General features: G+C 42.8%; 1 protein-coding gene, 1 long non-coding RNA gene and 2 pseudogenes across 6 annotated transcripts; 3 read left to right on the forward strand and 1 right to left on the reverse strand.

The window, feature by feature from the left end:
* Positions 1 to 10,207, forward strand: part of LOC123056596 (rust resistance kinase Lr10-like) — a 10,528-nt pseudogene extending 321 nt beyond the window's left edge.
* Positions 10,208 to 20,526: 10,319 nt separating this feature from the next.
* Positions 20,527 to 22,865, forward strand: LOC123059817 (uncharacterized). Its single transcript, XR_006427602.1, has 3 exons — positions 20,527 to 20,977; positions 21,249 to 22,243; positions 22,596 to 22,865. It is a non-coding gene; the product is annotated as an uncharacterized lncRNA (long non-coding RNA).
* A 3,156-nt stretch (positions 22,866 to 26,021) lies between these two features.
* On the reverse strand, positions 26,022 to 33,261 carry LOC123059815 (rust resistance kinase Lr10-like). Of its 5 annotated transcripts, none has more exons than XM_044482329.1 (5): positions 33,025 to 33,261; positions 32,435 to 32,936; positions 27,717 to 28,732; positions 27,396 to 27,571; positions 26,022 to 27,300 (listed from the first exon to the last, which is right to left on the reverse strand). In XM_044482329.1, the coding sequence occupies exons 3-5, from the start codon at positions 28,451 to 28,453 to the stop codon at positions 26,174 to 26,176; spliced, it is 2,040 nt and encodes a 679-aa protein (XP_044338264.1). In that variant the 5' UTR covers positions 28,454 to 28,732; positions 32,435 to 32,936; positions 33,025 to 33,261; the 3' UTR covers positions 26,022 to 26,173. The 5 variants fall into 5 exon arrangements, with proteins under 5 accessions (XP_044338264.1, XP_044338266.1, XP_044338267.1 ...); XM_044482331.1 differs by lacking the exons at positions 32,435 to 32,936; positions 33,025 to 33,261 and adding an exon at positions 29,134 to 29,361 and having other exon boundaries at positions 27,717 to 28,401; positions 28,621 to 28,732; XM_044482332.1 differs by lacking the exons at positions 32,435 to 32,936; positions 33,025 to 33,261 and adding an exon at positions 29,134 to 29,365 and having other exon boundaries at positions 27,717 to 28,401.
* On the forward strand, positions 29,374 to 32,367 carry LOC123059816 (rust resistance kinase Lr10-like; annotated as a pseudogene).
* Positions 33,262 to 72,089: the final 38,828 nt, after the last annotated feature.

A 72,089-nucleotide genomic window follows, 5' to 3' on the forward strand; every position in this document is an offset into this window, starting at 1 on the left:
TCGAAACCCACAAGGTACACTTTCCCCGAAGTTAAGAAGATAGCAAGACGGTTCAAGGATAAACTCGGCCAGGGTGGATTTGGAAGTGTATACAAAGGCGAGCTACAAAATGGAGTTCCTGTGGCAGTCAAGATGCTAGAGAGCTCTACAGGAGAGGGGGAGGAATTCATCAATGAAGTTGCAACCATTGGACTGATCCACCATGCAAATATCGTCCATCTTTTGGGCTTTTGCTCCGAAGGAATGAGACGGGCTCTTATTTATGAATTCATGCCTAACGAGTCACTGGAGAAATACATATTCCCACATGTTTCCAATATTTCTCGACAACTCATATCACAAAAAAATGCTAGATATTGCTTTAGGAATTGCCCGAGGGATGGAATACCTGCACCAAGGCTGCAACCAGCGCATCCTCCACTTTGACATCAAGCCACATAACATCCTGCTGGACTACAACTTCAATCCGAAGATCTCAGACTTTGGCCTTGCCAAGCTGTGTGCAAGGGACCAGAGCATCATTACCTTGACTGCAGCAAGAGGCACTATGGGATACATCGCACCCGAGCTATACTCTCGGAACTTCGGTGGGGTGTCTTACAAGTCAGATGTGTACAGTTTTGGCATGCTGGTGTTGGAGATGGTGAGCGGACGGAGGAACTCAGATCCAAGTGTTGAGAACCAGGACGAAGTTTATCTCCCGGAGTGGATCTACGAGAAAGTAATCAATGGGCAAGAATGGGAGCTTACTTTGGAAATGACAGCAGAAGACAAGGAGAAGATGAGACATCTGACTATTGTGGCACTGTGGTGCATCCAATGGAACCTGAAGAATCGGCCATCAATGAAAAATGTGGTAAACATGTTAACAGGGAGGTTGCAGAACCTGCAGATTCCCCCCAAGCCCTTTGTGTTGTCTGAAAATCATACTGTGCCGCAAAACACGATGAACACATGAACACGCATTGTGTGTTTTGTGTATCATTACACGTTTGAGGGAACTTATTCCACATCTGTGTTGTAAACTGTAATGCCTTGCCACTAGCTTGCCCAATGTTTGATTACATACTGAACTGCATGAGATTTTGCAGTACTATGAATACTGTGTTATCTGTATCTTACCATATTGTAATACTATTAATTAGAAACATATAACACTGGATTTTGCAGCCATTTCCTCGCATTGCTGTGAGTGTTGTGATATAAATCTTACCCAGTTATTGCTGTAATTTTATCCCCTTTCCCCCAACAATGATACTACTGTAAAGTCTTTCTAATACAGAGATGTCCAGATCGCCTGCTTATTCTAGAAAGAAGAGAGGATCCTGTAACTAATCATGCAACTGCCATGAATACTAGCTACTAGAAACTCAGAATTCCTCTTCAGAAATCAAATGAGAGCAAAGGGGATTACCATGGCAGATAGCTTCCCTGGTGTATCCAGTGGAACCCGAAGAATCGGCCACCAATGACAAAGGTGGTAAACATGTTCACAGGGAGGTTGCAGATTCTACAGATTTCCCCCAAGCCCTTTGTGTCGTCTGACAATCGCCCTATGCCACAAAACACGACAGACACATGAATATGCACTGTGTTTTTGCATATTATTATTACACGTTTGAGGGAAGTTAATTCACATCTTTGTTGCGCAAACTGTAATGCCTTGCATTTTTATGTCGAGTGTTAATTCGACTACACACTGAACTGAACTACACGGGTCACCTGGTTTGTATACCTTATTACTAAATTGTAATGCTACATGGGTCACCTGATCTGTACCTTATCATGTTGTAATGCTACTAATTACTGTGAATAATGAGAACATACAGCGCTGGATTTGTCAACATTGAATAATGAGAACTTGTTAAGTTAGAGATTTAGAGTACTAGTATCCTGTCATTGCTGTGATTTTATCCCCTTTCACTCAGAAACTGTAGCCATTTCCCTGTGAGAATCACAAGATGACCCTATAAGATCTTTCTAATACCATGATGCGCGGATGGCCTGAGCTAATCATGCCACTGCCCCAGCTACTAGAAAGTAGAAACGCAGCATTTCTGTTCTGAAATCAAAAGGAGAGAGCAAAGGGATTACTCACCATGGCAGATAGCTTCCGCGGTAAGATGCGGCACGCGAGGGAAGCGGGGTACTCGGCAAGACGAGGAGCTCGGACAATCTGAGCTGCGCGGGCGGAACGGCCTCCGGCGGGCAGCCACGGCTTGACTGCATTGCCGGAATAAGCACTCGCCGGCGGCCGGCCGCCGACTAGGGTAGATACGGGCACCCGGCCGCTGGCCGTTGGGGATAAGACGCCTGAGTTGGGTCGGCCTCCGCTGTGGAAATGGGCAATGAGAAGAGTACGAATTGATTGTTGGCCCGGTCCGCGGTCTGGACTAGCCATCCACTGGTACTCTTTCACAAAAAAACATAGTGGCTAGCCGGTCTGCGTTCTAATAACTTGAGCTTTCTATATTTGTTTGTCTAAAAAAATCCTGGTGCTCGCATTATTCCTGAATTTATTTCAGAATTTCCGGCGATGCGCTTTCAGTGGTAGGAGACGTTTCCGTCGACGACGAGGCACCTACGGTGACTTTGTAAATCTCAAGATGATATGTCGGCTCAGTCTCTCGAAGATGCTCATAGGGGTAAGGTGTGCGTGTGTGCGTTTATAGGGGTGAGTGTATGCGCGTGTATATGAGCGCTTGTGTCTATACTGGTGCTCAAAAAAAACTCCAGCGTGGGCCCTCTGTCCATCCTGACAAGACCCTCGTGGTGGAAGCGACCGAGACGTTTTGCGGTATCCTGTAAACAGATTTTTGCGGGACAGATTATACTGGATCTGCTAGAGATGCTCTAATACTGGCATCATTAATCTAACTGCTAACGTGAGACTGATAACGAAAGTGTCAATCAGGATTTCATGAACAGTTCAGTGAGGAGGAAAGTGCCGCAGGAAATACTCAAGCTAGCGGATGGATATAAACCACTGGAACAGCTGAACAAGGTATCCAACAGATTACTGTATTTTTAACTACCATTCAAACCACAGTTCGGTCAGCTCTAGAGCAATTTTCAGACATTCACTTAGTTCAGACCAAATAGCATTATTGCATCCACTAGCTGTTTCCGATGGCGCACGGTAATTTCGTGCTATTAGTCGCAAACAAACATATAACTCTGCATGATACTGTATATACGTGGGCATGAAGTATGTAACTCTACATGATACTGAAGCGAACAAGTGTGTGTGTTGAACTAGTGGGGGCTCTGCTGCTTCAACCTGGTGTCCCAGATTTTTTTCCTTGTTCCACCATTCTATCCGGATGCATGGTATACATTGAGTAATATGAAATCGCACATGCTATGATGGTGCTAGTGCTAGGATCATTTTGCTGGAAACATGCTTTTTCAGCTATCAAATTTTGGGAACTCATTTTGTCCTTCAAAAATAAATCTCATTGGAACAAACTATAAATCTGATTATATTTGACTTATACTACATCCTAAAAGGCTATCCATAAGGTAACTTCCATGCTTAGAATTAACTCGGCATGAAGGACAGTTGCTCAAATTTCTGGCCATACATGCGCTGGTACAGCTATTTGGCACCTTCGACCCGGTTCGACACCGCGCCACGACGTTCGCAGCGCAGCATGATCTGGTTAATCATGATAGGCCAAATATGTGAGTGGGCACATATAAGTGATACTCTACTTAGTATGTAACATGAGTTTGGCGGCGCCACTGGTTCACAAGATTACACCTATCATGACTAGTCCAAAGAGAAGGAGCAGTGGTAATTGAGTTCTCGATCCTTCCCAAACCTAGTGGTATATATGTATGCCCCCAATTGGCGGCCAGCTCGCCCCTGCGGCATAGTGCCATGCACGGTGTTCTCTCTATCTAAACTATAGAGATGTGTTCTCATGAGAGCTTATTTATATACCATGCCAGCTTAGGATGGGCCACATTTACATGCACCTTTACTATGAAGATGGACATTTGTGTCTACCATCAAAGTTAGTGAGATGTTGAGTAAAGTGGTTTCGTCCTTCTCAACCGCGCTATGTATTATGCATTTGTCTCAAGTACATAAGGGTTTGACATAAATTGGAAGTAATGCATGAACCTGCGTTATGGGGGTGATGCGTCAGAGACTTAAGAAAACAGCAAGTAACAGACAGGTTCGCATATCCACATACACAATATGTGAGTTGTTACACGTTCAGGCATTTTTGCATAGTGGCCCAAGGAACCAATTTTGCAGAAACCAGAATTATTCGTCCGCTGCAAAGCCCATGCGCAAATAAATATAACATCTCTGTGTTTCCCTCTCCACTGGCTATAACATGAGGTAGGAGCAACTCTATTGCTGAGGAGACCACGACGTACTAGTGCAGCCTTTCGCTTCCTATCTTTCTTGTCACATAAGTAGCACATTGGCAAAATGATATTGAACTGATGGAACATGGAATTACGCCAACCGTAGTTCTCCAAATCCACCATGGGTCCGTCAAATTACATGGGTTAATAGTCAGAGTTTCTTGATGGAAGTCATATCTAAATTCGTAATACTTTCATGCAAATACTAATCATCTCTAGCTAAATAATACACCAAACCTTCTCCAGAAAGCTTATTTATGTACCTTCGAAGCTTCAGATCGGAGCATTTCATGTTGATAGACCTTGCGGATCGAGTAGGTCAGATCATCGGCGGTCCTACCTTCTGTTTGTCCAGACGAACTCGCGCCAGTGGCCATGGTGGAGGGGCAACGGCGTGAGCGCGAGTGTGCGTGGGTGGCGGTGGTGGTTGAGCTTCCCGTCGTATCGCGCTAACCTTAGATCGGTAGGGATGTAGGTAGGGTTCTGGACGCACGGTGAATCTCGTGTTGCGTGCGGCCGGCTCCCCCAATCCCTTTATATAGCACGGTGACAAGGGCCCACCAACCATGGTTTGGTTGGGCGCCCCCGATCAGGGCGCGGGTCAAGGGCCCGTCGAGCGTTGGTCTCGATCGGGAAGAGATCAACCTAACATTCTCCCCCTTGATCTCAACTTTACTTTTAACCTTATAATTTCTAGTTTATTTGTTTCATCACATATTGGTACATATAACATGTTTCATCGTCACAGCTCAATTGCCTATAGAATCAGACAGCCACAACGTACCTTTCTGTTTTGAAATAAATTCTTTAACCTTGGGCCCTTTATTGTCCGGAAATCTTAGAGTATACCATAAAACCCATGTCGACTGTGTGTTCTTCGAACACACTGGGCGGTAAGCCTTTAATAAGCAGATCTACAAACACTTGTCTGTTGCATTTATGCTTCAAGCATTTCTACATAATTCCGGACTTTCTCCTTTACAACGCATAACTCTGTGTCAGTGTGTTTGGCATCAACACTGCATTGAGTTCAGTCATAAACGTGTAAACGAATCCAAATTATCTCAGATCTTACAAATATAATTCCGTCCACATTACATTACAGAATCAAGACTTGATCCCAAATCTTACAAATATAATCATATGTCCATACTACATGCTTCATTGTATGCCCCCCTTCCCCTGAAATATTCACTTAGATATACATGCAGCATCAGCTGCATTAAGCTCAGCCATATACAAACGTGGAAATGAAAGCAGAAATCTGATGGGCAATACATTGACCTTACATCTTACAAATACACTTTTGTCCTCACAACAGTACATTCTGTACTTTTTTATTTATGTATATGCTCACCGTGCACCCCTATGGCTTTTTCTGGAAAATGCTGTATTCCGTGTCTGCGTATCTGTATCTTTATCCTCGTGCCCGCGCCCGTGTTCCTATATCGGCTCTTCTTAGATGGCCATGTCTAGAGGAATAACAAGTCAGACAATTAGCAACAGTTCTGATGAAGACACAAATGAAACGGAAAAGGCAACAATGAGACAGTAAGAAACATGTGCCAATAAATATAAATCACTTCTATAGTTTATTCTTATAGATGTGTCATAACTAGCACTTGATACTAGCAATAGATTAAAAAATCCATACTTGTTGTCAAGTGGAAGGAATATTCAGGATGGAGAATTTAGCTGGCAAAAAGGCCAAAAACAATATGTCCTATAACTTTTGTCCTCTAAACTCATCCCTCATCATGTCAAGCAAACAAGATTATGCCAAAATAATACTCTTGGCACGAAAATTGATGATGTGTCTGTTCTAAATAAAAAGATCCCGAGATAAGAAAATTCATATTGTTTCTTTGTGCTACAAATGTAATAAATGAACAAATGACAAAAACGCAGTTATTTTAGAAAGTATGGATTCAACGAAGTTGTTTTTATGGAGTTAAGATTAATACCAAGATGAAAACATATAATAATGGATAAAGAATAGAATTCGCTTTGCGGTTTCAAAGTGCCATCGAGTTGCTAATTTGGCATTTGATTTTGGTATTAAGATAAGTTGCGCTAAAACAATATGACTATAAATCCATCCATCTAACATAGGGGCACTTACTAAGTTTTATCACTGGAAATTGCTTACTAAGCCCAAGTGACATAGCAAAGGCTACATCAGCGGAAAATAACCACTGGAGCGGGGGCTTTGCAAGTGACGACGCAGGGTGCCCTCGATAAGAGGATCCTGTGGTCAGTGAATATTGAGAAGCCGATCTTGGCACACAATTCGAGAAAGGGGTAACACAAACCTCCGGATGAATGTGATCACAAGATCCTAATGTTAGAGTTAGCAAAATCATTTAACCCGAATAGAAGAGAGATTAGAGTCCTAGAGTATAGACGAGGAGTAAAAGATCCTAATACCACCCAATGGCGACGTGGGCCCGTAAGCCACATAGCCATGTTAGTAAAACAATTTTTCATTGACTAGACTCAACTTCGGCCAAGGAGTTGGAAAGGGGTTCATTTAAATTATTAATTGTTATTACTGTACGCTAAACTATATTGAAATATAAACTGAAGGATATGGGAGAGAATACCGAGAGAGATTATTGGGGAAATGGGGTATTGTCAATGTTGATGATTGTTGCAGCTGTGCAAGATTCCTGGTACGTCCTATCATCAACGATTCTAATAGTATAAGCATTTTTAACAATGCTCACAGCGCACCTTACTTAATTAAGGTCGAGAGCAGGAGCGTAGATGAACAGCGCCTATGTATAATGGGGAGATCAGCGGGCGGATACACTACTTTAGCTTCACTCGCATTCAGAGATACATTCAAGGCTGGAGCATCTTTGTATGGTGTAAGTGCTATCTTTTCAGAATATATTATTTATAGGCTTGCTATAAACAAACTTTCACCAGATAGTCAGTGGTTTCTGCAGTTTATGTATTTGTTTTCTTAGAAACAGTGCCTGCATTCTCAAAATGGTAGTCATGGAGGCTACATTTGTTCATTCATCCTCTTTTTCGGATACGCGAAAAAATCCCTTCTCCATTTCATTATAAAACGGAAACAGAGTGTTCTACATATAGCGGAACAGACCACAGTAGATGCTAAACCCTACACTGAGAAGAGAAACCTATTACTGTTCTCAAAGAAATTTACTCTCCTCGGGTAGGTAAAGAGCAGCAGAAGCTAAAACCGAAGTTTTCCTCTGTTGGCTTCCATTTCAGTTGCTATAATGAGAGTTCCAACTCAATGGTTTCTTGGGCCAGAAGAGATTTTGCAAGGCCTTTCCTCATGGAAGCTTCCATTAATGCCGTCTGGTGCATCTGGAAGCAAAGAAATTCTAAAATCTTCCATAATACCCGGCCTAGCTTAGGCTCTTGGTCATAAGCCAAGCCAGGATTGGAGCGGCGTCGCAAGCACCTTGCTCATTTGGAGGGAGAGCGCAAACAAATCTCTCTTAGACCTTAGTCCTTCTCCAACTGTAGGTTTCCTTAGTGGCTGCATCTCTTTGCCTGGCTCAAGGCAAGAATATTCAAGAACATCATGTGTCCCTGCGCGCACCCTTATAGCCCCTATTTGGAACTCAAGAAAATTTCCTGATTCTTGTCGGAGTTGAACTCTTTCTTGTGAAATTTCTGAGTTCCGAACAGGGCCAAGTGTGATATGCCTTTTTAGTTGACATATACAGCTAATAATATACCCTCACAACGTATTTCCTGGCTCTGGGAACAAGCTCAAGGAGTGCTCTAGGGACTAGGGCTTATGGACAAATCTTAGTCATCATGCCATCCATAATGACCCTGGGTGCGTTTGGTTAATATGATTTAATAGTTTGTTAAATATGTTATGAATTCCTTATGTGTTTTGATTGCAGTTAATACCAAACAACTCCGGTATGGTTTCGGTAAATACCATATTAACCAAAGTTGACAAGAACTTAAAGTATCTCGGTGACTTTACAGGTTCACATCACAAAGTACAAATTAACACATGAAAAATTGAGTAATTAACATCAGAAGCTTGCCAGTATCAACACCAACAGCAAGAAGGCAGCTAACACCTAAGCAAGGAGCAAGCACCAAGCAGCCAATCACAACCAGGCGGATCCATTCTGCATTAGTCATATAGCATTTTCTTATAGCAGGAAGCACTTTAGTATTAGCAAGCACCAAGTAGATAGTGTACACATGCCAGTTTAATGTCATAACGAACTAATGCAGTGCGGCCGGCCATTGTTTCATGCTTAATTGTGAGTCTGACCAAAGGAGAAGAGCCGCATTGTCCAGGATGAGCGCTGAGATGGGCTGGGCCTTGCAAGTTTTTGCTGTTTGGTAATAAAAAATTTAGTTCGGTTTTGTACCAAATAAACCAAACTTTAGCGGTTAGTAATTTGCTAACAATACTGATAACCAATCACCACATCAGCCGACTGGTAACCGTACGTCCAGCTTTGCATAACGGGCCTGGTCTTTGTTCGATACCATATTAACCAATGACCGTATGCATACAGTCATTTTCATTAGTAGACTCTGGTTGAAACTTGAAAATGCAGTTTAGTGCCATTTTGGTTGCTATAATTTAGTCATTCTATTTTTTTACTGTTTGTTTGTATAAACATAAAAACTAACTTTTTTTCTGAATTGATGATCAGATTGGTGATTTGTCTTTGATGAGAGCAGACTCACAGAAATATGACTCCCATTATATCGACAATCTTGTCGGTAAGAAAGTATCTCATCATTTTTGTTTCGGAAAGGGGTGTTCAACGCATCAGTTGGTATGATTTAATAGTTACTTCTTCCACTACATCTTTTCAGGAGATAAAAGAGCTTACTATGAGAGATCACCAATCAACTTTGTCAATAAATTTACATGCCCAGTAATTCTGTTTCAAGGGTTGGATGATAAGGTAGGTGTTGATCATCAACCACATTGGTTATCATGAATTCATGAGTACACAAGTCGGTAGAACCATACACATGTGTGTTTCTTTAACATTTCAAGTTATCTTTGGACTCTTGAGATTATGTTTCTTCTGTAGTGGATTAACCACTCTGTTCTTCAGATTGTCATATTATAGTTCCTCCTGTAAAAGTAATGGCCAGGCTTCCATATTTTCATAGGGTTTGTATGTACTTTGTTGAACATACTTAAGCTTGATGAATCATTGCTGCAACATTTCTTTGTGCAAAATGTCAGGTGCAATCTCACAAGCAAAAGTTTGCACTGGTTTTGTGCAAAATTACAATCTGCATTTAGCTGGTGGAAGTGTGAGGCTGAAATAGACCGTAGCAAAATATTTCACTTGCCTTAATGTTTCGCAGGTAGTACCACCAAATCAGGCACGCAAAATATACCAGGCTTTGAAAGAAAGAGATCTGCCTGTTGCTTTGGTTGAGTATGAAGGGGAGCAGCACGGGTTCCGCAAGGTTGAATACTGTACTAATAGTTGCCTTTCTACATCTTCTACCCTGTTAACTTTCAAGGTTGTCATGGATTTCATCTTCACATTTTTCACTCTGAACAGGCCGAAAACATCAAGTTTACCTTGGAGCAGCAGATGGTGTTTTTCGCTCGATTAGTCGGCAAATTTGAGGTGGCGGATGGTATAACTCCAACCAAGATCGAAAACTTCGATTGAAGTGCAGAAGAAACAATCGTAGCATCAGCTTACATTTTCTTTTAGAACTTGACTTTTTAGTGTAATGGTGTCTTGTCGCTATGTAACTGTTTACGTGTTTTACAATACTGTTTACGTGTTTTACAGTGCGTCTCTTCACATTTGTTTTGGATTATGTGAAATAGAACGAGATGGCCACCATGATGTTTTCTACTTTCCCAGCAACAAGAAAGAGCGTTCTCTAGTCATGTCATGTTTTCAAGTGGAGCATGCAAAAAGTTGTGGACCCTAATAGAGAGCTGACGTTCCCTACAGGAGGACGTTGCACTAATGAACGTTCCCTCATGGAGGCTCACGTGAGTGAACGGCGTTCGCTCAAAAAACCTCTCCAGGAAACGTTTCAGGAATTGCCATCCTATAATAGAGAGATTTGTTATCCTATAACACATAGATTTGCCAGGACGCGGATTTGGTGAACATGGGTGCGCGTGCACCCTTTATGAATAGTAAATTTTAAAAAATACTAGAAAAATTCAAAAAAAATCTGAATTTATTTTTGTAATATACATAGTCAGCCAGTATACTCGCATATGAAGTTTCATGAAGACATCACGTCCGTGATAATCTGGGCAAAAATGGCAAAATCGAAGCTAATCAAAACTATATTAAAAACATTGTTTAATGAATAGTATGGTTGTATTTGTATTTTTTTCACTAAGAATACCATGGGTGTCAATACATCATGAAACTTCACACGTGAGTAGAATGATCGACCAAGTTTCATGCCGCAAAAATTCAGATTTTTTTAAAAAAATTCTTGTATTTTTTTATGAATTTATTGTTCACATGGGTGCGCGTGCACCCATGTTCACCTTTGTATTTTTGTGCTAAAGAAGAAATAATTGTTATGCTATAGAAGAAAATTTGTCATACTATAGCAGAGAAAATTGCCTGGCATTTCAGAGATTTAACATACTGTAGTCAGCAGAGAGAATAGGCAGGCTAAAAGAGAAGAGGAAAGTCATGCTTACATGTTTACAAATTACCATCTTGCGGCTATACCTGGCCAAAACTCAGGCCGGGCCAAGCTTTGTGTCGGGCCTAAAAAGGCCTGCAGTAGAAAACCTAGGTCCGCGCCCAGCCCGGCCTTCGGGCCTTGATTTCAGGCCCAAGCCTAGCCCAACAATGAAAAAGCCCGTCGGGCCTCAGGTCGGACCACTTTGTTAAAAGACACATGTGTCAAGCTCAAGCCCAGCCCGCCCTGGCATTTGGGCTCAAATTAGGCCAAGGCCAGGCCAGACCGGGTTTCCCATGGCCAAGTATAGTTGCAGCAGAGGAGAATTACCACGTTAGCGTTGATTGCCATGTATTGCTATGGTACACATAGAGAGAGTGCCATGCATGTCCAAGAAGTTGCCATGCTACAGTAGGAGGAATTGCCGTGCTATGCAGAATGGCATACATGCTTTTAGTAATTGTCATGCCACATCACAGGTGCACTACCGGGAAAAGGCTTATAAGTGGCCTCATATTAGTGGCCGGCGTGGACAAGTACTCATCACTTCTATTTTTGGAGAAGTAGCAGTAACGGCTGACACCTCTTGCCTGTCACTTGTATTTATCGAGCAGTGGCGGGCGGAAATGATCACCCGCCACCGGTAAACTCTTCCAAGATTGCTCGCGTGATGAAAACTATGAGTAGTGGGAAGCGCACGCCATGCCCGTTACTGGTGTATCAGTCAACAGTGGCAGGCATGTATTGTGCCCGCCTCGGATACATTTTTAATCTGGAGGCAAATTAATGTAAATAGCCATAAGCTAGATGTGGCGGGTGTCCAAAGTCATCTGCCACACCTAAGTTATGTCCAAAAACTATCCACTATATACATTAGGTGCATCAAGTTTTTGCCTTAACGGTGTCAAAATTTTACCACATACTACAGGTGTCCAATGAGTACACCATGGCAAGTCTCATCACATTCAAAGCTCGTCTGCACAGCCAAATATTGTTTTCCATTATAATTGTCGGAATGTCAACTAATGCCGGAAAAATAGCAAACCAATTAAAAAACGAAGACATTTGAGCATGGGGCTTTCAATGGTGTCTATTACCCGTGGAAATTTGAACTTGAAATGATTTAAACCAAATCTAGTACAATAACATAGTAGTGGCGAGCTCTTGCTTGCGCCGGCCACTAGTAGTGATGTGGCAGGCGTTTTCTCTGGCACGACATGGGTCAACCCATCCACGACAGTTTCACCCCTCCTCCAAACCACCTCCCTCGCAAAAAGACAATTTCAAAACTTCCCTCGGTACACTTTCTCAATTCTCCGCCGCGCGCGTCCCGCCCCAACCCCCAACCCTCGTTCCTCGCTGCCGCCACCTCTTCCTTAGGAGCAGATGGCTGGAATTGCCAGTCCGACAGGGCAGAAAATATCACAGACTACCCGACTGATGTTCTTTTGGATTCGGGCATGTGAAAACTAAGCATACTTGCTTCTTTTTCGTTGTCACTGGGCATGCGATCTGGCGCAGGTGTGATCCGGCATGCTGTGTGGATCAAAGCAATTCTGAATTGGAATTTACTGGCGGACATATACATGATAGCATTGGATGATGGCCTCCCGCATTCGTATCCGCGGACTAATCTCCCTGTCCGCGGACAAATGCGGAAGAGAATTTACAGGCCGCGGTTGGAGATGCCCTTAAACAATGAAGGCTACACTAGCCATGCTAGGACGATAGCTGGTGTGGAGGAGAAGCATGCAGCTGGCAGGGACGATGAGAAAAATCCAACTCCCTCCCACGAAAGGAACACATTAAGATTGGTTGACACGATAACATTCAATCAACACCTATGTGCTTGAATAAAACACTGGTGCCCAGTCAATGCAGGTTTATTGGTCGAAGGCCTTAATTACATGTACCATGACCGACTAGCTTAATAGTCTCGGCCGGTGATGATTAAGTCCCTAATGTCCCTAATGTCAGAGACTGTGGTTGTGTTCATCTAATAACTTTCTTTTGTTTCATCAAACCGAAGACGTTTCACATGATTTGTCTAAAGAATCCATCTTTCGTGTCAATCAGATTTATCCGTCCTACTCCTGGTCCTGGTTTTGTTACGCAAAATGCACCGCTTTGTATACTTAACAGGATGAACTACATCAAAGGCAACATAGACATATTGGTTCTGAATCTACCCTAAACACAAGGCTTGTACATGACTGTTCTGACATGATAGTTTTGTATCTACAAGTGTACATGATTAATTGAGAGGCTAGAAAATAATACACACACGCGCACATGCGCGTGCGCGCACACACACACACACACATCACCCTATAACTCGGGTTTATGAATTATTTCAATTTAATTCAAACCCTTATGACTATGAGCCAACAATACTAGGAAAACCCCTATAGGCAACCACATAATAGTGGCGCGGGTTACTAGGGCCGTGCTACTGCTACCTAATAGTAGCGCAAGCAAACAAAATGGGCTACCGATATGCTTTAGTAGCACGGGCACAGAAAGCCCGCGCTACTACTAAGTGGTCCCCATCATGTCCCAACGAATGGGCACTAGATTGAGAGTGCATACTACCCGAATTCAAAAAAAAAAATGGGAGTATTTGGCCTGAACTCACTGTATTACAGCAAGTTGCTCGAGAATTTATTTTTCAATAAAAGCAAAGGACGATGGTATACTAGTCCGGGTAGAATATATTTACAGCGTTAATGTTTGAAGTCCGGCTTGGCGTAAAAAAAAAGTTGAGTCCGGCTAGGAGTTTGCTTGCCTGTGTCCGCGTGTTGTGTCCGTGTAGGTTTAGGTTTTGTGTTTTGTTCGGTCAGGTCGGCCGTTATATATACACCACAGTTTGTGTCAAGTTTGTATCCTGAGAAAAAGGAGAAACATATGCACGCTGACAACAGCTTGCATGGAAACGTCTCTTTTAATGCCTGGCCGCGGCCGCAGCGCCAGCGACGAGGGATCCGGACCGGCCCGCTCACGCACCACGTGCCTCGGTCCCCAAATCAACATTGACGAGGATGGCGCCGGAGTAGCCTCCAACCGCCGCAGCCGTAAGCGCCACCATCGGCGCGGTAAGCGCCTCCGCGCACGGACCCATGCCAGTGAGGAGGGCAACGGCCGCTCACCGGAGCCGCCTGCCTCCCTGCCGGACAGCGAAGATATGGTCCGGGAGATCCTCCTCCGCCTCCCCCTGGACCTATACTCTCTTCCCCGCGCCTCCGCCGTGTGCAAGCAGTGGCGAAGCATCCTCGCCGACCCCAAGTTCCTCCGCCGGTTCTACGCGCACCACCGCAAGCCACCCCTCCTTGGCTTCTTCCATTACGGCAGCACACCGATCACGTTCACGCCCGTCCTGGCCCCTGCTCCCGACCACATCACCCCTGGGCGCTTCTCCCTTGGACACTACAGCGACCGCATCCTGATTGATTCCCGCCATGGCCGCGTCCTGGTCTTAAACTTGCAGCATGAAGAGGTCGTCGTTTGTGATCCTATCACAAACAAACATCACCGCGTGCCCATTCCGCCCCAGTACAACGGACGCTTCTTTAACGCGACAGTGCTTTGTGCTGCTAGCGACCAGGGCCATGTGCACGGCAGCTGCCACTTATGCCCCTTCAAGGTGGTCTTGGTGTCCTACAGAGAGAATAAGCACCCCTATGCATGCGTTTACTCCTCGGAGACTGCCACATGGGGCAATGTCATCTCAACAGTAGCTTCAGATGATACAACATTTGGTCCTTGTTGTAGCACCCTTGTAGATAATGTCCTTTACTGGCCAGCTAAGAAAAAAGGAGATGACATAGTTGAGTTTGATTTGGGCACGCAGAACCTTAATGTTATCAAGGGGCCTCCAGGTATGAATATGCATGATTTCGACAACTTTCATATCATTGACGCAGAGGATGGCGCCGTTGGTCTTGTCGCTTTGTCTCGCCAGCTTAACCTTCAAATGTGGCGGAGGAAGGTCGATTGTCGGGGTGTTACCACATGGTTGTTGCAGAAGACTGTTTCATTGGGTGAACTTCTTAAGATCCCTTCTTGGACTATGAGAAGGATTGAACCGCTCAAAGTGGTGGGTTATGATGAGGATACTGATGTAATCTTTTTAGAGAGTCACGATGGTGTGTATATGGTTCAGCCAAAGTCAATGCAAGCCAGGAAACTTAATGGAATCAGCTCTACATATTACTGCTATACTTTAGCGAGTCTCTGTGTACTAGGTGATTGATCATCCTTGGTCTTTATATATATCTTAGAATGAACACAGCCTATTTTATGTTCTGTACATGATTTCTCGCGTACAGTTCTTGTAATTATTAAATGTTCGCTTATAGCTTGAACTTACCAAGCAATTTCCTTGTAAACATGTTTTTTCTCAATTTTTATACGCAAAAATAAATTCCCTTTCTTGCCTTGAAATCTATTTATTTAAAAAAGAATACCCAATATCATATTTGTTTCTCGTGTTTGTTGTTTTGGCATAGTATTGGCTGGTTGACATGATGAGGATTGAATTCGCATGAGGAAATGTATAGGTTCATTTGTCTTTCAAACTAAATTCTCCATTATGAGTTAGCTAAGTATATTCCTTCTATGAATATGCCTGGCATGCTACAACAAACGTGGTTTTGTTTTACCTATTGCTAGTATGGAGACTAACTTATCCATTCGTCTTCTCTTATCTATAGAAATAAGTCATATAAGTGAATTATCTTGCTCAACATGTATTTGTCAGCTCATTTTTTGAACTGTTTCATGTTGCCTTCTCATATCCATTTGTCTTTATTGTGGGATTGTTGTTAATTGTTGGAGTTCTTATGCTTCTAGACACAACCATTGCCAGTGGAACCAATGGAGTTGAAATATTAGGATGACTGTGTGGTTTGATGCTAATGTGCGGAAATAGTTCAAGTGGTAAGATCTTGTAAAGATAGTATGTGAGATTGATACTGTTTGATCTTGACTTTGGATAATATTCATGGCTGCCAGTATATATGGGTAGTATGCACTCTCAATCTAGTGCCCATTCGGCTATGGGGATTGCACTGCACATGCTAATAACATGGACAAACAGTTAAAATGAATGTGATGCCAAGTAAAAAATGACTTTATGTTGTATCATAAGTGAATTCTGCAGACCTTCGACATGTTGTATGTCCATAGTTCTCCATTGTTTTGGACGTTTCACATTCTACAAGTTCAAAGAAATGTAAAAGGTTGAAGGGTTTATTTTGTTGTCATTGTATATAGCAAGAAATATGATATAGCTCTTGGTTTTTTGAGGGTGTATGATATAACTCTTCTTTATGCATATGCTATGTTATTGAGCTGACCATGGGTTTGTACACGTCTTGTTCATACATAGGTGTATCTTTATCATACACCCTTAAAAAACATTTGTACATTTTGGTTCAAGGCATTAATTAGTTGTATCGTGACCGGTTATATAGCTTAACGGTCTTCCGATGATGATTAAGTCCCCAACATCAGAATTTGTGCTCGGCTATGCTCATCTAATAACTTTGTTTTGTTTCATCAACCCGAGATGCTTCACATGATTTGTCTGAAGAATCCGTCCCTCGTGTCAACCAGATTTATCCATCCTGGTCCTGGTCCTGGTTTTGTTACCCAAAATTCACCGCTTGTATGCTTAATAGGATGAACTACATCAGAGACACACATAGACATATTGGTTCTGAATCTTCCTGAAAGACAATGCTTGTACCAAATCTAAATAAACAGTCGGATGATATTACTTTCAGACATATTTCTAGGCCAGATAATGGCACATCCCTTATTCATTTATTCATTTATTAAGTCGCAACAAGAGGAATTTAATTACAAGGGAAATTGGAGTTGCCAACACAAAAGTCTGAGCAATAACAATAGACACAGAGCAGCACGAGCCGAAGCAAAATATCACATACCAGATGAAGTACCAACAGAATGTAGCCCGAAATTGATTGAAAAAATAGCAATTTAAGTTATCAATTACAGTAGCAAGAACAAAAGAGCCAGAAGCAGTTCAGATTGATGTGGTCGGTCTTTGCAGATTGACGACTGCAAATAAATTAGACTGAGATGTATGATGAGGTCATCAAAGTCTTGTTGTAAGGATGTTGGATGTAAATTCGTATGTTTTTTTTTTGAGAATATAATCCAATCCTATGTTGGATCCTGAGTTCTTTTTTTTTTGTCAGATAAGGATCATGGGTTCATGAGAACGAGCAAACGAACGGGGGCCCAACACTTGTTTACTTTGTGCAATCAGGACCCAAGCCCAACAAATGCTTTCTACGAACAATTAATTAGGAGCGAACTCAACCCGCTGCTAACCTGCTACCATTACGTCCATCCTGGCTAGGTCTTCTTGGCGGCCGCGGATGAACCCTGCCCTGGATGCCGCCGGAGCGGCCCGCCGGCGCAGCCCACGCCTCCATCCCCAGGTTCAGGCGAATGAGGAGGGAGCCGGAGTGAATCTCCGGCGCAGCGCGCGCCTCCATCCCACAATCCACGCGAGTGTTGAGGGCAACGGAGTCACCCGCCGCCGCAGCCCTCGCCTCCATCCCCAGGTTCACAGAGTGGCTCACCGGCACAGCACGCGCCTCCGTCCCAAGGTCCACGCGAGTGAGGAGGCATCTGGAGTGATCCGCAGCAGTCATCGCCGCCGCTACAGCTCACCAGCGGCGCTGGGCTCGCCGCTTGAAGACGATGATCTCCTGAGAGAGATCCTGCTCCGTCTCCCGCCACAGCCCTCCTCCCTGCCCCGCGCCTCCGCCGTATGCAAGCGGTGGCGACGCACCACAACGGACCCAAGGTTCCACCACCAGTTCCGTGCATACCACCAAAAGCCACCCCTGCTCGGTTTCTTCGAGGATAGCGTGGATGGTATCGTGTTCAGACCAATCCTGGACCATCCCGATCATATCCCTCCACAGCGCTTCGACCTGCGACTCCATGGCATTGACAGCAGCAACCTCTCGAGGTTCCGACTGCTTGGGTGCCGCCACGGTCGCCTTCTCATCATGCGCCCGCCGCAGCAGGATCTTATTGTCATTGCCCCCATGACCGGCGAGGAGTGCCGTGTGTTCATTCCGCCGGAGTTCAATAAACGCTATGTCAATGGGGTGGTGCTTTGTGCTGCTACTGATCACGACCATGTGCACGGAAACTGCCACTTGAGCCCATTCAAGGTGATCTTGCTATCCACGAGCACCTACTATAGTGGTCCACAGCTCATCTTAGCATCTGTTTACTCTTCGAAGGCTGGCATATGGGGCGACGTCATCTCAACTCCGACTCCATGTGAGCTTCCTGGTGGCGGTACTCATGGGTCACTAGTTGGTAATGCACTTTACTGGTTGTGTAGAGATTACATGATTGAATTGGATTTGGATGGGCACATCCTAGCTTTGATCAGTGCCCCTCCCACTATAAATGAGTCACGTCACTTTTTTGACATGCGTGAGGTCATCCAGATCATGGATGGCGCTGTTGGTATCGCCATATTGTCTCACTATTACCATAACATTCAAATGTGGCAAAGGAAGGTTAATTGTCAGGGTGTTACCAAATGGGAGTTGTGGAAGACCATTGACATGCATAACATTGATGGGATCCCCCCCGGGGTTGAAGGAGAGAGGCCAGGGTTGTTATTTAGACTGAGATATGCTGAGGATACTGATGAAATATTTCTATATGTGGGCCATAATGTCTATATGGTTCAACTTAAGTCGATGCAATCGAAGAGACTTTGTGAAACCCGTCGTGTTAGTGCTCATCATTCTTTCAAGAGTTTCTGTATGCCAGGTGACTGTTCTTCATTAGTCCTCACATCGTAGTAGTAACCTAGTCTTGTTATGTTCTTAAAGGGATGATCGAATACCTTTGCTATGTAGACGAACTTATAACAATACTCTTTCATTTCATATAGCTGCACATTGTGTTGTCATTCAATATATTTGTCTTCGCCCTTGGGAGATAACAAATCAAATATCAAATGAAATGAGCAACAATGTGACTTCAAATGTCAAATGGTTAACTCATTCGGCATGTTTGGAACCTTAGCTAGCTATATTCTTTTATCTAGTACTTTCGATCTTTCTATTTTTCTTAACTCCATAAAACAACTTTCATTGAAAGCGTCCCTTCCGGAATAGTAGTTTTCCGCTTGTCACTTGCTCAATACTGTCATGCAAGTGAATAATACATTTGTACCACCTGCGTTTATATCACTTTTGTTGATAATGTTTATGAGTTTTGGCGTGTTTTCATTTTGTATTCTTGACATGAGGGGGATGAGTATACATGAGATAAATTATAGACCATGTATTGCTTTCTTATTAGCTAAATTTCTCATGATGAGGTAGCTATGTATACTGATTTTTATCTGTTGCCAGTATGAGTAGCAGCTATATAACGTAAATATAAAAGTGAGTTGTTTTTCTTATATTTATCAATTCATCTATGTAACATACTCACTGTTGCCTTCTCTCATCCATCTGTCTTATGTTTGTAGGCACAAGTATTGTTGGTGGATGCGATGGAGCTGAAATGTTGCACCATACATAGGATAACTTTCTGGTTCGATATGCTGAAATGGTTTACCAGGTAAAAAGATCCTTTGAATATACTTTTGAACATTATCATGCTCCAGCCATTTTTTAGCAGATATGAAATAGGTCTTCTTTTATGTTGCTGAGTTGACCACGACTTCGTTCACACGTTTTTTCCATAGATCAAAAGAATCACGCGCCATTCCATTTATTAAAATGAAACGCCAATAACATCATTCTTTTAAGCACCCGCAACTGCCTTAGTAGGCAGAACAACTCAGCAGACCAAATTCAGTTTAGCACAACACAAAAAGGCTCAGCAAAACTGAACGGATATTACACTCCTGAGATGACAGCTGCACTTCTTAAATAGAAGCTGCCAAGCTTTTCTTCGGAACAACAGCTTGAGCATGGTCCTGGACCCCATTGCCTCCAGCGCCCAGGTCCTAGCAGACCGACAGTCCATTGCTTCTTCACTCTGCACATAGCCAGCCACGGAGTTTCCATTGCCTTGTCTTCCATGAGTAGGAGACACTACACCAGTGTTGTGAGCATAGTTTGTGAAATTTGAACTGTTTGATTCTCTCTACGAAAAATTGTTATGATGCTGCTAGAAGGAGGACGCGAGAGGGCCGGCCGGGGGGCCTTTTTGCCCACGGCCGGGCAAGAGGGAAGTGATTTCCTTGTTAATTCTTGCTTGATTAGATTGAAACCATGGTTTTAAAATTCAGTGAAATTTCAGTGAAATTTCCGAAATTTCACTAATTTCAGCAAGTACTGAAATATAGCGTTTCGGTCAAAAAAATTCAACACTTTCGGCCCCCAAAATCAATTCCCGCCAGTGCCTCCTTGCGCGGGAAAAAACCGCGCCAAAGGCCCAAACATGCCCCCGAGAGGCCCGCGAATGGGTATATTCCTCTCCCGTGCCCTCACTTCCAACCCTAAATCGCCAGATCCAGGAAAAAATCCCCTTTTCCGCCGGCGGCGCCGTCGCCGGAGGCTCGAGCTCCTCCTCCGTCAAAGCCAAGCAAGCTCCGCTCTCGCGCGTCCCCTCCCCCTTGCGCCTTCCTCCCTGCGTCTCCGCGTCGCTCACCCACCCAGCCCGCCACCCACTCTTCCCCGTCGTACGCGTCGAATCTGTGTCGCCGCGAGGACGCCACATCACGAAGCGCACCGGCCACCGCCACGGCGCTGCTCATCTGCTCGTCGTTGTAGGCCTAGCTGAACCCGCAGCTGCACACGAAGCATGGAAGCGCACCGTGAGGTTGGGGGCAGCAGCAATGGCAATGGCAGGGACGTCGCCGGTGGCTCTGGCATGACCGCCGGGCATGAAGCGTCACAGTCCGCACCTACACCTGGACCAGGTAATTAACATTCGTTGTGATTCTTTGGCACTTTTGTGTATTTATGTTACCTGTCCCACTGATCTGGCTAGTGTTTTTTGTTGTTTTTCTATGGTCGATTGTTAATCTGACCACATTCCAAGCCTTTGCGGTGTTGTATGCATGGCATGGTTGTATGCTAGTACGTGCTCTATGTCGGTGATGCATATTCTTTGTGATAACTGAACTTGCTGTCCTTTGTACAATGTGAAATTCGTGCAATGGCTCAGTTGACTGATGTGATGAAATGCAGGGTATATTTTCACTGGAAATATTACTAATCCCTGGAGTCATGCTGCACATTATGGAAGGCAAGGATTTTCATGCCACTATTGTGGTCTGAAGAGGCAGGGTGGAGGCTCAACCCGCCTAAAGGAACATCTTGGTGGGCTGGGAGGATCATGGTTGAATGCTATAATGTGCCCTCCGAGGTACAAGCTGCAATGAGGAAGAATCGGCTGGTTTACAAACAGAAAAAGTCAAAGGTACAAGCCCGCAAACTCAGATTGGAACTTGAGCTTCTAGAGGAAATGGGTGGAAGTCCAGTAATTGATCTTGATCCTGCTAGTGATGAAGAGGACCGTGTAAGGTTGGAAAGGGAGAAAGCACTAAGGGGTATTAAGCTTCGAAATGCAGTTGATAGTATGGGTAGCATGGGTAGTAGATTTGAGGTCGGGTCTGGGAGTGGCAGCGCCAATGTCGAGTCTAGTCCTACGACTCCTGCCAATGGAAAGATAACCCAATATCTTCAGCGTAAGAGCTCTCTTAGTCCTGCAGATGGTGGTAACAGGACTCCTGCTAGTGGACGCCAGCCAAGGATTGACTTCTCAAATCAAAAGCTAAATGCAGCAAAACTTGGTCAAGCTTGGGCCAAATGGTTCCATGCTAATGATATTCCTGGACGGAAAATCAATTGTCCTCTATTTCGAGCAGCGTTGAAGTTTCAAGTCTTGTGAGGAGGAATAGGGTGAAGAAAGGTAAGTTGGTTGTTCTAGATGAAGAGGGGGAAGCTTCGGAAAGTGAAGATGATCAGGAAGAAGACAAAGAAAGTGGTGATGAAGAAGATTTTGATGATGAAGAGGAGGAGGAAATAGGTGGGGTGCCTTCACATGAAAGAAGCACTCAAGCGGTTGAACCAGGACAAGAGGCTGAGCTGGTAAGGGTGGCCGAAGAAGCGAGTGAGACTCGGAAGTCAAAACGACCATCTGGGAAGAAGAAGGACAAAGATAGTATCTACTATTAGCAATGGTCAGTTCTTCTTCTTAACTTATTTGCTAAATTACAATGCTTCATATTGCAATTTGATTGATTTAAACCTGATTCTAGCTTTACTTCTATTTTAGTAATGGCATATGGTAGTGTAGAACTGTAGATGATTTGTTGAACATGCCAAATATGTGGATATGTGCCTCTGCCACTGTTCTATATTACTAATTTCACATGTACATAATTATTTAAAGGTGGCCTTGTTTTTCAGCAAACTAACGTACTGAAATCTGATGTAACCACAACAGTTGTCACTACTTATCAAATAAATGTTTAATTAGCATGTTCTGGAAAATCTTCTTATGCACCCTTGGACTTGTGCATTTTATTGCAGTGTAGATGACATGCTGCAATGTTAATCACGGGTGACTTGCCGAGGGTGTCAAGAATCAAGAAAGGCGACAAGACAAGTGACTTTGGCTTGTTGTTTATCTCGTGATATTGTCATCATCTTTTGTGACATTTGTATGAACTGTTATGGACTGCTGAAGTGGTGTTAGCCTGGACTATCATGAACTTCTAATTTTATTGACTCCATGAAGTATTGTTTGTTGTCGAGATGATGATTTATATTTTGTAGAATTCATATGCTATTTGATGTTTATCTAGTATCTTTTGTTTCCCTGAATATTCTGTTTTCCTGCATTGAAATTTCAGTAAAATTTCATTGAAATTTCACACATTTTTCAGCCAGTTTTCAGGCAATTTTCGGTAGGTTTTCAGGCGAAATTCAAATCATAATTTCGGTCATTTGGCCGAATTGAAAACCGAAATCACTGAATTTCAGTGAAATTCAGTGATTTCGGCAGGGGCTGAAATTTTTTGCCCACTGAAATTCAAATCCATGATTGAAACATCTCCTTCCCTTATATAGAGAGGTTTATTTGACCCCTAAGCAAGCGACCCTTATCTCTAATTAACCCTAACACTAACGGGCTATACCGCCAGCCCAGGCCCATAGGCCCATTACGTACTCTAACAGATATTCCTAGGAGATATAGCCAGTAATATGATGATATACATCTTTTTCTTAGCGGGTATAATATAGGTCTTCTTTATGTTGCTGAGTTGATCATGAGTTTGTACACAAGTTTTTCATAGATCAAAAGGCTCATACACCGTTCCATTAATTAAAATGAAACGTCAGTAACAACATTCTTTTAAGCGCCCGCAACTGCCTTAGCAGGCAGAACAACTCAGCAGAACAAATTCAGTTTAACACGGCACAAAAAAGGCTCAGCAAAACTGAATCGATGTTAAGCTGCTGAGATAACAGCTACGCTTGTTAAATAGCAGCTGCCAAGCTTTTCTTCAGAACAACAGCTTGAGCATGGTCCTGGACCCCATTGCCTCCGGCGTCCCAGGCCCTAGCAAACCAACAGCCCATCGCTTCTTCACGCTGCACAGAGCCAGCCAGGGAGTTTACATCGCCTTGTCTTCCATGAGTAGGAGACACTACACCAGTGTTGTGAACATAGTTTGTGAAATTTGAACTGTTTGATTCTCTCTTTAGAAAATATCTGGCAGCCAATCTAAGCATGCACCCTGAAACTACTAACCATTCGGCTATTGGGATTCACACATACTAATAATGATCATGAGTTTGTACATGCATCTTGTTCATATAGTATGTTACATAGGTGCTTCTGTTAAAGTTTATCTTTATTTGTACTACAGGTTTATGTGGAGATTAATTCTTTTGTGTTCTCCGGGATGAAGAAAGGGCTGCTGCAGTTTTTTTATTATCAATGAGTTTGTCGGGCATCAACGTGGTCGGCAGTGTTATGCCATCTGAAAAAATTTAACAAGTGTGCGCTTTAGTGTGCTAAGTTTCTAATGTAGCAAGATGCTTTTGAATGCCCTTGTATTATTTCAAGTCGGATTTCGTCGTCTGTTGCTTTATGCACATGCTTGTGCGTGACAGCTGTTCTCTTTAGCCATGACAATTTCAGCCTCATGTACCACCAAAACGTGTGTGTGTTTGAGTGCTTCTCAGCTGTTGTTTGGAAAGCATGTGAGCCCCGTCGATCTAATGTGATCATGATCCATCCCTGCTCTCTCTCTCTCTCTCTCTCTCTCTCTCTCTCTCTCTCTCTCTCTCTCTCTCTCTTTTGCCTTGAGACTAATAGCAGAAAATTAATGAGAGGAGTGCAGCGCTGATGAAAATAACTGCTGCACTGTAGGATATTTGGTCTGAACTGCTGCATTCTAGGAAGTTGCTCTAGATATATATTTTTGTAACGCAGGAAGTGCTGGTTTGGCTGTAAACGTTGTTTTCATCTCCAAGGAAGTGCCCTTGTGCGATGCCCCCGCAAGCACGGTTTCACTGTTGGTGTTTACACGACTGAAAGTTTGTAGTGGTTCATACGAGCCCGAGTGTTTGTGGTGGTTCATGCTCAGCTGGACTATGCTTGCATTGCATCTCGGATGGAATTCGAAGTCGCTGCAACGCTTATATGACTGGACTTGAGACTGACGCCCGAAACCGACGCTGTTACTGATGTCCACTGAATTTGTAATGGAAGGACTCGTCATTTCTGCAGCAATTTACTTGATGTTAATGATACCGGGCCTGGAATTTCCGCAGCAAGTGTACAATCACATCCATGATTCTCTGCTGAAGATGCAGGACAGACATGGCAGCAAGTCTACAGTCATACTCCTAATCGCAAGAACACATGCGGCAGGAGGTCGCTCTCTTAGGTTGTATAGTTTCTTTGCTGGACTTCCAAGTCATTTGAATGTTTTTTATATGGCTGAAATTATTGCAGATTAAATCGAAATGCCGTCGCAATTTGTTCTTGGTCTACAAGTCGTTTCGACGTTTACATGTCTGAAATTATTGCTGTAGAAATTTGGATGAGAGAGGTGGGACTTTCCTTGGCCTGAGAGTGAGGTGCCCCGTGACTGGGAGTTAGGTTGTTGTTGCTGTCACGTTATTTGTAGTGGTTCATATGAGCCAGAGGACTCATCATTCTCGCAACGGTTGTTTACTACTGAAGATGCGAGACTGGATGGGAGCGAGTCTACAATCGCACTCGTAATTGCAGCGATATGCACGGCAGGAGGTTGCATTATTGGCTTGTAGAGTAGTTTCTGCTGAACTTTGAGGTCATTTGGATGTTTTTTATATTGCTGAAATTACCGCGGATTAAATCCGAATGCATGTTTTTTATATTGCTGCATGAGACTGTCCACTACTTTGGTCCATGTATATATAATATATGCGACAGTGGACTGCAGGTCTACACTGACTGAGTGAAATTCCGGAGATAAGGTAAAGAGCTATCAGTGCACCACCACTCTCTGACTGAAATTCCACAGCTCAATTTCTTACCCTGAGGCTGAGGTTGCTACTGCTGCCCACTGATTTGTAGTGGTCCAAAGAACTCATTATTTTGGCTGCAATTTGCTTGATGATACAAGTCTACAATCACATTCGTGGTTGCAAGAACCTGGTCTTAGCAGAAATATAAAAAGTGTGAGCACGGCATGAGGTTGCATTCGCAGTCGATATGACGAATCCATCCATAACCAGGCTCACAGCTATCATCATCGTCTTCAACTCTCCAAAGTCCACACATTGAGAATACAGGACAGGTGCCCAAGCTTTTAATCAGTCACAAGGGTTCATACAGGACAGGCTGGGCTAGCTTACAAAGAATGCAAAATTAGTTCGTACAAAAGCTTTGACTTACAAAAGACGGGCAGCAACAAACTTGAACACCAGCAGCAGCTCTAGTTCATACAAAAGCGCAAATAACACTTCAGCTTTCACAAGCTATTATTTCATATATATTCGAATAATACATGTCTTCCAAAATGATGATTACATCAACCAATTAAGCAGTTGGAGTTCTACATCCTCTTCTTACAACTGCTAGATTTTGTTACATGTTTCCACATGAAAGTTCACATGACCCGGGAAACATAAGAATCCGAGATCTCATCCTCCTCCGAGATCTCCGTCAGCTCGGATAACAAAGGGTAAGAATCCGGAACAGTGGTTTGCTTATCGTCGCCGAAGAATGGCCTGGAAGGCATCTGCAGGCCATCGAAGCCACCTTCCAGCATCTCTATGACCTCGCTCATTGTCGGCCTTTCATGAGACTTCATCTGGATGCACCATAGTCCAACGATGCACAGCTTCCTCTCCAACTCGTGCATGCCAGCAACGGGAGATATCTCACACACTTCTTGTTCAGTTAGTCTGTCATACACCCATGAGGGGTAGTATGCTTGGCTTGAGTTTGGTGCATTTGGATCGGCATTCCTTCTTCCTCCAGCCATCTCCAGCAGCAGCATTCCGAAGCTGTAAACATCAGACTTGCTCGATATGACACCAAAGCTCCGTGATATCATCTCAGGAGCTATGTACCCAATAGTTCCCCGTAGAGCTCTAGATGGCACAAAACTGTTGTCCCTTGGGTATAGTTTGGCGAGACCGAAATCAGCAACTTTTGGGACAAAATTGCTGTCAAGAAGGATGTTGTGTGGCTTGATATCAAAGTGTAGAATCTGCATCTCGCACCCTTGATGTAGGTAGTCGATACCCCTGGCGATGCCCAAAGCAATCTCGGCGAGCCTATCCCAGGAAAAACTCCTCTCAGCTGAGAAGATGTACTTGTCCAGAGAACCTCGAGGCATGTATTCGTAGACGAGCGCTTGTCTCATTTCCTCCAGGCAGAACCCCACTAAACGCACCACATTAACATGGTGGATCCTGCCAATGGTTGAAACTTCGCTGATAAAATCTTCTCCATTACAGTTGGAGTTACCGTCTAGCATTTTGACCGCGACATGAACATTGCCTGGCAATAGCACACCCTTAAACACGGAGCCGTAGCCTCCGTGACCCAGCTTATGTATGAAATGGCTTGTGACTGCAGTGATGTCGGTGTAGGCATACCTTGTTGGGCCAAGCATTTGTTGCATTTGGAGGAACTTCTCGACTGCATCAATTCTGATCCGTGTTTTCCAGTACTTGTAGACAAGAAAGATCAACACAGCCAGGGGTGCCAACACGAACCTGCATAGATCTACATAAGCAAGGTTGCATAGGGTTTAGTGGCTACATTAAATAAAGAGCTGTGATGATGAAGAAATTAAATTATAACGCAAAATTCTGAAGTACCGGCAGTCAATGTCAGCTTCTGCATAGTAATTAGTATGACCTTCCGCTCTATCCCAGCATAATAAGGAAGTCCAATCCCATAAAATACGCAGTCTGCAAAATCAGCCCCCATCAGAAGAATTATCGCAATCCAATCATTGATGCTCGTTCCAGACACTGCTGGGCCACGAAACTTGCTGCAATACCAAGATGGCACAAAAAATATAATTAAAGAGAGCCCTAGCAGTTTTGGCACAAGATAGCCAAGTATACACAGGCAACAAATAAAACCACAACCTTTCAATAAAAAAAAGTGTGCATACGCAAAGACCTGTAACTCACCTAATCTCACGCAATAGGCATGTCTTAATGCTCCACTCTTTCATTCCTCCATAATATCTGAAGGGAAATCGAACAGCAAATCCGCTCTTCATGGACTTCACAATTTCTGCATAACTTGCATCCTCTAGCACCCAACTACGCAAAGGAGCCATAGCCAAGTACCGACAAGAAGGCTCAAGGTAATTCATAAAAGGAGTGCCTTGGCAAGTTACCATGTAAACAAAAGACTCATTGGTGTTCAGGCAAGCGATAGGCTTGTACATACCACTGTTGTACATACCACTGTTGTACATATCACTGTTCTTTAGTTTCTGAGAACATTTAACGAAACAAGCCAGACTATCTGCATGTGGGGCCAATTCGATTTCCATGTCTTTGCGTAAGTATGAAGGATGATGAGGACGAACCCACCGTGGTAGAGGGCAGGTGTTGTGTAAAACCAAGTCAGCATCGACGATCCAGAAGGTAGAATCATTGTAGTTGATTCCAGACACATAATATGTCGCATTGTCGATGCGAATTGTAGCGTTAGCATCGCTGCAAATTAGCTCGTAAGATTGATAACCACACCCAGGTGGATCACTTACCTGACGAAATGGGAATCTGACGTATCCAAGTGGGCCACATGAGAAAGAAGGACAATCAGGCCGATGATTCTGCCCTTTGGCTTGATCTGCAGCAAGAACTACAAGCACATATAAAACGGTCAAGGCCTTGAGAGTAGTGGGCATCGCCATGGCAGACTGTTTCACAGGGATGAATGGACAAATAAGGGAGTGGCTGCCAAAGTTTTTGTATTTTGAGAGGGTAATTACATGCCAACTGCTGGCTCTACATGACAGTGATGTTGTTGACTAGGAGACTTAGCTACTTGCCGCCAAGCAAAAGTTGAGTAAATGCATACCGACTAGACTAGTGGCTCATGTGCGTGATGGCGATGTTGTTGACTCCAGACCTCTGAACGATGGAGAATCCAGTTGTACTACTTTAGCGTTATTTTCTGGTCCAAATCTGTCCTAATTACAGTAACATTGAATTCAATGCCTCATGACAGTGACAAATAACAGTAACCAAAAAATGACAAAAAATAGTATTCATTTAAGATATTTTAGTATATCAGGTAGCAAGGCATGCTTCACAGATAAAAATAAACTAATAACTGGATGTATTTTTAAGGATAACATTAGGCATTTCCATACGTCTCTGATTGATTATTTTCAACGGTGACTGGACTACAATCAGTGACGTGCTGTAACCATTCATCGGTCGCTCAGCTATCACAAGACGTCAACAAGACTTTTATTATGTCAGATTTCAAGAGTTTATTATTGTAGAATAATGCATATTTCTGTACTTATACATGTATAATTCAATCCAAGAATAGTAGGAATATAAGGCTGGAGAAAAATGAGGGCACCTGTTTGGTAAATGGAAAGGATAGTCTAAACAGTGATAGCGTTCATTCATTTCCAGAAACCACAGAACTTTCCTAGCCACAGAACACGGAAGAAGTTTCAGCGGTAGCTGGAAGTCCTACTCAGGCACACAGCTATCATGACAAGCACAGCATCGGTACATATTCGAGTTTAAAGCATAGAAGTGACAACTTTCTATACTCCCTGCCTTCTCTTCTTCCATCTTCATTCCAATACATTCCATGGACTCCATTAAATTCCTTATCACACTGCTGCTGGTCTGTCTTCTAATCTATGAATCCTATGTGGATGCAGCATCGGAAGAACAAGATTTCTCAAGAACTTGTTTATCTCACCGCTGCAGCAAACATGGACCTGAGATCCGGTTCCCGTTCCGGCTTTCGATCAACCCACCATCATGTGGTGCACCAGGTATGCAGTTATCATGCTCTGGGCATGACACAATCCTGGATCACCATGTTCTTGGCCCTTGCAGAGTGACTGAGATCTATTACAGGCACCGTGTCATCAACGTCGTCCCGTTAGTGGAACCATCAATGCAATGCCCACTTCAGAAGCTCATCTCAAGAAACTTAGCAAATGATGTCTACGAACAACCTCAATCATCATTTCCTACAACCCTAGTACGTTGTTCAAAAGATTTCATACCAATAGATCAAGATAGTTGGCCCAGCCTCTTGTCTGGGCAACAACGCTAGTCAATTCTGGTATTTGGCATCAGCTTCCGCATACATGTCTGATGTTCCATGGGACTGTGTGGCCGTTTCTAAAGACATACCGATACCCTTCACCTATGATAAACATGGCATAAATTACGATGAGTTCACCTTCAATGAAAAAGCCAATAGAGTCATCAACATTGGTGAAACAACATTCAAATGGTACAACAATAACATTACGGATGCCTGCCAACAGTGTGAATATGAAGATCGACACTGGATTCAGCTCACGAACACATCAAGCATTCTGCCAGCAGCAAGGTATTGTTTCTTTCCCTAGTTGGAATCCCATATATCATTATGTTGAGTCAATTTATTTTGGACACCATTCTAGATTTTCTGTTTCTCCATCTACTAGTTTGCCGATCTCTTATATTCTGATGTTTACTGTTTTAAATCTTCCGACAAGCTTTTCACCTATAGTCAAATTATTTAACAAACAAAACTGTAGTGCAAACCAGAGAAATCGTTAACTTTTTCAAGGACATACAGTCTCTAAGTTCCCACAGAAAAGTTCATCAAGAGATGGAAGTGCCAAGTTATATAGCCAAACTTATGACGGTTGACTAATTTGTAAAATTTTCACCCAACAAAGGTAAGAGATAAACCATAATTGACCATTCCCAGATTGCTTTAGTTTTTTAGGGTGTGTTTGGTTTGTGCCCAAGTTTGCCCTACCAAAAATTTGGCTATAAGAGATAAACCTTAATTAACCATTCCCAGATTGCTTCAGTCTTTTAGAGTGTGTTTGGTTTGTGCCCAAGTTTGCCCTACCAAAAATTTGCCTAGCCAAGAATTTGATGGAGCTTTTGCTTGCCCATGAGTTGGCCAACATTGGCTAGAAAAATGAACAGCAGCATGCCAAAAGGTTGGCAATCATCCATACAAAGACCAATGTTTTGGCCATGACCAAAAAATTGGTACGGTAGATTTTGGTGGCAATCCAAACATACCCTTAGATCTGAAGATAAAGCTTCGTTTGAGCACAAGGTCCAAACGTATTTTATAGAAGTAAATGATGTAGTTCTTCTTTTTTGGTCTACATTAAATCATAGCAAAACTAACGATCTTCTACCTACATGCAGGTACGCATGTCATCCTAGTTGCAGGTAATGTTGCAACTTTTATTCCTTTTTCCACACTAAATGAAATTCATATTGCTTGCCACCATAACTCTTTTGTGTATTATTGCAATAAGAGTCAGAAACAAATGGATTCTTATCTGAATGCAACTTGCTAATTTCCTTTCTTTGTAATCAGCAGCAGCATCTGTAACTGCATTTGTAGTTCTTTCATTGATGGTGGCCACCGCGATCTATTTTTCCTTGAAATCAAGGTACAATGAAGAGATAAATATGAAAGTCGAAATGTTTCTCAAGGCATATGGCACATCGAAACCCACAAGGTACACTTTCCTTGAAGTGAAGAAAATAGCAAGACGGTTCAAGGATAAACTGGGCCAGGGTGGATTTGGAAGTGTATACAAAGGCGAGCTACAAAATGGAGTTCCTGTGGCAGTCAAGATGCTAGAGAATTCTACAGGAGAGGGGGAGGAATTCATCAATGAAGTTGCAACCATTGGACTAATCCACCATGCAAATATTGTCCACCTCTTGGGCTTTTGCTCCGAAGGAATGAGGCGGGCTCTTATTTACGAATTCATGCCTAACGAGTCACTGGAGAAATACATATTCTCACATATTTCCGATATTTCTCGACAGCTCCTAGCACCCAACAAAATGCTAGATATTGCTCTAGGCATTGCCCGAGGAATGGAATACCTGCATCAAGGGTGCAACCAGCGCATTCTCCACTTTGACATCAAGCCACACAACATCTTGCTGGACTACAACTTCAATCCGAAGATCTCAGACTTTGGCCTTGCAAAGCTCTGTGCAAGGGACCAAAGCATCGTTACCTTGACTGCAGCAAGAGGCACAATGGGATACATCGCACCAGAGCTATACTCCCGGAACTTTGGAGGAGTATCATACAAGTCTGATGTATACAGTTTTGGCATGCTAGTGTTAGAAATGGTGAGTGGAAGGAGGAACTCAGACCCAAGTGTTGGAAGCCAGAACGATGTCTACCTCCCGGAGTGGATCTATGAGAAAGTAATCACTGGGCAGGACTTGGTAGTTACTTTGGACATGGCAGAGGAAAAGAAAGAAAAGGTGAGACAACTAGCCATCGTGGCACTGTGGTGCATCCAGTGGAACCCGAAGAACCGGCCATCAATGGCAAAGGTGATACACATGTTAACGGGGAGGTTGCAGAACCTACAGATTCCCCCTAAGCCATTTGTGTCGTCTGAAAATCATCCTGCAACATAAAGCACGGAGAACATGCTGCCATGATTTGGTACATACTGTGTGTTGTACAGCAATGCATAGCACTAGGGTGCAGTGTATTTTCATCTTTCTGTTCTATTAGCACCTGATTGTATGAATAATCGTCCGTCCCATGTAATAGTACTACTAGGTATATGCAAGAACATATGAGAAGCAGATCGAACTTTATTTGGACTGTATAACAGTTAAAAATGCAGTAGTTTGTTGCTTACCTTGTTGTGATGCTCTGCTGATTTATATTTCCTGCAGTGCATTATTCCTCACTGGGCTCCTCAGGAAACACAATTACACCCTTTGATTGCCACTTCCGTTGTGCTGAGAATATCACAACATCATTCTACAGGTCGACTAATCATGCCATGTTCCTTCAAATCTCAGCAGTCCATAGCACTAGCGTGGAATATGTTTCGATCTTCCCCCTCGATTAGCACCTGCCAGCTGACCTGTGAATAATCAGTCATCTCCGTGTGATAGTACACTGGTAGCTATTTGCAGCATATCGGAACCACATGGAGCTTAAATTTTTGCATTTGGACAGTTTAACATGGAATCACATGGAGCTTTATTCTGCGGATCCACGCTTCAGTATTTTCTACAATTCATTCCTCCGTTGTGTAGTGTAGTAGCCATTTCCTTGTCTGAATCACAATACAGAGATACTGTAAGGTGTAAGCTCTTTCCAATACAGAGATGCCCAGATCCCCTGCTTATATTCTAGAAAAAGAGAGTATTCTGTAACTAATCATGCCACTGCACCAGTTACAAGTACCAAAAACAAAGGAAGAGCAAGGGGATTACTCACAATGCCATGGCAGACAGCTCCTGCTGGAGTCCCTCGCCAGAGCAGAGGATTGGGGGCCTTAGCGGAGAGGCCGAGTACTGGGCAAGACGAGGAGCTCGCTTAGCCGCCGGCCAATTTGAGCCGGAGCTGCCCACGTGAAACGGACGCCGGAGCTCGCCGTCAGCCGGCCGCCGGCCGCCGTCCGCCACCTAGGGTTATAAACGGGCCCCCGTTGCAAAGGAAATTGTGGATATGTCCTTCCTTCCCTTTGGATGGATGGATAAGCCAGAGTTGGGCTTATGGGTCGGGCTCCCCTGCAAAAATGATGGGCAAAACCAGTTCGTCAAATGGGCCGTGGAAAACAACGAAGAGGGCCGGAGAAATGGAGTGGAGGACTGTCGGATGGGGGAGAGATTCAACATTCCTAGTGTCGTTTTGCATATTTGAAGAAATTCCTTAACAAAAAATATAATTTTATTTAACAGAATGCAAGCAAATATTGTAAACAAAAACCTGTAAAAAAATTGCGAAAAACTGAAAAATGTCCAGGTGTATCAATAGTAATGTTCATATATGTAACCAAATGTTCATCTCGTATTGGAGCTTATGCCAGTGTCTGTGGTGAGCAACACCGGGTATTAATTATAATAAATTGGATCGGAATGCGACATGCATGTATTTTGCTTCTATTAGACTTCATTATTAGAATACGTCTACACTTTGAAGGAAGTTCATATGAGTTCGTATGTGTGCCGGCAATTTAAACACCTCGATTTGAACGTCGACTAACTGCAAGAGATGTGTTCGACTGCTTGTGAAGTCCTGTGTTTCTAGTTACCATTTTCCTGAGAAAAGAAGATGTTTATACTGAGCTTATGTTTCCATGTGTCTAGAAAGATTATCATACTAGAGCGCACCATAAATTTGCTAGATTTCATATAAAACTATCTTTAAAAGAATGGTGATTTAAAATAGCCAATGATGGTAGTAGTTCAAGCTAAAAAAATTAAATCCATCTAACATCTGCTAATCTATATCTATCTATACCTATAATAATAAAGGGTTATTGCTTCTGCGAATACGCCATGAAAATTGCCCCAAAGTTGCAAAATATTACCCACCAATGTCACCTATAACTGATAAAAAAGCATTTCACACAGCGAAAATCCCCCGCCTGGCTGGCCCGTGCAGGACGGACTTCCTATACTACACTCTGTGCGCTAGAGAAGACGCGGCGCACCTGTTTGGGACAGCCTATGTCCGGGCAGCCTGTTTTTAAAATAAATTTCGTTTTCATTTTTTCTAATTATTTTCCTTCTTCATCTTTTCTAGTTTATAAATAATTTGGAACTTCAAAACATTTCCGAAATTTAAAAAGATGCTCCTTATTCAAACAATGTTCAAAATTTTGATAACAAATGTTTGGGATATAAAAAATTATTGATGCTTTCTAAAAAGTTTGTGTATTAAAAATTATTAACGAAATTGAACAAAATTTTGCCAATTCAAAAAATGTTCTGAATGGAAAAATATCCTAAAACTGAAAAACTGTTCGTGACTTACAAAATAGTTTATTCATTCAAAAAATGACCACGAAATTCAAAAAGTGTTCTTTAAATAAAAAATGTTCGTGAATTTGACAATAGTTCCACCGATTTCCAAAGAAATGTTCGCCGATTCTAGAAATGTTCACCGATTCAAGAAAATTGTTTAAAAGTGTTTACAATTTTAAAAATAATGTTTGCCAATAGTATAAAAGTTATTGATTTTAGAAAATGTTTGAAAATTTGTAAAAGTGTTCATGAATATGAAAAATGTTCATGATTTCACATATGTGCATGAATTTTAAAAAATACTCATGATTTCACGAAATTGAGAGTGATAGTGTTTATCGGTGATGCAACAAAATTTGGCAACGTATGGGCCGTTGGAGATTACAATATTTTCCCCTTCTGTTGCAACGTATGGGCCGTTTTGCTACTACCTAATAATAAAGGGGCTATTGCTTCAGGTGGTATGTCACTGAATTGCCTCGAAAGTTGCAAAGAACACATAACGCGCCTGTTTGGGCCGGGCCATGTCTGGGTGGCCTTTTTTTATTTCGTCTTTCATTTTCAATTTTTTTCGTCTTCGTTTTATCTACTTTCAATATTTTGGGAATTCAATAAAGAGTTCTGAATATTTTAAAAATGAGAATTTTCAAAATAAAATGTTTAATAAATCGTAAATGTTTGTGGATTCATAAAATGTTTGAGGTTTTTAAAATATGTTCCTAATTTCGAAAAACAATGTTGTGGAAATAAAAAAATTAATAATTCCTTAAAAATGTTCATGTATTAATTTTTTTAATGAAATTGAATAAATTTTTGTCCATTCAAAAAATGTTTATCAATTAAAAAATATCCTAAAACATCAAAAACTGATCGTGCCTTACAATATAGTATATTGATTCTTAGAATGTTTGCTCATTCATAAAATGATCATGCATTTTAAAACATGTTTGTTAAATCCCAAAAAAAGTCCATGAATTTGAGAAATTTTTTCACCAATTCCAAATGGTTGTGGATTCTAGAAATGTTCGCCTATTCAAGAAAATTGTTTTAGAAAATGTTCGATTTTTTTCAAATAGTATAAAATGTTCATGAATTCAAAAAATGTTCCTGATTTTATAAATGTCTGAAAATCTCTAAAAAATCACGAATTTGAAAAATATTCATGATTTCAGATATTTTCACAAGTTTAAAAAATTGTTCATGACTTTCAACAATTGTTCATGATTTCACGAAAATGCGAGTGATAGTGTATCTCGGTTATGCAGTAAAATGTGGGCTTGGCCATTGAAGATTATGATTTTTTTTTAACGTGTGTTGCAACGGGAGAAAAAACATAATAAAAAAATCATAATCTCCAATGGCCATGCCCATAATCTCCAATGTCCATCGATTATGATTTTTTAACGTGCGTTGCACGCATTGGGAGTCAAAGACATCGCGTGGAATTTAACTTGTGTTGCAACGGGGGGGAAAATCATAATAAAAAAAGTTGAATCAAGCGTGGGTCAAAAAAAGTTGGATAATGGTTAACATAGTAAAGTTTGTAAAATAAAAATGACATTAGTTAACATATAAAAAATTTGTTTTGTTACACACTCCATAAACTGCATCATTCTTTTGCAATGTATATCTATCTTTATTTGAGTAAACTGCACTAACAGTAATATATTTGCACTTAAATTCCACGTGTTGTCTTGACTCCCGATGAATAAACATCAACTGATTGGTGGAAAAGGACGACTCCAATGTACACGATCCCTTTGACAACCAATAGCGTCTGACAATGGGAGGTAGATGGCATCCACCAATACATTTTGCACAATCTCACTAACTTTGATGGCATCCATCATGCCCATCTCCATATTGTAAATGTGTCCATCCTAAAGAAAGTTATATAGACAAGCTCTCATGAGAACACTTTAGTATAGTTCAGGCAGAGAAAACACCATGCAGTGCACTACATGCCAAGATGGCTGCCAACTAGGGGCGTGCATGTATGCCCGGGCTTAGGAAGGATCGAGAATTGGTAACTCATACTTAGCCGCCCAATTGCATATCCTGGTTTGAGCGGCACACCTGGAGGCCTAGGAATAGTCTAGGACGGCGGCATGCCAAATGAGCTACCAGGCTACTTAGGCAAAGCACAAATGAACAAGATGAAACAGTGCCTGAACAATCCTAGTTGAGACTCTCTTGGACATTGGATGTGTCGACATGCTGCAACCTTGAGGTATTCTGTTGTGCCAGCATTCATAGCATCATCGACCACATGAACGATGGAGGATAACTGAGGGTATGTGTAGTAGAAGCTGATCGACTCCTCATGGAGGGCAAGTATCGAAATATGCTGGTACAAAGTGTCCTTTCCTTAGTCATGCCCTGCATAACTTCCATTGGTTGATAAATCTAGTTTGGCAACCCTTTTCCAACCTAATTCCTATTGTCGATTAATCCGCACCCAAACAAACAAGGTGAATCAAACGAAATAGCATGTAATTAACAACATGCATCAACTAAAAAAAAGCATGCACCAGCTAGAAGAGATAGGGGTTAGAAAAAAGGTAGGGAGGATAAAGTGAGCACTTACAAACTACTGTATGCCAAAGGCATGACACCTCAATCATCGATAGGAAAATCGACTATGGGAACACATCTCCTGTGAATTCTAAAACTTTCTCTGTTCAGAAGTTCTCAACCACCTCCCTCTTTTGCCATGATACCACCTCGTGGACCTTTCCATTACACTGCCTAGTGACAACAAACTATTATAGGGAAGGGGAGGGGAGGGGAGAAGGTCGACATGCGAGGTCGATAGAGAGGAGCGGTGAGCAGCACATGCTATTTATAAAGCGAAAATCAAACACAACCAGATTATGAGGGGAAGGGAACATGCGACTATAGCGATTGAGGTCGTGAAGCTTTGCACCCAAGCCTGATGATCATCTTGCAGTCGACCGGAAACAGTGCCAACGCCAAAGAAGATCAGTGGTGATGTTGCGAGAAACAGACCGAGGTAGCATCAGTTCAGACTTGAACATTGCCATGTCCCTGCTCTCCAAAATCCTCCACATGATGGTCTAGGGTCACTATCGATCGAAGCTTGTGCTCATATGGCAGTCATGTGTTAAAGGAAGAAGGCTTTCATAGTTCTCCATACGTTCATTAATTTTTTTTATTATTTTATTTTCCTTGCGTTATATGGTTCATTGTGTCCGTAATTGAACCTCTTACTTAATTGGGCCAAGCCTGGGTCACGGAAGGAGAATTCCTGGAGCACACTTTGGCTTCATCGTTCGGTTTTCTTTCCCTTCTCTCTCACGTAAATCGTTCGGTTTATCTCGCCGTCCATCCACACTGGCCAACTTGGCGATCTGTGCTTGTCCTGCACGGCTAATGGATTTGCAGGCCTATGTAAACAGTAAAGAAGGCAGTAGTAAAATATTCGAAAATGGAAACCGGACACTGCTCCACCTCACATGTCACACCGCTACGTTTAGCTCTACCAGTAGTTGCGCCAGGTACAAAGAGGGAATAGCGACAGGAGGAGAGACAGTATGCAGAATGCAAAAGTTGCCAGAAGTCGAATGCAAAAGTCAAGAGAGAGAGAGAGAGAGGGAGCTGGCACATGCAAAACTTTTTGAGGAGTTTTCTAAAACGTGTTTTCACAAGCTACTGCCGCGGATCGATGAGGTGTGCCCAACCGACACGCCTCAGATCGATGATGTGGCACGTGTCGCGGATCGATAACGTGGACCAAGCCTATGCCGACGGCCACCATTAGGGCCGTCAGCATAGATATGACGACGTCAAATGCCCGTCAACCACAGGGTCACCAGGCCCACGACTATGCCGACGGCCACTGTAGGCATATGTCCCGCTATGCCGACGGCCACCGTCGGCATTGTGGGGATATGCCGATGGCTTTTCTACATACCTCAATATATGCCGACGAGGGCCGTTAACATACGATAGGCCGTCGGGATTAGGGGTAATTTTGTACTACTTGTATTTATATGTATGGACTTGATGAAATTAGAGATATTTTTCTGTTATTCCAGTTACCACATTAGATTGGCTTTGTCATGGGTAGTGATGAATCAGAATGTTCTTATGTAGAAAATGGTGTTCCCTCGCAATTTACATGCTATGATTTGTTTGGATTTTCTTAGATACCTACAACATTAAGAATTTATTTTTTCAAATACTTAACTTATTTGTGTCTCAAGAATCAAGATACATGGGCGTTGCAGTGAATCTCTGATGTTACTATTTATTCTTCAGTGTCATAATTTTCTTTGTGCCGTTGGACATGGTAATCTGGAGGGAGTGAGTATCTAGGAAGAATGAAGTGAAGAGAATTGATGCACTGATATAATGATAAAATCAGTACAATGCCAGTCCCAGTTTCTGCATAAACAGAGTGAAGAACAGTGTAACGAAAGAGAACAGTACACTTCTAAACTATATATTTGATGGAATAGTTACTTTGGAATTTGCTTTCGACTTTTTAATTCAATTTCTTTTAAGTTCCATAAGAATTCTGAACTGCACACACTATACAGTGTTGTTCAAGACATGATTATTCACAACTAGAAAGATCACTTTGATGCGAGCGGTCCACTTGATTGTGCAGCAGACCGATCAGGAGTTTGAGGCGTGGCAGTCTGCTGGATTTTACAAAATTCGCTAAGCAACTTACGAGCGAAACCAGCAATAAATCAGGGCAAGTGTGCATGCGTGTATGTGAGTGCCTTTGTTTGTAATGTGTCCCTAAAAGTAGGGATGAAAACCGAGGGAACTAAGTGCTACTACATTTGTTTTCATTTTTTTTTGCAAAAGCAAAAACAATTACAGAAATCTCGGAAAAGAATACGGAAATAGATACTATCGGAAACGGACATGAAGCGAATACAGAGCGGACACTGACCGAAACTTAAAAAACCCTTCAATCCTAGATAAATACACACACAATTTTTTTTAATGAATTGTTAACATGGCTACAAAATAATATGTTTATTTTAGTAACTTAGCATAGTATTGGACTAGTACTAGAAAATTGTGCATAGGGTCAAGTTGAGTACATGTGTTGTAGTAGAAGTTGGGTCTCAAATGATCCATTCTACTCATTGTGTTATTGTGTGTTGTTTCATGGTTGGGCTACAAAGTAACCATATGCCTACAGTAAAAACAGAAATTCCATATTCACGGAAATGGAAATTTCTGTTTCCACATTTGTTCCATCGAAAAACACTGTTCTATTTTTGTTTCCGTTTTCGCATAATTTTTTTTCATTTTCACTTCCATTTTGCAAATTTCCATTTTCATTTTCATAATTCCTCTCTATTTCTAATTTTCCTCCGGAAAAGCGGAAAAATTCCACTCCATGTTCATCCCTACCTAAAAGAATCCATTTTATGATTTTATTTCGACAAGCTTGCAAGTGACCAGATGCATTACATTACATGGACATCTCTGAATACTTTTGTCCATTCGTTTTGCTAACTACTCCCTAGTCTCTATCTTTACCTACTAATAAAGTAGGGAGTGTTTCTGTCCGTTCACTATGGTACACTTCATACTTTATTAATAGGCATAAATATAGATATAGACTATATACGAGGTGGTACTAAAATTACTTCATGATCTTCTGTTACGTTCGCCCGTGTACAACTGTTGGGCTGCCGCTGCGTTCCACAAGCCCACTTGGGTGTCTATAATTAATGCCCAACGCACACAAAAACTAAAAATTAAGTGCAAAGCAATGCTTGAACCCACAACCTATTTAACATAGCAACAGGTCCTAACAAACCCGCTAAACAATTGTTTCTGGCAATACACAGAGAGACAACATATATATATATTCGTCGATGTTTTGGGAGTCAGCCCAGCTATGCAAATCACCTCTATTTGGGTTGTTTCTTCCGGCACAATACCAAATCGAAGCGTCATATCAGTCTTTCATGTCAGTGCACCTATTAAATAGTACCACATCGACTTTTTACACCAAAATCTACCGATTCATATATGTTAGCAAGTTTTTTAATCAACAGACATCATACAAAATCAGTACACGGAGGGCGAGATGGGACATTTATGGGGGCAATGGAGAATGCTCATGTGCAGGGACTTGCATGATCGCATTAAGAAGGTTGGTGGGAGATTGTGAGGGGCAATGGGAGAAAGGAAAAGAGCCATTAAATGAGCAAAAGAAATAAATTGTGACATGTGTGGCAAAACAAAATAAAAAGAGAGGGACTTTGCATGCTCGTTGATGGGAGAAAGGAAAGACCCATTAAATGAAAAAGAAATAAAAGCCCCTACTAGGCGGTGAGAAAGGAAAGACATAATTGAGAAAAGCAATTCTCCCATGCACGGGAGGTACCGTGCATGGGAGAGCCGTTAAAGATTTGATGCCATGCATATGGTTTAATGCTGCTGATACTTGCTACATCTTTCTCTGGCACATGAAAGCACACTGTTCCGGCTAGGCTCCATCATCCCATACTTTTTCATTCTATTTCCAAGTTAAAATCTACTTTATATTTTGAATCAAAAGTATAATCTATGACCCGTTTGCATATTTGTGTTTACGACAACAAGAACTTTAAAACGAGACCACTTTTGAATGTATTTCAACAAGTTTGAAAATTCATGTTCTGAAACATGGTGGAACACTGTAAAATAAAGAAGAATCAATTTGATACACATCGGCAGACAATGTAACATTACGATACACAACGGAACACGGCGAGCCATAGTGTAATAGTTAGATTTTTTCTTTATGAAATAGAATGCAATTATTAATTTTTTTGCATGGAACTAAAACAATTGTACGAAACAAGTTTGAAGCATGGTTATTTAGTTGTCTAAAAACTAATTTCCAAAAATATATGAAATATTAGTCTTGTTTTAAAGATCTTGTCGAAAAAAACAAATTATGCAAACAAAATGTAAATCAAATTTTCACTCCAACATACATTAGACATCTATTTTTTTAAATGAAACTTAGTGAGTAGAGAAACCAACACTGATGATGTCATTGGTCCCACAAAACAATAAATGAGGTGGTGGATGCATGCACGGGAGGTCCCGTGCATGGTAGAAAATCCACTCTCAGACATAATTGTAACATGCGTGGCCGGGGGGGGGGGGGGGGGGGGGGGGGGGGGGGCTAACAAAAACAGAATTAAAGGGTGTGGTTTGGACCAAACATCATGTTGCCTTTTTTTCCGAGTGACTTCTGGTTTTTTGACCGCTACATTTTTGTATGATGGTATTTTTTTAGCTAATTTGCACGATATGTTGTGTTTAAAACGAATCTGTTTTGTGGGTGATGTGCTAACGCTTTTATCGCTTTTCTTACATATTCATGGCAGACTTATCAACACATAGTTGCTCGCTGTATCAGCAAATTTAGCCCCGATGCTAATTCAGCTTTATACAATATTTTATTATTTTTTTTTAGAAAAGGAGGATGACCCCCGGCCTCTGCATCTGGGTGATGCATACGTCCATTTTATTAATTATTCTCACAAGACCTTACAAAGCCATACAACAGTAAGACTAAAGCCACCGTCTAAGCAACAACTGTCGCTACACATATCCAATTGATGAAGGGGCGCAGATAGTCTGAGCCTAATACCAAACAGACATCGCAACCAAACCTAAACATCTAAGACCTGAGGTCCCAACCAGGACGCCTGCCGGATATGGGGCACCTACAAGTCCGGGACACTCCTCAACCAGGACGCCTGCCGGGTATGAGCCCGCCGCAGCCACCTGCCACCAAACCATCTTCAGAGTTGTACTGTTGCATGTACCGTGCCAGGTCTCATACAATATTTTATAGCATACTCCCTCCGTCCATGAAATAAGTGTACATTTGTCATCTAAATTTCTCCACAAAAGAGTGTACTTCTAACTTTCCAATGCACTTTAAAGTAGAAAAATATGTTTCTCTATCATCACATGGTAATCAAGACTAATAACATTCAACACATGGTCCCTTGACTTTCTACATGCACTTCGCTCATTGAGGGTGGGGTAATTAAAAAGGAGAGAGATGGTGGCTTGCACCTTCCCAATGCATTTTTTACTCCACATCATAATCTATCCTATTTTTTTTTATGTACACTTATTCATGAACCAAGGAAGTAGCCTCTTTAACTTTTGTATTTCATGAGACTATTGCAGACACTTGATTTTCATGTACACTTATTCATTTTCTGCTCGGGGCCCTTTCCTCGTGTACAGGTACTGGCCCATGGGCCTGCTCATGGCCTTCGAAGAAAGAAGCGCAAATAAATAGTTGCTGGGACTGAGGATGGAACCAACGACCCGCTAGCAGCCATGCTAAGGCTAGCTCCAACTAGGTTATCTCTTGTTTCTGTTAATACTCCCATATCGCTTGTTTACAAGCAATCATACCAATTTATATAGCCCCCGAGTTATCATGAAATAAAAAGGACACCTCGAGAATAATGAAGGGAGGGTGAGGCGCGGGTCCTATTTATCCTTTGGAAAGTAAATGAATTTCGCAAGAAGAAAAAAAATGACCCAATAAAAACTTGCCTTGATGAATATCAATTAACTCCTGGAAAGGCCAATGACTGTCTAATAATATATACACATCAATAATTTTCTTCCGTTGCAAACAGTATCTCAAAGTTTGTGAAATGTTTCCTTCATAAATCAAGCTTTTTTCTATATCTTCAAGTCATAGGAGCCGTAATTTTCAGATCAGCTAGACACCTCACACAAGTAATATTAACTTGCGAAAAGCAAGAAAACCTAACAACTTTTGCAAGTTTTGTGTTTTTTCCGCCCGTCACCAAAGCACAAAGAGTCGCACTTGGAGTCACCAAAGCACAGAGTCGGACACAAACTCCACAGTTTTGTATCTTATATTAGCTAGGAGTGGAGGATCTTTGTCAAATGCTCATAATATCATTGAGTATAAATAGCGGTACTCTACGCAATCCCTAAACCTAGCCAACATTGGTTCATGGAAATTTGTGTTGCCTTTCACGTTTATGATTTTTCTGCAACACATCTTGTCATGGCAGCGTGGAGGACTTTAAAGAGTTTGTTGATGTCATCATGTCTGGCAGTGGGTTGTGGGAGGAGGAGGAGGAGGGGGTCTTGAGCCATTGGGTCAAAAAAAATCTGTTGCAAGGGAAGGGTATTTGTGCTAGTATAAATGAAATTAGACAATGGATACTACCAGACGCGGGTGACGACGGCAATTCCTAAACGGCGCTTATAGCGCCCGTTTTAGTTATTTATGCAATCGGGCGCACACCCTCCCGCCGAACTGGGCCGGCCTATTCTCCTTTTTTTCCTTCTAAAAAGGCAAAAATCTGCTAGTGCTGGGCAAGATTCGAACTGGTGACCTCCCTCATATAAGCATTCTGCCAGAACCACTCAACCACCTTACCTGTTTGTGTTGCGTCAGAGCTTTTCACCCTTTTGTTTCCATATTTTTTTCTGACGAACGATTTTGTTCGGTTTTTTCCTTCTTCTTTTTTTCCTTTCTTCTTCTCTAAGTGTGTGAACCCCTTTTTTTTCAAATTCGTGAACTTTATTTCAAATCAGTGAACTTTTTTTTCAAAATTGATGAACCTTTTGTCAAATCGATGAACCTTTTTTTTTCAAAGTCGATGAACTATTTTCAAATCGGTGAACTCTTTTCCAAATTTGATGAACTTTTTCCAAACTCGATGAACTATTTTTAAAATCTGATGAACGTTTTTCAAACTCGATGAACTATTTTCAAATCGGTGAACTCTTTTCCAAATTTGATGAACTTTTTTCAAACTCGATGAACTTTTTTCAAAATGGATGAACTTTTTTCAACTCGATGAACCTTTTTTTCAAAGTCGATGAACTATTTTCGAATTGGTAAATTTTTTTCCAAATTCCATGAACTTTTTCCAATTTTGTGGACCTTTCTTCAAAAATGATGAACCTATTCAAATTCACGAATTTAATGTAAATAATTCATAAAATTAAGTTATTAATAGCTCGGCCGCGCGTTCTTATACTGTTGGCGCTTAAATAAAACACCAAAGTTAAGTTGTTGTAGTGGTTAGGCACACTTGTACAGGTAGACAGGGTCTCTAGTTCGAATCCTGGGAGGCGCACCTTTTGCTGTTTTTTAGTTAATTTCACTGCACAGGCGCGTCGGCCTTGTTGGGCCAGGCCCAGGTAGGCAGCGCGTGGGCGCCAGTACGCGTTACGGGCGCTAAAGGCGCGGCTTAGGAGCTCCCGGTGACGACGGCTTGCAGTTTTCTACAGCAAGAGGCAGAGCACACGAGTAGCCAAGAACGCGGCCCGATTAATAATCTAGCTGCGGCCTTTCTGACTAATCCGAATTGTTAACCATGGCCCGTTTGGTATTTTTGTTGCAGGCGAGCCTGAACCATGTCACCGAAAGGGGAAAGACACCTCCACAGTTCTAACAGGTGCCCGTTTCTACCGTAGACGGGGGCACACGGCCGCCGAGTGCTCACTCCGGTGCGGCAGTGCAGCCGTGCCTACCAGGCGCGCCTATACCTCGCCTAACGCAAGTTGGAGCGACCGCTCGTGTCAGGCCGCCGCGAATGTGCCGGTCTAGGTAAGTTCGTCTTTTCTCCTGTTTTTGCCTCTGTTCATTTTCTTTTTTTATTTTATTATTATTTCCAAAAATATTGTGCATACATATATTTCAAAGCATTTAAAAATATTTTTTAATAAGGAATTTAGAAAATGTTAACACAATGTAAAAAATTACTAGCTTATTTCAAAAAAATGTTGACCTGTTTCAGAAAATGTATGTGAGATTATACAAAATGGTAATAATATATTTGATACAATAGCAAACATATATAATATAAATGTTTCAAATGCATGTGAAAAGTTTTGAGCATACATAAATTTTTTTCAAACATTTTAAAAATGTTTGTGCATTTCAAAAACATGTATTTTCCATAATAATAATAAAATTAATCATGTATTTGGGAAATACAAAACATTATCATAATGTTTCCGATGAACATGAAAAGTGTAATTGTTTATTTAAAAAGTGGACATCACGCATGTATTTTAATGAAATGTTTAGCCTATTTAAAAATGCTAACCTTATATCTAAAAACGTGTTAATCATGCATAAAAAAATTTATATACAAAATATGTACACATAAAAAATATTTATTTAAAAAGTATTGACTGTGTATTTTAAAATGAATATTTTACATGTACATGAAAAACGTACATAGAAAATTGAGGAAAAGTGATATGAACAACAAATAAAGAAAACTGAGGAAAGTCAACCAAAAAGGTTCTAAAACAGAAGAAAAAACTTCTTACCTATGATGTGAAAAGAGGGGATAAGAGAGAGCATGTTAAAATTACTTGTAGGAGTTTGAAGGAATTGCAAACTCCCGCCCCAACGAAGCTGTTGGACAAATCAACAATGGGTAAGCAAAAACGGAAAGTTTCAGCAACACCTCTATGGTGTAACAACATTTAAGATGTTTTTTAACACATTACAACGCGAAATCCTATTTGACGCTAAGTGCGTCGAACTGTTAAGGATTCGCACAGGTGATCCCCCCGAGCACGAGAACTGTGCCAGCTCACTATCCCATAGCGAGGCAGCCGGTTTTGGTAACCTTCCAGAAGGTTCCCTGAACCCTTTTTTTTGTTTTTATACCGTTTTAACGGTTTTCTTTTGTCATTGTTTTTTTTCTTTTTCTTTGTTTCATTTTTCTGTTTCATTTCTTTTTTTGGTTTCTTTTTTACATTTCCTTGTTTCGTTTTCCTGTTTCTTTTTCAGGTTCACATTTTCTTTTTCCCTTTTCTAAAAAATCACAAATTTTAAAAATGTTTAACATCTTCTAAAATTGTTCGTATTTTACATTTTTTGAAAATTAAAATTTTGCTGATGTTTATAAATTTTGTTCGCAATTTCCAAAAATTGAGAATTTTGAAATTTGTTTGTGTTTTCCAAATGTTTGAATTTTCAAATTTTTGTTCAGGTTTTCTAAATATTGTTTGTGATTTCAAAAAAAAATTCACGTTTTAAAAAAAGTTCAGAGTTTCAAAAAACATTCATGCTTACAAAAACTGTTCGTAAAGTTTTTGTTCTCATTTCACAAAATTTGTTTGCGTGTTCAAAAAGTGTTCTTGAATTCCAAAATTTGTTGACGTTGAACAAAATTGCAAAATTTGTTGACGTTGAACAAAATATTCAGAATAGTTCTTGGTTTTTCAATTTTTGTTCAAAAATTCAAGAAATGTTCATGATATTGATAAAAAGCTTGCTTTCCCCTAATTTTGTTCATAGTTTCAAAAAATGTTCATGGACTCAAAAAATTGTATGCTTTCAGATATTTTTTTAGAGTTTCAATAAATGTTCGATTTTTTCCAACAATTTCATGTTTTTGAAAAACGTTATTTTTTCAAAAAAATTCTGCTTTTCTAAATTTTGTTCAACATTGAAAAATGTTTGAATTTTGAATGAAATGTTCGTGTTTCAAATAATTTTCTAATTTGGAAATTTTCTCACAATTTTGAAATGTTTTTTTCATAAATATTCACTTTCCTATATAAAAACGCATTCAAAATTCTTAAAGAAAATAGATCTGTCACGTTTCACAGTTATTATAAGCTGCGCTGCATGCTTTGGACATCAAAATTATGTATTCAACTGGTTATGTACCGCTGCGTACTACCAGGAGGTGCTGAGTTCGAATCCTTGCGTGTCCATCTTTTGCTGGAATTTTATGCGAGTGTAACTACTTAAATGATGGCGCTGCTTAATTTTCACAAAAGCTGTTCAGCTCGAGCTGTTCATGAATTGATGAGTCCAGAGAGAAGAAGAGACCATCTAGGCAGATGTGGGTGCCCGTAGGAGAAGGAACTCAGAGGGAAGGAGGTGATGCTCTCGTTGCGGAAAACGACAGAAAGTGTCCTCAGTCTTTGAGTGCATCAGTGATCATGGAGCTAGATCGGCGGACCCCGATAGGTGGGGCCGCCGGGAGCAATGACGCATCAGTGATCATGGAGCTAGATCGGCGGACCCCGATAGGTGGGGCCACCGGGAGCAATGACGCATCAGTGATCATGGAGCTAGATCGGCGAACTCCGATAGGTGGGGCCGCCGAGAGCAATGAATCTCCTCGTCTGGAACTGTCGGAGATTGGGGTTGGACCCGATAGTTGGAGAACTAAGGGACCTGATTAGGTCATACAACCCAGCGGTGGTGTTCCTGAGCGAGACAAAGAAGAAGGCGCGAGCTATGGATAAGGTTAAATGGAGTTTAGGGTTCCGTAATGGCATTGCTGTGGACTGTGAAGGAAGGAGTGGGGGTTTAGCCCTACTTTGGAGGGATCATATTTCAGTGACAGTTAGGCCGTGGTGCCAGTTCTATATCGATGCAGAAATCAATTCTGAGGGAAGAACAGTTAGATTCACTAGAATTTACAGAGAACCTCGAGCGGAGCACAGGTAGAAAACTTGGGATGCCCTTCGTTACTTGAGAAGACAAGATAATTTGCCTTGGCTTTGTGCGGGGGGCTTTAATGAGATTCTTTTTCAAACGGAGCAACGAGGTGGAAATCCCAGGAACTTCAATCACATGGAGGATTTTCGGGAGTGTCTAGGCAATTTTGGCCTAGCGGATTTGGGATTCACTGGATATCCTTTTACATGGGACAATAAGCAAGATGGGAGGGCAAACATTCAGGTTCGCCTTGACAGGGCTACATGCAATGACGAGTTCTTGCATCTTTTCCCTGAAACGGCGATGGAACACATTCTTATCGAGGAGTCTGACCATGTGGCGCTGGTTATCAGAGCGGTGGCATCACTGGATGCAGCTGGATATAAGAAGCAAAGGGGGTTTAGATCCGAAGAGGCCTGGACAAGACATGAAGATTATGAGCAAATGTTTTTGAGGGCCTGGGAGCAAGCCAAACAGCAGCATGGGGAGTATGCGGGCATGAGCAGCAAATTGGGCACCCTATCCAAGGCCATGCAGACGTGGAGTAGAGAGGTGTTTGGATCCCTTCGCAAGCAGATCTCCAGGTTAAAAACACAGCTACGGGAGGCGAAAGAGAGGTCGCTTGTGACCGGTTATTTTCAGGAGGTCAAGGACATTGAGAGTCAGCTTCATGACCTTTATGAAAAGGAGGAGATTTACTATAAACAGCGCTCACGTATTGACTGGCTGTAGTGGGGCGATCAAAATACAAAGTACTTCCAGAATCGGGCTTCTCATCGTCGGAGGAAAAATACGGTGAAGGCTCTCCGTAGGGAGGATGGTACGCTTTGTACTTCTGATGAGGACATGCGTGCTTTGGCTGTGAATTTTTATGCTACTTTGTTCAGTTCAGAGGGTTCAAACGCAACGGACAATGTGCTGCAACACATTGATACAATAGTCTCGGAGGAGATGAACGGGAAGCTCACAGCCATGATCACCGATTCAGAAATTGAGATGGCTCTATTTCAGATGGGTCCTACGAAGGCCCCGGGGCCGGACGGTTTTTCGGCCTTGTTGTACCAACGACACTGGTCGTTAGTTAGGGAGGATGTTTGTAAGTCGGTGAAGGAGTTTTTGCATGGGGTGGCGACACCAGAATGTTTCAATGACACGGTCATCGTGATGATACCTAAAGTCAACTCACCGGAGTTGATGTCTTAGTTTAGACTAATCAACCTGTGTAATGTGCTCTACAAAATTGGAACAAAGGTACTTGCCAATAGACTTAAGGGAATCCTTCCAGTTTTGATCTCAGAAGAGCAAAGTGCCTTTGTCCCTGGGCGACTCATCACGGATAATGTTTTGGTGGCATATGAGTGTGTCCATGCTATCAGAATGAGGAGTAGGAGGAAGCCTTTCTGTGCGGTTAAGCTAGATATGATGAAGGCATACCATAGAGTAGAGTGGATCTTTCTTGAAAGGGTGTTGATGAAGGTTTGGTTTTCATGCAGCATGGATTCAGATGGTTATGAGATGCGTGATGTCGGCCAGATTCATGGTGAAGCTCAATGGAGGGATCTCAGAATTCTTTTATGCCGTCGAGGGGACTCCGTCAGGGTGACCCTCTATCGCCTTATTTGTTCTTGTTCAGTGTGGAGGGCTTCTCGACGCTACTAAAAAATGCACAAAGGTCTGGTGACATAAAGGGGGTGTCTTTTGGGAGCACTGGCCCCATGGTTACCCACCTCCTTTTTGCGGATGATAGCATTGTGTTTCTTGAAGGGTCCGAAAGTAATCTTCTTGCCCTTAAAACAATTCTTGGGGACTATGAGGTGGCATCGGGACAGAAAGTTAATTTGCAGAAATCGTCTATCTTCTTCGGGAAAGGAAGCACAGAGGACACCAAAGAGCAACTTAAGGCTGTGATCGGGATTACTTCTGAAGCTCTAAGTGAGAAATATTTGGGGCTGCCCACAACTGTGGGAAAATCCAAGGAAGGAACGTTTAAATATGCCCGGGAGAGTGCAAAGGGTAAGGTCACGGGATAGAAGGGGCAAGGATTATCTAAGAAGGCTCGCGAGGTTTTGGTTAAATCGGGGCTCCAGTCAACCCCAACCTTCACTATGAGTTGCTTTCAGCTCACTGATACATCTCCATCGTATCTACTTTTCCAAACACTTTTGCCCTTGTTTTGGACTCTAGCTTGTATGATTTGAATGGAACTAACCCGGACTGATGCTGTTTTCAGCAAAATTGCCATGGTGTTGTTTTATGTGCAGAAAACAAATATTCTCGGAAATACCTGAAACTCCACGGAACACCTTAGAAAAAATTATAAAAAATCCTCGCCAAAGAAGAAGACCAGGGGGCCCACACCCTGTCCACGAGGGTGGGGGGCGCGCCCCCCTCCTGGGCGCGCCCCCTACCTCATGGGCCCCCTGGAAACCCTTCGACGCCAACTCCAACTCTATATATTCACTTTCGAAGAAAAAAAAATCAGAGAGAAGAAATCATCGCGTTTTACGATACGGAGCCGCCGCCAAGCCCTAAAACCTCTCGGGAGGGCTGATCTGGAGTCCGTTCGAGGCTCCGGAGAGGGGGATTCGTCGCCGTCGTCATCATCAACCATCCTCCATCACCAATTTCATGATGCTCACCGCTGTGCGTGAGTAATTCCATCGTAGGCTTGCTGGACGGTGATGAGTTGGATGAGATTTATCATGTAATCGAGTTAGTTTTGTTAGGGTTTGATCCCTAGTATCCACTATGTTCTGAGATTGATGTTGCTATGACTTTGCTATGCTTAATGCTTGTCACTAAGGTCCGAGTGCCATGATTTCAGATCTGAACCTATTATGTTTTCATGAATATATGTGTGTTCTTGATCCTATCTAGCAAGTCTATAGTCACCTACTATGTGTTATGATCTGGCAACCCCGAAGTGACAATAATCGGAACCACTCTCGGTGATGACCATAGTTTGAGGAGTTCATGTATTCACTATGTGCTAATGCTTTGTTCCGGTTCTCTATTAAAAAGAGGCCTTAATATCCCTTAGTTTCCAATAGGACCCCGCTGCCACGGGAGGGTAGGACAAAAGATGTCATGCAAGTTCTTTTCCATAAGCACGTATGACTATATACGGAATACATGCCTACATTACATTGATGAATTGGAGCTAGTTCTGTGTCACCCTATGTTATGACTGTTACATGATGAACCGCATCCGGCATAATTATCCATCGCTAATCCGGTGCCTACAAGTTTTCCATATACTGGTTGTCGCTTATTTACTTTCTTGCTGCTACTATTACAATCACTACAAAATACCAAAAACATTACTTTTGCTGTCTTTTACTTTTGCTGCTGTTACCACCGCTATCATATTACTGTGCTACTAAACACTTTGCTGCAGATACTAAGTTTCTAGGTGTGGTTGAATTGACAACTCAGCTGCTAATACTTGAGAATATTCTTTGGCTCCCCTTGTGTCAAATCAATAAATTTGGGTTAAATACTCTACCCTCGAAAACTGTTGCGATCCCCTATACTTGTGGGTTATCAAGACCTTTTTCTGGCGCCGTTGCCGGGGAGCATAGCTCTATTCTTTGAGTCACTTGGGATTTATATCTGCTGGACACTATGAAGAACTTGAAAGACGCTAAGACAACAATTCATCCCTCAACTACGAGGGGAGGTAAGGAACTGCCATCTAGCTCTGCACTTGATTCACCTTCTGTTATGAGTAAGCTAGCGACACCTAAACCTGCTTCTGCTATTCGTTCCGATATGTCGCATGTTATTGATGATGCCACTTCTGCTATGCATGATACTTATGATGAAACTTCTTCTATGACTGATACTACCGTGCCCCTTATACTACTGGAATCAGCTCATTTGCCATCTGCCAGCTCTTTGCCGTCAGCTAGCGGACGACAAAGAAGCTCTTTGCCATCAGCTACCCAAAAGCAGACGACAAAGAAATGGCAGACGGCAAAGAAGCTCTTTGCCGTCCGCGAGCTCTTTGCCGTCTGCCAGCAGACGGCAAAGAATCTTTGCCGTCCGCTGGCAGACGACAAAGAGAGAGGTGGCCCCCACCCCCCGCCCGTTTGGAAAAAAACTTAACGGCCCGTACCCCCCGCCCGTTACTCTCTGTTCTCTCCTCGCTGACGCGCCCCGCCACCACTTCCCACCCCACCGCCGCCGCCGCCGCCCGCCGCCGCCCCCACCACTCGCAGCCGCCCGGTCACCCCACCACCCGCCGCCCCACCGCCCCCCCGCCCCGTCGCCCCACCGCCCCGGCCCCCCGCCGCCCCATCGCCCCGTCGCCCCGGCCCCCGCCGCCCCGGCCCCCCGCGCCCCGGCCCCGCGCCGCCCCGCGCCCCACTGCCCCGGGCCCGGCCCCCCGCCGCCCCAGGCCGCCCCGCGCCCCGGCCAGCTCCTCCACCGCCCCGCCCCCCTCCTCCACCGGCCCTGCCCCAGGTGAGCCCCCCTCCTTTTTTTCTGTTTTTTTCTTCTATTTTTTCCTTTTTAGTTTTAGTTTAGATTTAGTTTTAGTTTTAGTTTTAGGTTTAGTTTTAGTTTAGTTTTAGGTTTAGATTTAGTTTTTTCCTTTTTTTTCTGTTTTATTAGTTTTAGGTTTATGTTTAGTTTAGTTTTAGTTTTAGTTTTAGTTTTAGTTTTAGTTTTAGTTTTAGGTTTAGTTTAGTTTGAGGAAAGAAGAAGAAGAAGAGAAAAAGAGGAGAGGAGGAGAAGAAGAAGAGGAAAAAGGAAAGGAAGAAGAAGAAGAGGAGGAGGAGAAGAAAAAAGAAGAAGAGGAAGAAGAAGAAGAAAAAAGAGGAGAGGAGGAGAAGAAGAAGAGGAAAAAGGAAAGGAGGAAGAAGAAGAAGAAGAAGAAGAAGAAGAAGAAGGAAAAAAGGAAGAAAAGGAAGAAAAGGAAGAAAAGGAAGAATAGGAAGAAGAAGAAAAGGAAAAAAGAGGAAAACACCCCGACCCGACACGGCACCCCGACCCGACACGACACCCCGACCCCGATCCGGCACCCCTACACGACACCACAACCCCTAGACCCTGACCCCGACACCCCGACCCCGACCCCGACACCCCGACCCCGACCCCGACACCCCGACCCCGAGCCTGACCCGACACCACGACCCCGACACCGACACGGCACCCCAACCCCGACCTGGCACCCCGACCCGACACCCCGACCCCGAGACCCCGACCCCGACCCCGACACGACACCCCGACACCGACACCCTGACACCACACCCACCCTTACCCCGACACCGACACGGCACCCCGACCCCGACCCGGCACTCCGACCAGACACCCCGACCCCGAGACCCCGACCCCGAGCCTGACCCGAGACCCCGACCCCGACCCGGCACCCAACCCGACACCCCGACCCCGAGACCCCGACCCCGGGCCTGACCCGACACCCCGACCCCGAGACCCCGACCCCGACCCCGACCCCGACCCCGACACCCTGACCCCGGGCCTGACCCGACACCGACCCCGACCCCAACACCCCGACCCCGACCCCGACCCCGACCCCGACCCCGACCCCGACACCCCGACCCCGACACCCCAACCCCGACACCCCGACCTCGACCCCGACACCCCGACCCCCCGAGCCCGACCCGACACCCCGACCCCGAGCCTGACCCGACACCCTGACCCCGACACCACACCCCGACCCCGAAACAACACCCCGACACCGACACGGCACTAGCCCGACATCGACACGACACCCCGACCCCCCGACCCCGAAACAGCACCCCGACCCCGACACGGCACCCCGACACCGACGGGACACCCCGACCACCGACACCTCCCGAAAAGGTGTTCTTTGGCCTTCCAGAGGCCGACGGGGTCATATATTTGTGAATTATTAGTTAGGTCATATATTTTTCGATTTTGTTATGAAAAACATCATATATAATTGTGTTGATCGTGTAGTTTTAAATGTGCAGTTGTTTCATCGCTGCGAGGTTTGGTGTTCGACGACCTCGCCGTGCGTTTGACGAGCTCTGCCCCTTCGTTCGTGGGTGAGCACATATGACAAGTCCTCCTCCCCCATTAATTATTTGATCTATTCCGATGAAACTTGATAGCTAGCTATATATGTGTCTTGAATCATCAGTATGCGTAACCAATATGTGTCTCCCGTTCGAAAGCGTCATAGTTATAAATATGCATGCATTTGCATATTTATAACCTTGATTCTTTCGAATTGTCCAACGCTATCCATGGACAGCCCGAGTATGTGTAGATTGGGTTCGTTTTCCCATATGCTTTGCTCCGGATCCGACGCATATATTTCGTCAGTGCCTCCCCTGTTGTTCTCCGGGTACACATCCTCTCTGTTTATTGCAGAGACGTGTATCAGGAGAACAGCGGGGAGGTGCTGCCGAAATTTTGCGTCGGATCCGGAGCATAGCATGGGAAAATGAACCCAATCTACACATACACGGGTGGGATTAGGACCTATCATTACCTATTAGAGTGTAGGTTGCATGGACGTAATAAAATTGACAAAGTAGATCAACTAATGAATATATACATGGTGAATTACATATATAATTGTTGTGTGTCCAGTAGCTCTGAAAGTCAAGATGAGTGACCGTGCTTGGATGTATACCGGTCACACTGGTCAGAACAAATGGAGCGCTGAATGGTTCACAAAAACTAAGGGGTTTGTGCAAGCCGCATTTGCAAATGGCCAAAAGAAAACCTGGTGCCCCTGTTTCCGGTGCGGCAATTGGGAAAAGAAGACAGAGGCTGAAATGGGCAAACACCTGCAGAAGAGTGGTTTTACGCCCGATTATACGGTGTGGACATTTCATGGTGAGTCTGCCCAACGTGACCGAGCTGAGGTGGATCGTCGTCGCACCGACGAGCATGGTACCGGGATGGAAAACATGGTGCAAGGCTATGATGATGCTCGGGATTCGGACGAGGAGATGGAGGAATCTGCAAAGGCCTTCAATGAAATGTTGGAGTCTTCGAAACATCCGCTCCACGAGCACACTGAGCTTTGTCAGTTGGATGCCATCTCACAAGTAATGGCTCTGAAGGCTCAGTTCAACTTGGGCAGAGAATGCTATGACGCAATTATGACAGTATTTGGACGCTTTCTACCCAAAGGCCATGTAATGCCTGCAAACCTGTACCAGTCGGACAAAATCCTCCGTGCACTGAAGATGCCCTATGAGAAGATACATGCCTGTGAGAAAGGATGTGCCTTATTTAGGCTTGACTATGCGGACTTGAACTATTGTCCCATTTGCAAGTCTTCCAGGTATATTGTGGTAGACAACGGTATGGGTGAGAAGACACAGACCAAAATCCCCGTTAGTGTTCTTCGGTATATGCCAATCGTACCAAGACTTCAACGTCTTTTCATGGTCGAAGAGACGGCCAGACAGATGACATGGCACAAAACAGGCAAAAGAACCGAACTAGATGCAGATGGGAATCTGATGATGGTACACACATCGGATGGTGTTGCGTGGAAAAAGTTTGATGAATTACATGCTGACAAAGCGGCAGATCCGAGGCATCCTCGAGTCGGCATCAGCACGGATGGGTTCAGTGTGTTTGGTATGACGGCAGCCCAATACAGTTGTTGGCCCGTATTTGTCTTTCCACTCAATCTCCCCCCCGGACAGATTATGCAAAGAAAGAACATTTTCCTGACGTTGATAATTCCAGGACCCAACTATCCGGGCAAAAATATGAATGTGTACATGCAGCCGCTTAAGGACGAATTGCAAGAAGCCTGGGATAATGGGTTCAAGACATACGACGCCTTTAGCAAACGGAACTTCATAATGCGTGTCTGGTACATGTACTCGACGCATGACTTGCCGGCGTATGCGCTATTCGTTGGCTGGTGTGTGCATGGAAGGTTCCCGTGCCCCACATGCAAGGGAGCTCTTGAGTTTCGTTGGCTTCAGGCCGGTCGCAAGTTTTCTTGCTTCGACATGCATAGACAGTTCCTGGATCCTCGCCATAAGTTCAGGAAAGACAAGAAGAACTTCATCAGGGGTAGAGTTGTCAAAAACTCTGCACCACCTGCATTGACAGGCCAACAGACCATGGATCAGTTAAACGCTCTCGAGCCAGATCCACAACGTCCAGGGTACTTCAAGGGGTATAATACTAAGCACGCGTGGACTCACAAAACATGCTTATGGGATCTGCCTTACTTCAAAGACCTCCTTTGCCCACACAACTTCCCGGGGTTTGTCATGTTGCCTGGTGAGGGTCGGCTTCCAGAGCTTGGATTGAGCTGGGAGCACTACGTGGCTGCCCCGGCCCCGCCGGATGAGATTATCGACGGTGTCGTGTGCGACACGAGGGCAGACATGGTGATCAGAAAGTTCTGGGTAATTTCTCCTTTACACATTTAAAAATCTTCAACTAGCTAGTTATTAATTGTACTAATCAATATTGTCTCATTTGATTGCAGACATTCTACAGGTGTGAGGAGGGATACGAGGAGGACGCGACACATGTTATCGAGAACGTCTGCAAGCGCCTACTCCAGAACTTACGGCACGAGGCTCGGGTGCAGGCTATTCGAGACTACTACGCCTTGCGTGGTATCAAGAAGACCAAGCCGGCGTGCCGCGATAAGTTCCTGAGTAAGGAGTAGTACACGAAGGTAATTCTTAAGGCCTTCTCTACTTAAGTTCCTTCATTTAGTAATTCTTAGCCGTAGCGCTCAAGTTTCTATTTGCTAACTTAGGCGCCTCCGAGATGGTGTGCGGATCGGATGGATTGTTGGGAGGTGTTGGTCGATGAGTGGTGCTCAAAACAATGGCTAGCCCTCCACAACGAGGCCAAGTACAAACGTGCCCAAATGGAAGGTGTGCCACACCATCAAGGCAGCTCCAACTTATATCAGTTCGGGCGCAACTGGGTATGTGGTTTGCTTCATGATTCATGCAATTCATTCATCATGCTAGCTTGAGCCCTTTAATTACTAATTTTCATTGTTTCTCTCTTTCAGGCACGCTACAATAAGGCGGATAAGGTGCTAGAGGTGTACGACCTGTATGCCATGGCCCACACTGCCTCTTTCAAGAAAGTCAAGGCTTTCTCTCAGTCTGACCTCGATGATGCAAACAACTTCACCAACATCTCCTCCCACAACAAGCTCGTGAGATATAGAGATGAGGGGAAGGCGAGGAAAGGGGAGGACTTTAACCCGAGCCAGGGTCCCATTGATCCAGAGCTGGTGATGATATCTGGTGGCGGGAGGTCCCATGGCTCCATAGCCATTGGAGATGGACTTATCCGTTGTCCTAGCACTCTCCCGGAGATCAAGGCGCGCCAGTCGAGCTCCGCTCCTGAGATAAGGCCTCGTGAACGGCCAGTGCAACTCGCCATCAAGGTTAGTGATACGTACTCAGTTATCTTTCTCCATTACATTGTGTGCGCTTCCATCAATGATTACAAATGGTCATGTGAGTGGTGTTGCAGGCTGCTATACAGAGTGAGAGAGATAGAACGGAGAAACTTCTGGCGGAGGCGGCGGAGAGGCAGCGGGAGTTGGAGGAGAGGACGACAAAGATGATGGAGGAGGAGAGGGCACGGAATGACATGCAGGCAAGGGCCATGTACGAGCTCCTTGTGGTAAGTTTCTTCTGCAGATTAGCCAAAACATTCATGTAGTGTTTGTCTCATTACTAACTAGTATGACTGAGTCGTCAAAACCAAATGTGCAGTCTGTGTGCGAGAAGACAGGTCAGACCGCTCCGCCGATGCCAGTGATTGCTCCTGGGACCACGGTGAGTTTTATTTGAATGGACATTACTTGCTAGTCTTAACATTTGAGTGTCATCATGCTAACAAGACATTGGAAATGATCTTTGGTGCAGCGTAACTCCAGACAAGCATCGCACGATCCTTCTCCAGCTACCGACACGAGCCACCCCGCTCCTACACCTCCTGGATCTTGGTAAGTTTATCTAGTGTTTTGCTTAACACATGCATAAAGACCTAGACTTAGCTTTATTTCCTCCAATGCTTACCATAATGACCTAGACTTAGCTTCTTCTCCTCCAAAATGACTTAATAAGCTTACTGACCTCCAAAACCATCCATTTTACCTAAGTTAGCTCTAAAACGATCTGTACTTAGCTTACTTATGTCAAAAATTGCATAATTAGCTTAGTTAGCTCATAGACGATCCATTTTACCTAAGTTAGCTCTAAAATGACCCATTTTACCTAGGTTAGCTTATAAATGATCCAGTTCATCCAAGTTAGCTCAAAAATGACCCATTTTACCTAGATTAGCTCCTAAATGATCCATTTTACCTACGTTAGCTTTAAAATGACCCATTTCACCTAGGTTAACTCCAAAATGACCCATCTTACCTAGGTTATCTCATAAACGATCCATTTCAACTAATTTAGCTCATAAACGATCCATTTCACCAAGTTAGCTAAAAAATGATCCATTTCACCTAAATTAGCTCTTAAATGATCCATTTCACCTAAGTTAGCTCAAAAAGATCCATTTCAACTAAATTAGCTCATAAATGATCCATTTCACCTAAGTTAGCTCAAAAAACGATCCATTTCAACTAAGTTAGCTCATAAATGATCCATTTCACCTAAGTTAGCTAAAAATGATCCATTTCACCTTAGTTACCTCAAAACAATCCATTTGACCTTAGTTAGCTCATAAACGACCCATTTCAACTAAGTTAGCTCATAAATGATCCATTTCACCTTAGCTAGCTCATAAACGACCCATTTCAACTTAGTTAGCTCATATATGATCCATTTCACGTAAGTTAGCTCATAAATGACATACTCTTCTTGTTCTAGTCTTCTTCTTGTTCTACTCTTCTTGTTCTAGTCTTCTTCTTGTTCTACTCTTCTTCTTGTTCTACTCTTCTTGTTCTAACTTTCTTATTTTTCATTTTGCAGATTTCATTCACTTGACGAAGCTTGCATAGATGGAGTGCTCCTTATCCCTTTCTCTATTTCTTTTGTATCGTTGAACTATGCATCTATTGTTGGATGAAACTATTGTAATATATATGGTTGGATGCCTCTATGTTGAACTTGTTATGTATGATGGAACTATGCATGTAATATATATGGTTGGATGATGAAGTTATGTGTTGGATATCTTATATGTTTGCTCTGTAATGGCCTTTTGAAATATATCTATATATGTCATATATATTTGTGATGAAAATTGTTGAATTTAATAAAAAACAGATAAAAGAGCCAATATGCAGGCTCTTTGCCGTCTGCCATCGACGGCAACGGGCTCTTTGCCGTCTGCCATCGACGGCAACGGGCTCTTTGCCGTCTGCCGCGGACGGCAAAGAAGACACGTGGCATCCAGCTGTGCTTCCTGGGAGCTGACCCATTTGGTCAGTTTGCCTACAGTGGCAGACGGCAAAGACTTTGCCATCAGTGGCAGACGGCAAAGAACCTGCACTTTGCCATCAGTGGTAGACGGCAAAGAACCTGCCAGGTAGTGACGTGTAGATGACATCATATGGCGGACGGCAAAGACACTAGAAATTTTGCCGTCAGCGGCGGACGGCAAAGGCCTGCCATTAGCCACTTAACGGACTGACAGCGCAATTATTGCCGTCCGCTCTCTTTGCCGTCCGCCGCAGACGGCAAAGGGCCTTTGCCGTCAGCCGCCAGGAAGCAGACGGCAAAGTAGCTGTTTACCGTAGCCTACTTTGCCGGAGCCTTTTGCCATCCACGGCTGACGGCAAAGGCCTTTGCCGTCCGCCGTGGCAGATGGCAAAATAGCTGATTCCTGTAGTTTAGTGAATTTCTTGAAGAACAAATTGCTAGGGCTAGATAAAGAGAAATTGATGAATCTGAATACGATGATGATAGTGATGATGAAAATATGCCTGTTATTCCTGAAGGTTACCTTTTTGACAAAGATTCTACTTTAGCTATTTTAGTCTGCAAAGATAGATATGAGCTTAAGCGGTTATTGATTAAATGGAGCAAAGAATCACTTAGAGATAAAATGAAACCTGATCCTGCTTTTGCAACTTCACCTATATGTGTTCCTGATAAGGATTATGAATTCTCTGTTGATCCTGATATAGTTACTTTGGTTGAATCTGATCCTTTTTATGGCTATGAATCTGAAACTGTTGTGGCACATCTTACTAAGTTAAATGATATAGCTGCACTATTCACTAATGATGAGAGATCGCGTTACTTCTATATACTCAAAATATTTCCGTTCTCATTAAAGGGTGATGCTAAGATATGGTTTAATTCTCTTGATCTTGGTTGTGTGCGTAGTCCCCAGGATATGATTTATTACTTCTCTGCTAAATATTTCCCCGCTCATAAGAAACAAGCTGCCTTGAGGGAAATATACAACTTTGTGCAAATCAAAGAAGAGAGTCTCCCACAAGCTTGGGGGAGGCTTCTCAAGTTGCTTAATGCTTTGCCTGATCATCCTCTTAAGAAACCTGAAATACTTGATATCTTTTATAATGGACTAACCGATGCCTCCAGAGATTACCTGGATAGTTGTGCTGGTTCTCTTTTCAGGGAAAGAACACCGGATGAAGCTGAAATTCTATTGAATAATATGTTGACAAATGAAAATAATTGGGCACCTCCTGAGCCAGCTCCTGAGCCAGCTTCTGCTCCAGTTAATGAGTCTATTCCTAAACCAACTCCGAAGAAGAGAGGTGCTCTATTTCTCAGTCCCAAAGATATGCAAGAGGCAAAGAAATCTATGAAAGAAAAAGGTATTAAAGTTGAAGATGTTAAGAATTTACCTCCTATTGAAGAAATACATGGTCTTAATTTACCGCCTGTTGAAGAAGTATATGATCTTAATCCTTTATTTATTGAAGAACCTCCCGATATCCCGACACAGGTAGTAAAGGTAAATTCTCTCTATAGATTTGATGAAGGTGATATTCCTCATTATAAGTCTGCTAGACAATGCTTAGAAGAGTTTGATAATTTTATTGTCAAACAAGAAAGTTTCAATGCGTATTTTGGTATACAATTGAAATATGATTCCGATATGCTTAAATACTTGGGTGATTATATGGCTAATATTAGAGGTGAACTTAAACTTGTTAGCAAACGTGCTTCTATGGTTACCACTCAAGTAGAACAAGTACTTAAAGCTCAAAAAGAAGTTCTTGATGAAATGAATAGTAAGAAAAGTGATTATGCTGTTAGAGTGGCTACTAGAACTGGTAGAATGACTCAGGAACCTTTGTATCCTGAAGGCCACCCTAAGAGAATCGAGCAGGATTCTCAAAGAAATAATATTGATGTTCCTAGTTCTTCTAAAAAGAAGAAAAAGAAAAATGATAGAACTGTGCAAACTTCTAGTGAACCTATTGCCGAACCACATGATAATCCAAATGATATATGTATGTCTGATGCTGAAACACAATCTGGCAATGAACATGAACCTAGTGAAAATATTAATGATGTTCATGATGATGCTCAACCTAGTAATGATAATGATGTAGAAATTGAACCTGTTGTTGATCTTGATAACCCACAATCAAAGAATCAACGTTATGATAAAAGAGATTTTGTTGCTAGGAGACATGGTAAAGAAAGAGAACCATGGGTTCAGAAACCCATGCCTTTCCCTCCTAAACCATCCAAGAAAAAGGATGATGAGGATTTTGAGCGCTTTGCTGAAATGATTAGGCCTATCTTTCTACGTATGCGATTAACTGATGTACTCAAAACAAATCCTTATGCTAAATATATGAAAGACATCATTACTAATAAAAGAAAGATACCGGAAGCTGAGATTTCCACCATGCTTGCTAATTATACTTTTAAGGGTGGAATACCAAAGAAACTTGGAGATCCCGGAGTACCTATTATACCTTGCTCCATTAAAAGAAATTATATTAAAACTGCTTTATGTGATCTTGGAGCCGGTGTTAGTGTTATGCCTCTCTCTTTATATCATAGACTTGACTTGAATAAGTTGACACCTACTGAAATATCTTTGCAAATGGCTGATAAATCAACTGCTATACCTGTCGGTATTTGCGAGGACGTGCCTGTTGTGGTTGCAAACGTTACTATTTTAACGGACTTTGTTATTCTTGATATTCCCGAGGATGATAGTATGTCTATTATTCTTGGAAGACCTTTTCTTAATACTGCAGGGGCTGTTATTGATTGCAACAAAGGCAATGTCACTTTTCATGTTAATGGTAATGAGCATACGGTACACTTTCCAAGGAAACAACCTCAAGTTCATAGTATCAACTCCATTGAGAAAATTCCATCGATTAAATTTGGAGGTTTTGAATTTCCTCTTCCTACCGTCAAAAAGAAATATGATATACTTATTATAGGGGATGTGCATATCCCCATTGAGGTAACTTAGTGTTATTCGAAATTTCTCCGGTTTCATGATTATCGGAATGAGTTTGTTAACAAGACTTGATCAACCTTGTTAGTGGATTCTTTTTGATGAGCATGAGGTGGATGAAACTAGAAGCACAAACTTCTGTACCCTCTTTATACTTTCTGTAATTTAGTAGAAATAAAGTAAAAATAGTATTTTTCTGTCTGCTTCCTGACTTATCCGTGCAATATAAAAATATCCTGAAAATAAAAGTCCTCAGAATGACATGCCAATTTAATATGATTTTTTTGGGAATATTTGAGGATTTACTGAGCAAAAATTATCACGGGAGGAGCTGCCTCCTGTCCACGAGGGTGGTGGGTGCCCCCCCCTCTAGGGCGCGCCCCCCTGCCTCGTGGGCCCATGGTGGCCCTCCTCCACTTATCCCAGCACCCATCTTCTTCCTCTGTCTCATACAAACCCGAAAAACCAACTCAAACACGAGTTCCAGCCACTTTTGCTGTGATTTTCGATCTCCTTGCTCAAAGCACCTCTCTCAAAACTTGGGGAAATTGTTCCTTGGTATGTGACTCCTCCATTGGTCCAATTAGTTTTTGTTCTAGTGCTTTATTCTTTGCAAATTTGTGCTGCATAGGTGACCATGTTCTTGAGCTTGCATGTCAAATTTATATGGTTCCAAGTAGTTCTAGTGCTTGATATAGGCTCTAGGCACTTGTAGGAGTAGTTGCTATCAGTTTTATTGAAGTTGGTTCACTTTTGTTTGAAGTCACTAAAAATTTCAGAATTTTTAAGAGAAAAAAACATTATGCTTAGGAAGATGTTCCAAGGTGGTTCCTCTAAGAAGCAAGGACCCAGGATTGCTATGCGCGATGCTGACGAGGATCCACCACGAGACGCTCCAGTGTGGCCTTGCGAATGGCCGTCGGAAAATTTTATGGACCGTGCGGGAATTAAAGAAGAATTTAAAACATATTTGCGCAATGCCGGTCTTGAGGATTTTGAGGCTAACAAATGCCCCAGTATCATGATCTCACAAGTTCATTTGTGCGGAGGTTTGAGTATTCATCTTCGCGTAATTCTCCTTCAGTCATATTTGATCTTTATGACAAATCTTATAGAATGGACTTAGAGGATTTCACTCTTGCTTGCAAACTTCCATCATGGGCAGTATTAGGGATCCCCTAAATCTGAATTTAGAAACTTTCTTGCTAGTCTAACTGTAGGGGAATCCAGAGATATAACGCAGGCTACCATAGGGAGCATTCACTTTCCTGCTATACATTATTTTGCTCTCTTCATCGGTGGATGCATAAATGCTAAGGATGAAGCTTGTCACATGTGTGTCCCTGACCTCAGCATTCTTAGGAATGCTGTGTTAGGAGATCAATCCTATCATATGGGAGCCATTGTATCTCATAGGTTGCATCATAATAGACACAATGGAGATTTCTTTGGAGGAATTTATGCAACCCGCTTAGCTAATTTTCTTGAGATAGACATCGTGAGGGTGATACGGAGTTGCCCACTGCATATTTAGATTATGACTCCATGGCTTCACATCATTTTGTCGAGTGGACCGAATCACCTCTTTTATATCGTTTAATTTTTAACAAACGGCATGTTGTCCGTATTACTCTCCCTGCTCTGGCCCTTTTTGATTCACAGACAAAAGGAAGATACACTATTACTAGAGAGGAGGCAGATGATCACGAGAGGAGAGCAGAGGCAGCCCGACTCCACGCTGCGGCTCAGCAGGCTGTATCTGCTGCACATCAGTATGATCCCAACTATTCTTCGTCGCAGTACAACCCCAGCTACACCTACGGGTATCCGCCAGGCTATCCCTGGCAATAAACCAACTTAGGCCAAAAGCCTAAGCTTGGGGGAGTACGTATTTCTCACCGACGTTATATTTATGTTCACACACACTCATTGCTAGATGTCAGTGCTCATACTCTTTCACTGTAATATCCATGCTAGTTTATTTTCTTTTTCCTGCTTTCTTCTTGTGTGCTTGTTAAACCTTAAGAAAAACCAAAAAAAATTAGTAGTAGTTTACTTTTCTGCTGTAGTAGTAGTAATTAAAAAGAAAACCCAAAAATATTTCCAGTTCTTCTTTTGCCCGTTGGGAGCTTTCCCGTGTAAATAGTTTTTATTTTCTTTTTCTTTTCTTTGGGCGTCAGTAGGGGAAGACCGTGATTAAATTGTTGAAGTGGCTCTTATGCATTTTTGTTGATTTAACTCAGAGCCCATATTGCCTTGTCTTCTCCTGTTTATTGAATGCTCGCAGATTCCAGCTTAGTCCAATGCACGTGCACTCTTATTATTATTCGCACCGTTCGGTCGTGCAAGCGAAAGGCAATTATGATGACATATATGATGGACTGACTGAGATGAGAAAAGCTGGTATGAACTCGACCTCTTTTGTTTTTGTAAATATGATGAGCCCATCGTTCTTGATTCAGCTTATTATGAATAAACATGTTTGCAATGACAATTAGAGATCATAGTTGCTTGCGCCATTCTTGATTAGCTATGAGTTATAATGATTTACCTTGTGTGCCAACATGCTATTGAGATGATTATGATGTGGTATAATGGGGTGGTATCCTCCTTTGAATGATTTAAGTGACTTGACTTGGCACATGTTCACGCATGTAGTTGAAACAAATCAACATAGCCTTCACGATATTTATGTTCATGGTGGATTATATCCTACTCATGCTTGCATCCAATGTTTATTAATTTTAATGCATGTACATGGCTGTTGTCACTCTCTAGTTGGACTATACCTTCCTATATGCTGTATCTACCTGCCGTTCCAAGTAAAGTTGTATGTGCCAAACTCTAAACCTTTAAATAAATATTTTGTTTTGTATGCTCGAATAGCTCATGTATCAACCAAGGTTGTCCTGATCTTCCGTGTTAGGCGGGTTATTCTCAAGAGGAGTGGACTCCACTCCTCACTCACGAGAAAATGGCTGGTCACCGGGATGCCCAGTCCCATGCTTTATGCAAACTAAAACAAAATTAATTGCAAACAAAACTCCCCCTGGGACCTGATGTATGTTGGAGACACTCGTTGTTTCGAGCAAGTCATGGATTGATGCTTGTTGGTGAAGGGGGAGTATAAACTTTACCATTCTGTTTGGGAACCGCCTATAATGTGTTTAGCATGGAAGATATCGCCATCTCTTAGTTGCTATGTTGACAATGAAAGTATACCGCTCAAAATGCAATTTATCTCTATTTCAAAATCAAGCTCTGGCACCTCTACAAATCCCTGCTTCCCTCTGTGAAGGGCCTATCCATTTACTTTTATGTTGAGTCATCACCCTCTTATTAAAAAGCACTAGCTGGAGAGCACAGCAGTCATTTGCATTCATCATTGTTAATTTATATTGGGTATGACTATGATTGGATCTCTTTTACCATGAATTACAATGTCTAGTCAGTCCTTGATCTTTGAAGGTGCTCTGCATTTATGTTTTGCGGTCTCAGAAAGGGCTAGCGAGATACCATCTTGTTATATCATATTATGGTTGTTTTGAAAAAGTGTTGTCATCCGAGATTTATTATTATGGCTTGCTAGTTGATTATGCTATTGATATGAGTAATTATGAGACCTGAGAATTATTGCAAATGTGGTTAGTTATGATCTATGCTGAAAACTTGATTGCTGGCTTGACATAGTTACAACAACAAGAGCAAACAGAGTTTGTAAAAGTTTTTCTTTCTTTCAGTTTGTCAACTGAATTACTTGAGGACAAGCAAGGGGTTTAAGCTTGGGGGAGTTGATACGTCTCCGTCGTATCTACTTTTCCAAACACTTTTGCCCTTGTTTTGGACTCTAACTTGTATGATTTGAATGGAACTAACCCGGACTGACGCTGTTTTTAGCAGAATTGCCATGGTGTTGTTTTATGTGCAGAAAACAAATATTCTCGAAAAGACCTGAAACTCCACGGAACACCTTAGAAAAAATAATAAAAAATCCTCGCCAAAGATGTAGACCAGGGGGCCCACACCCTATCCACGAGGGTGGGGGGCGCGCCCCTACCTCGTGGGCCCCTGGAAACCCTCCGACGCCAACTCCAACTCTATATATTCACTTTCGGAGAGAAAAAATCAGAGAGAAGAAATCATCGCGTTTTACGATACGGAGCCGCCGCCAAGCCCTAAAACCTCTCGGGAGGGCTGATCTGGAGTCCATTCGGGGCTCCGAAGAGGGGGATTCGTCGCCGTCGTCACCATCAACCATCCTCCATCACCAATTTCATGATGCTCACCGCCGTGCGTGAGTAATTCCATCGTAGTCTTGCTGGACGGTGATGGGTTGGATGAGATTTATCATGTAATCGAGTTAGTTTTGTTAGGGTTTGATCCCTAGTATCCACTATGTTCTGAGATTGATGTTGCTATGACTTTGCTATGCTTAATGCTTGTCACTAGGGCCCGAGTGCCATGATTTCAGATCTGAACCTATTATGTTTTCATGAATATATGTGTGTTCTTGATCCTATCTTGCAAGTCTATAGTCACCTACTATGTGTTATGATCCGGCAGCCCCGAAGTGACAATAATCGGAACCACTCCCGGTGATGACCATAGTTTGAGGAGTTCATGTATTCACTATGTGCTAATGCTTTGTTCCGGTTCTCTATTAAAAGGAGGCCTTAATATCCCTTAGTTTCCAATAGGACCCCGCTGCCACGGGAGGGTAGGACAAAAGATGTCATGCAAGTTCTTTTCCATAAGCACGTATGACTATATACAGAATACATGCCTACATTACATTGATGAATTGGAGCTAGTTCTGTGTCACCCTATGTTATGACTGTTACATGATGAACCGCATCCGGCATAATTATCCATCGCTAATCCGGTGCCTACGAGTTTTCCATATACTGGTTCTCGCTTATTTACTTTCCTGCTGCTACTGTTACAATCACTACAAAATACCAAAACCATTACTTTTGTTGTCTTTTACTTTTGCTGCTGTTACCACCGCTATCATATTACTGTGCTACTAAATACTTTGCTGCAGATACTAAGTTTCCAGGTGTGGTTGAATTGACAACTCAGCTGCTAATACTTGAGAATATTCTTTGGCTCCCCTTGTGTCGAATCAATAAATTTAGGTTAAATATTCTACCCTCGAAAACTGTTGCGATCCCCTATACTTGTGGGTTATCACTCACCAAGAAATTGTGCGGGAACCTGACATCTATCTCTTCTAACTTTTGGTGGGGTGAAGCAAATGGTGAGAAAAAGGTTCACTGGATTGCGTGGAAGAAAATGTGTGAGAGTAAGCAGGAGGGAGGGATGGGGTTTCGAGACATGGAAGCTTTCAACCAGGCCTTACTTGCTAAGCAAGCCTAGAGACTGTTGCAAGTCCCTTCTTCTCTGTGTGGGCGCGTCCTTAAGGCACGCTACTATGCTCATGGATCTATCCTCAATGCGACTTGTCCGAGTGGTGCATCATATAACTACTAGGGAAAACCTTATACACAGAACTTTAGCAGTAGCGAGGGTCAAAAAAGCACGCTGGTGCTAAGTAGCAGTAGCGAGCCTGCGAAAACCGCGCTGCAGATAAAGTTCTAGTAGTAGCGCGTCTTCCTCTAAACATGTTACTACTAAAATTCCCACGGCTTAGCTGATAGGCTACACATAGTAGTAGCGACCTATAACGAACCGTGCTACCGCTACTTTATTTGTAGCAGCGCGTTTTAGTCTAAACTCGCTACTGATAGAGGATATAAAATTAAATGGAAAGCAAATAGAAAGGTAATTGAAAATGAAAGAAATAGAATAAGGTGAAAGGAAAAAAATGTGAAGAAAACTAAATGAAAAAGGGGAAAAAAGAGAATGGTGTACCAGTAGCGTGTATTCCAGAACGCGTTGTAGCTAACGTATCAGTAGCGCCCTTTCTGGAACGCACTACTGGTACTTCTGACTTAACCACGCGGTTCGTCCTTCCCCACGGCCACTTCATCCCCCAAATCCAACTGCACTCTCGCCGCCGCCGTCGCCCCTCGGCCACCGCGCGCTCTCCGCACACCTTATACACCGCCCCCGACCCCAGATTCAACGCCGCCCCCGCCCCCGTCCTCAACACCGCCCCCGACCCCGACCTCAACGCCGCCCCGGACGCCGCCCCCGCCCTCCCGACCTCAATGCCGCCCCGGAGCCCTGACCACGACCTCGACGTCGCCTACCCCTCCCTCGTCGCAGGCACCCGAGGTGAGCACGCCTGCTCCTCCCTCTCCCCTACCTCTGCCTAGGGTTTCTACCTCCATCAAATTAGTTAGGGTGGAAACGAATCGGATGCGAATGCGGCTCAAATGATTTAGGATTCATGTAAGGGTGGAAATGAATCAAATTTCTAAGATGAATCATAAAACGAGTAAAATTTGACAATTTATTTCACTTAATAGTTGGATAATTGGAATATCCGCTACCACTTTCCACCCCTATAGGTTCATCAAATTAGATGGTAATTAGGGCAGTAGTTCTTAGGTACTAATTAGTTAGTAAGAACTAGGTACTAATTAGGTACTAGAATATTTTTATTTATAGTAAGTTTATTTTTAGTAAGAACTAGTTGAATTAATAGAACTAGTTAGTAAGAACTTGTTGCTATTTTTTAGTTAAAGCAATTTTCCCGCATCAACGTGGACGATGCCTATCCCACATCCTCGTCGTTGAGTCGGCGGAGGACGACACCTGCTTGACCGGATGGGCCATGTCCGGGACTGGGCTCCGCCGGGGTGGTACTGGGAGGCGCTACCTACCGGGGGGCGCAGGTTGGTGAGGAGCCAGCCTGTCGTTGACCCGAACCTTCTTTGGTGGCGGTCGCGTGGGCCAGTGACGGTCCAGAGGCTCGAGGACTCCGCGGAGGTGGTGCGTCACCGTGTCAGTGAGGAGGACGCGCACGTCCGTCGCTACTTGTTTGCGTTGGAGCACATGTTCTCCAATACCTGGCAGGTTCTCCAGGGATCTCACTGGAGCTATGATCCTGTGATGGTTCCTTCTCTGTGGGTGTCCACCGCCCGCGCCGATACCCGTCGTGTGCTAGGGTTTTAGTTGTACTAGTGATGTTATATGTATGACACTATTCGGGATGTATTAGTGATAATATTCGACGATGTACGGACGCATGAGATGATTTACTTTTGCTTATTGAATGCATGCTAATTTGAAATGTATATCTTGTGTTGCTCAATATCCAAGTGGCCGGTCATGTTTGCAGGTTACACCTCCGAGTGGCCTATGTTTTGCCGGAGTGTTGATTCATTTCCGTTCCGGCAAATTTCAGGCGCTCGATATATCCTATTTTAGCAAAGGTCATGCCGGATTTTTCCGTGAATTTTGGCATGACTTTTGCTAGAATATGTAGGAAATATCGAGTGCCCCGGATTTGTGTGTTGAGTATCCTGGTAGTTGTCTTCTATCGATTTTCAATTAATGTTTTAACTATGAACATAGGAAATGTCTGACGACAAAAAGGATTTCGGTATTTGCAAATACTGCAAAGACGAGCGCGGCCTGCGCGACGAAATCTTCCTAGATGATGATAGGCGCTTCAGCATCAAGCTGGACGAGAACTTCGAAGTGGATACAGTAAGTCACAACGACAAGTCTTTTTTCGTAATTAAGCATGACATCTGCTTCATTTGCTTCAACTTATATTTTTTTTTTCTATTCTACTAGCGTTTTTGTATTGGATAAGATAGGTTTCAGTCATACTATGGAGGTAAAGAAAGTTTATTTGAAGACCGAGCATGGTTATATTTTCCATGCAAAATTATACAATTCAGACGACTACACCTATTTTGGATGCAAAACATGGCGAGCACTATGCAAGACTTATGCATTTCAGCCTGATATAGTTATCACCTTTGATATTCGTCCGGAAGATGATATTGAAGGTAATACCGACATATGGGTCGATGTGCAGACGCCTCCAGTTACACCAAAATGTAAGTTTCTCAACCATATTTATGTCTTTGATATTGTTTATTCAAAAATAGTTGACAACTAATTTGTATTGTCAGCTTATTTCGGTGCAAGCAAACATGTCCAGCGCTTGGTAGACAGGACCTACTACTGTCCCGAGGCTGAACTCAACTGCGAGGAGCTAAGTCATTATGTTTCATGGTTTGAGGATCTTGATACTGTCAAGACAAATTTTCTTCCTGGACTTAGAAATCTTAGTACTGAAAACGTGCGACCAATAGTGTTCGTCATGAACTACGGTCACGTTTATTTAGGAAGGATGGTAAGATTTTTACTATTTTTCCTCAGTGCATCTTTTCCATACATTATTTGTGAAGCTAAACTTCATTGCTAAGTATGTGACCATACGATGTTCTTCAACAGGGACTCCCGATGAATATTGTTCCTTATGGGATCGAGACTAAAGGTACCATGAGTATTATTAGCTTACGACCAAGATATCCTACATGTTACTTTAGTGCATTCAAGATCAGCGATGAATGCTTAATAGTGCACGACTGGACCAGATATGTGATGGGGGAGCGGGGGCAGCAAACAGATGTGCTACCCAAAATTAGGAGACATGTTCATCCGCATACTCCAACTTGATCAAGGAGGAGAGCTACACATGTTTTATGTTGTTTTACCTAAGAGAGAGCAGTAGGAGTGATTAGCTAGAAATGAGTTTGAAGATGATGATGTGCTACACTATTACTATGATGATAAAATAGCTAGTGTTGGTGGTAATGACTGATGATTATTATTAGCTAGTGTTAGTGGTGATTAAATAAATATTGTTGGTGGTAATGATTATGATGATGATTAAATAGCTTGTGCTGGCGGATTAGATTCAAGTGGAGGCAACATGTGGTGCACATCGAAAGTACTACTAGCTAGTCCAAACTAGATCAAGTTTGGATTAGTAGTATACTTTTGACATGCACCACATATTGCCTCCACTTGAACCTAATCCACCTTCATTTGACACACTGTTATGGATATAATGACGTAAACCTCATAACTGGTATTGTACCAATATTTGTATGATGGCGCATAAATACACTAAAAATAAAAAAATAAAAAAACAATACTAGTAGCGATGGAAAGAAAACACGCTGCCAGTAGTTACATTAGCAGCAGCGTGGGAGTGAACAAGCGCTGCATCTATTTGTCCTAGCAGTAGCGCGTGCGGCACGCGTTACTGCTAAGCAATAGCTGTAACACCTTATTAGTAGCGCGCCTACCCGCGCTACTAGTGAGCACAAAACCAGCGCTACTGCTAGGGTTTTCCCTAGTAGTGTATACCTTCAGAAGCATTCTGCATGGCAGGAACTTGCTCCTGGAAGGACTCATATGGCGAGTGGGTGATGGTTCTACCATCCGCATTCATCATGATAATTGGATCCCTCGCAAGGGTAGCCTAAGGCCACTGAGACAAGTGTACGTGCCGGGGATAACGAGGGTGAGCGATCTACTAAACGACGAGGCTACAGGGTGGGATCGTCACAAGCTAGAAGCAATGTTCTCTGAGGGTGACGTACAGGATATTCTTCGGATTTGTGTGGGTGGTCTGGGTACAGATGACATCCTGGCATGGAATTTTTACGAAGAACGGACAATTTACGGTGAGGTCTGCCTATCACCTATGTATGGAAAAAAAGAAGGCAAGAACAGGACAGCCTGGCTCGTGC

The sequence above is a fragment of the Triticum aestivum genome, chromosome 3A (assembly GCF_018294505.1).
Source record: "Triticum aestivum cultivar Chinese Spring chromosome 3A, IWGSC CS RefSeq v2.1, whole genome shotgun sequence".
In the NCBI taxonomy this organism is placed as follows: domain Eukaryota; kingdom Viridiplantae; phylum Streptophyta; class Magnoliopsida; order Poales; family Poaceae; genus Triticum; species Triticum aestivum.

Excerpts from the sequence above, each read along its gene's own strand:
- LOC123059815 (XM_044482329.1), bottom strand. The coding sequence starts at position 28,453 with ATGGCGATGCCCACTACTCTCAAGGCCTTGACCGTTTTATATGTGCTT. Across the intron at positions 27,572-27,716 it reads TGCCTATTGCGTGAGATTAG|CAAGTTTCGTGGCCCAGCAG; the intron begins GTGAGTTACAGG and ends TTGGTATTGCAG. Across the intron at positions 27,301-27,395 it reads GAAGCTGACATTGACTGCCG|ATCTATGCAGGTTCGTGTTG; the intron begins GTACTTCAGAAT and ends TTGCTTATGTAG.